Source organism: Strix uralensis, chromosome 14 (assembly GCF_047716275.1).
Source record: "Strix uralensis isolate ZFMK-TIS-50842 chromosome 14, bStrUra1, whole genome shotgun sequence".
Taxonomy (NCBI): Eukaryota; Metazoa; Chordata; class Aves; order Strigiformes; family Strigidae; genus Strix; species Strix uralensis.
In genome coordinates, this window is record NC_133985.1 from 19,092,738 (window position 1) to 19,151,640 (window position 58,903).

At 38.5% G+C, this 58,903-nt stretch overlaps 1 protein-coding gene across 6 annotated transcripts; it reads left to right on the top strand.

Moving 5' to 3' along the window:
* Positions 1–5,184: 5,184 nt before the first annotated feature.
* On the top strand, positions 5,185–56,606 carry FAM13B (family with sequence similarity 13 member B). 6 transcript variants are annotated; one of them, XM_074883262.1, is made up of 25 exons: positions 5,185–5,443; positions 16,315–16,481; positions 17,475–17,665; positions 18,123–18,335; positions 22,300–22,477; positions 23,081–23,225; positions 25,817–25,974; positions 32,764–32,805; positions 33,857–34,012; positions 35,968–36,103; positions 36,342–36,365; positions 39,820–39,887; positions 40,646–40,700; positions 41,102–41,249; positions 43,820–43,885; positions 44,957–45,167; positions 46,931–47,060; positions 47,544–47,625; positions 47,906–48,135; positions 48,481–48,564; positions 49,752–49,847; positions 52,190–52,273; positions 52,376–52,548; positions 52,980–53,081; positions 54,237–56,606. In XM_074883262.1, the coding sequence occupies exons 3-25, from the start codon at positions 17,509–17,511 to the stop codon at positions 54,358–54,360; spliced, it is 2,862 nt and encodes a 953-aa protein (XP_074739363.1). In that variant the 5' UTR covers positions 5,185–5,443; positions 16,315–16,481; positions 17,475–17,508; the 3' UTR covers positions 54,361–56,606. The 6 variants fall into 6 exon arrangements, with proteins under 6 accessions (XP_074739363.1, XP_074739368.1, XP_074739367.1 ...); XM_074883263.1 differs by having other exon boundaries at positions 5,194–5,375; XM_074883264.1 differs by lacking the exon at positions 5,185–5,443 and adding an exon at positions 5,603–5,717.
* The last annotated feature ends 2,297 nt before the right edge of the window (positions 56,607–58,903 follow it).

The following is a 58,903-nucleotide window of genomic DNA, read 5'->3' on the forward strand; positions in this document are numbered from 1 at the left end:
TGTCCAGCGCAAAAAGGACAATAGGTGGCTCTGTCGTTACAATCCACGTTGTGCTGGGGTAGACACAGAGGAGTGGTATCCTTGACTTCGGGGACATCGGGTTGTGGATGTAGATTTGATGGGTGCTTAACCAGCACTTCTCTTTGTGCTGCCAAATCATTCCATTTTCAATAGCCTGGGACCTCCTGGCAGCTTAAGTAGGTTTTATGTTTTGGGGAAAAAAAGATAAACCCTGAAGTTTTTCAGCTGCTTAAGGAAATGAGGCTGCTGAAGCAGAGGAACAAACTAGGCAGCCAAGTATCTTTTCTAGCTGATCTCCGTGAGCAATTTCCAGGATAAAAACTTGTATTTCTACTTGAAGGGATTCATACATCATCTTTTTAAAAAATAATTTTCCAATTTCATAAGCTTGTTATACAGAGTAAGCCAAACACATAGGTATTACATACTGTGTACAAGGTCAACAATTATGTAAGAAAGTGGTGATCGGTTAGTTCCACATCTGTTAACTTCTGCCTGTTCTAATGAAAGCTGCAAGTATGTTATGTTAAATGCTGTTTTTCTTCTCTAAAATGTAAAAAAAAAAATAAATTATGAGACTATTTTCCTCTCGCGACATCGGAAGTGAGCAGCTACCTCTTCAGAACCTGACTGAATCAGAATGTTTTCAGTGACTACTTTTATGGCTTTTTTCTTGCAGATATATATAAAGTGCAGAAATCAGTTGCAGTCTTATTAAGGCTGTGTCTTCATAACAGGGTTAATCTGAGCTCTGTGCACTCCAGCTGACTCCTCTGGAGTTAGGATACTTTGAGTGTGAGTGACCACACCATGGAAAAACATGGGAGCAGCAGAGAGCGATTGTGTTGGCAGCAGATAAACTGTGCTAACTTGAACTGTAGCCTTTCCCCAGCTCAAGGTAAAAGCATCACGGCAGCTCAAGTATAAATCCTTGTGAGCGCAAAGAACAGGAATTCAAAAGGGACGGGGACATTCAAGCTTTAATTCAAGTTAACTTTTAAGTGGAGACTAGCTTTAGGGCATGAGTTCATGTCTGTCCACAGCCCAAGCTAGTGAATGCAGAGAAAAGCAAACAGGAATTAAAAACTGAAAGTGTGCAATATTGTAATTTTCGCTTGTCTGATGCATACATTGAATGATTTTTCCCTTTGGATGAATACTAGCTTGCATAAAATTCAAATAACTCAGCTGTCTACAGATGGGGGGGGAGTGTGGGAAGGGGAACAGAAGGAAGGAAATGGAACTGAGAAGATTGAATTAACCTTTCAATGTCTTGAATTTCAAGAAGGGGAGAATTATCTCCTGTTAAGTCTGCAACCATGTAATTAAAATGTGAACGAGCCTTAAAAGCCACATTTGCCCCATATTCCTAGACCCCTACTTTAAAGACAGATCTTCCAAAACCAAGACTCAGCTCCAAAAAGTATTCAAAGGCAGGGAAAAAATCTTATGCCGTAAATGTTTATTTTAATCACAGAACTCTGGTAGGAAAACGAGTAAAAATGTCTGACATTTACACAGAACATGTGCTTTTGATATTGCATTAAGTTTAAAAAAATCGTTACATATGTGTCTAGTAATGGCAGACAGTCTTTGGAAAGATGAATGGTTTTCTCTGTGCTGGAGGTCCTGTTTTCATAAAATAGATTTTTTTCACCTGCTTGAGAATTGTGAAGCTTCATTTGTTAATACAGGGCAAAGCTTTAAAAATGGGCTTTGATTCTGAGGTGCCCTTTTGGACACTGTGAGTCAGGAGAACCGGATACTTGCTGATTTGAGAGCCTCCATGGAGAGTTAGGGATGTCCAAGATGGCCAAGTGTCTTGTGCTGGGCATACTGTAACAAAGTGTTTGTTAGAAAATTTTATAATGCTGGAAAAGAGGAACAAAGTAAAGACTCAGTCTGGGGATTTGTCTCTGTTTCCGGATGAAATACACAGGAAAAGAGAGCATTTTGCAGAGCAACCAGTTGGAAAGTGTTACTGTTTGCTAATTCTTCTTTGGTGTTGAAAGGACTCATGTTTGTCAATATTTTTGTGAGATACCAATAGGATACATTTAGGACAAAAATTGAGCACTTCCAAGTCCAGGAGAGTATATCAAGTAATTTGTTTGTAGATGGACAATTAAAACCAAAAGCAAATACTTTGCTGACACACAGATAATTTCCCCTGCAAGCCCAAACTCTTGGCATAATACTGGTATTACAGCAGACAGTGTCTTGCTTTGCTACACCTCAGATTTCCATTTCCTTCTAGTAAGATAATGACCCACTATGAAGGTAAAGAATTGCATGGCAGGTGATCAACCTTCAGCGGATTGGATGGCATTGCAAAATTGATTTAAGTTCTGGAGTATTCTAGCTCAGTTTGTACTAAGCCTTGTACAAGAGTGAGCACAGTTGGGATAGGGCTATTTTTCTTTCATTTTCTTCAGTTTCTGATGAGGAGTAATGCAGGGCTGTTGTGGGAACTAGACTTCATTGGAAACTAAAGTGTTCAGAGAATATTTATTCTAAAGTCATACTAGGTCAGGACTGACATTGGGGACCCATGAAGGAAATACAGCTTCTTCTGCAATATATACTGGGAATAATGACTTGTGCTGATGAATAGCTCTTCCCAAAAACAAGGGAATTACATGAATAATTATTGCAGATCTAATGAGTTACTTCGTGAGCACCTAGCAGCAGAATCTCTGCAAAACTTTTAGGTTGAGCAACTTAACTGGCCTTGTAAGATGACACACTGAGCTACAGCAATGGCTCACCCCTCACGGTGTGGCTCTGGCCATGGATTTACGGATGAGACAGGGATGCTATGGCACTCTGGTCCTAGGAGCCAGACACTGAGCAGACGCATCTGCCAAGCTCCTGGAGCTGTGCAGCAGCTGGGGAATGGGTCCTTCTCCTCGTGAGCAGCCTCACACTGGGGCCTTGCCACTGTGCAAGGCAGGGCACTGTCATATGTCCTGACATGTGGGTGACACTCCTATGTCATGTAGTGGGACTGCAGCCATGCACCTGCATAACCCCTGCTCGTGCTGGGACTGCTCTGCGTGTGCCTGCAGGTTTGGAGGGGGTAAACGAACCTCTCCGAGCTCCGTGCTGGACTTGCCTGGACTGCTGAAACCGGGCTGGGTGTCTGAGCTGTGCAGCCATCTGCAGATCATGTAAGCAGGAGAATTACAAAACGCTCCTATAAAACTTGAGCTGTGTCCTGAGATAGTGGAAAACGGATGGGTACAGCTACCACACTGCTCCATTGTCATTTTTACTGTGATTTGAGAGGCACACGCCTTCAACAGGTGTATTTTGTGGGTGTAACCACACAGCCGCTCATGAAGTTCTTGCCTCCCGTCCCTCTATATTTACTATCTTAGAGAAAGTGGCTAAAGCACCAGCACTCCCAGGTTCTCCTCAACCTTTCAGAAATAGGCAGCAAGAACACAAAGTGAGCAGAAAAGACTAAAATGGCAGCCTGGGACTGCATATGTCTGCCCCCTGCAAGGAACGTTGGAAGCGTCTGAAAGGAGGTAGGATAAGCTGGCACGAAATGGCGTACTCGGAGCCAGTTCAGAGGAGGGAAGACACTGTCTTGGACTCAAAACCAGCGAACAGGTGCTGTGCAGCGCCTGCCTACCTGCCTGCCTCTGCTGTCTGTCTCCTCTTGCCGCGTGTGTTTTCTGTGTCAGGTTTCTTGCAGTTTTATTCCTGTCAACTGGCCAACGTATCTGCTGAAGAGCCAGCTGGAGTCCGCTCTCTCCCATGTTTCATCAACAAAATTGCCAGCTTGTTCTGATTCAGTATCTTTATTGTTGTTGATGAGGCTAAATGAATCAGAAAGAACACAGCTATGTATACAAAATAGAAATTCGGAAATCTCATCCTGATGTGAGGAAATTTTATTAGCTGTTCAAGTGGAGAAATCTGCTGTGGAAGCAGACCGACAGCAAATATGGACCTCCTGAGAGGTCATTTCCCCTGACCCTACGCATTTTATTGTCTTTGTATGGCACCTCCTAATGATACCAAATCTTCTAGTAGGAAAATACAGTTTTAGATCTGCCAGGCTAATTTACTGTGGGATTGTGACTCTCCCTTCTTCGGATTCTAAATGTAAAACCTCTTAATGAGTCTTATAAATGTATCTCTAGATAAAATTTAGAATCCACGTTGGAAAACCTGAAACAAAACCCTCGCAGCTATTGACAATATGAAAGCTTCAATTAATCCCATCCTAATTCTATCGGGTTTTTTTCATTTCACATATTCTTTGTCAGCTTTTCATGGGAAGAAAAGATTGTCTTGAGAGGATTTTTACTAACTAAATCCTTATTTCCTTAAATGCTTTATTAAACCCACCACCTATGGCTGCTGGCACTGCATGACAGAAAAAGCTGTTGTAGTTTCAACGTGGCATGTGGGAACCGCAGACTGTCAGGCACGGCTTTTAACACCTCTGGTGTAAGCTTGCATCTCCTCACTAACTTATGCTAACTTAGTTTAAGGGTGCTAAATTTTGTATTTCAAAACGCATTAGCTCTTTGTCAAAGGGCACTTTGTTACTTCTGGCGCGCTTACACTTGGGAAATGTTTGGGAGCGATCACTGTTGACGCTTTAATTCAGAAAATTTACAGGAAATATTTTAATATGGTTACAAGAACTGCAAAACCGTACAGGAGCAGGGGCCTGCACGGTGACACCGACGGCCGTGGTCACTCTCTCGGCACCCCTGAGCCCGCACGGGCCGAGGCCGGCGGATGGCTGAGTCACTAAGGTTAAAAACAAGAGAAAAAAGTTAATCCCTGGGCTGCTGCTCGTTGTTCGTGGGTGCGGTGTTGCAGTCGCTGCGGCTCCGGACAGCCCGGGGCTATAACGGCCGGCGGCCCCACCGGCCCGGGGCAGGCCGCACCAACCTGCCCCCGGCCCCCAGCTCCTCCCCTCCTGCCCTCCCTCAGGCGGCTCTTCCCGCCCGCGGGTCGCCGCTACCGAGCCTCGCCGCCGGCCTGAGGGAGCTGCGGCCCAGGGCGGGAACCGGCTCCCCTCAGCACCGCCCCGCCCCGCCCCGCCGCGGCGCCACCGGCGACCCCTCCCCGCCCCGCAGCACGTGACCCCGAGGGAGGGGGGCGCGCGCCTGCACCTGTCAGTCAGCGCGTCACTTCCGCCAGTTGCCGCCGCTACCGTTGGGGACCCCCCGCTCGCGGAGAGCGCGCTCGGGCGACGGAGCGGCTCTGGGGACGGACGGCGCCCGGGTCGGCAGCGCGGCGGCCGCGGCTGGACGGCGGGGGCGGCCGAGGGAGGCGGCCTGCGAGGAGAGCGGAGCGGCGAGGAGAGGCCCGCGCTGGCCCCCGGGGTAGGAAGAGGCGGAGGAACCTGCTGCTGGTGCTGAGGACGGCGGGGAGGGCGAGTCACCCGGCAACGGTGAGGGGGGCTGCGGGGGCGCATGCGCGGCGCGGCGCGGGCCGGGGTCGCCCCTCGGGGGCGGCGGGCTGAGGCCGGGTCGCGCTCCCGCCTCGGGAGGCGGCGTGTGGGGCGGGGAGGGTGTCACGACAGGCTTCAGGAACCTTCTGGGAGCGGCGCGGATCAGGGGCGCGGGAACTTCCTCGTCTGGGCAGCGGAGGTGGCCGAGGCGGGCGCGTTGCAGGGCTGCGTGGTGCAGAAGTTGCTAGAGCCTCTCGGAGGGAGCTGTCAAGTGGTGCGTTCGTTTCCCAGGTTGCACTTGTGTCGGTAGGACCTTCGAGGCAGCCCTGACAGCCAGCAGGGATTTCTTGGCTCCTCCAGCGGAGTTGTCTGCTGAGCCTGTTCCTCCTCCCACGGTGGATCAGCCTTATCCCCCCCGCGATGGGACTTGGCACGCTGACAGTATTAGCCTAGCAGCTCCCTGCCAGCAAAGTTGGTTCCAGAAGTTAAAGGGTAGTCACTAAATCTTCAGTGAAGACGAAGGCAACGCTGGCATGAAGAATGCTAGTTTATGGACTTAATGCTGCAGCCTGTGACCAAATGTGTATCTTCTGAGGAATCTGCCCGTGTGGGTTTCCATTACTCTTGGAAGCTCCTTAGGGGTTTAAACATTTGAGTGTAAATGCTTCTTGCCTCCAAAAGGTTGCTTTAACGTGAGATGCTCCAGTGTTAGGGTATTTCTTCCAGGTTTGAAAAAAACCCAACAACAAAAAAGTTGTAATCAAACGCTGCAACTTGAACTTTTACTACACAACTCTTGAGTTCATTGGTCTGGCTTTTTAAAATTTTAGACAAAATTTGTTACTGCTGTCAGACTCAAGACATAGACTCAAAAAATACTAAATGAAGAAAGTAAATGCCATCTAATCACTCTTGCCTGTTTAAAAAAAATAAACCGAATATATCAAAACCTACCCAGTTGTTTATTTTTTTCAGGCATGTATTTCTGAGTGTCCTCGGAGATGAAATAGTATGTGACTTTGAAACAAATTCTTGAATTGGATTAGCATTTAGGTTTGAAGTTTTTGTGTCTTCTGTGCAGTTTAATCTGCCAGCATAAAAAAAATTTAAAAAGCTAGTTTGTTTGCCTATATTATAATAAATTCAGCTGTCTTGTTATTCCACTTGTTTTCTAGCTTGTTTTTTTTTACTGCTCATTGCTAGTAAATCGCTTTACATGTTATCTGTTGCATAGATTTGAAGGTATTTAGAATCTTTTTTTTATCTGCTTTGTCAGTATATGTGTTGTCTAGCACCATAGGGATCCTTTCCTTCTCTTGACAACATCATAATAACAAAATAAATACCTCAGTGTTTTGAAAGCATCCAACTGGAAATTTACAGTATTATTTTAGAAAAATCAATCAAGTAGAGTGCCTCATGGTTACGTGTAAAGAAGTTGATTAGGAGGAGCTCATGATAATTTCTAATGCTTGCAAATTTTGACATGGACAGCGTGTCAAAACATCTGAGTTTGGCAAATGATAGGTTTTATCTGCTCAGTCTTAGTCAGTTTGGGCTTTTCCTGTATGCGCTGCTTGTAACATCAGAGGACTTTCTAACAGCTCATTAAAAGACTCAATTTAACATTTTTCATGTGCGTCTCATAATATGAGACCTGTGCAAGCGGTGAAACTTTTCTTTCTAATGTACATAACAGCATGTTTGCAAAAGCATGTGAGGCTGAAGAAATATTCCATGCCTTTGGAACAGACATTACTAAGTTTTGTGAAACCCTCTGCTTTCTGTCTGTGAAGGCTTTTTGTGGTGTTTTTTTCCTTTTCAAATACTCAGCCCTTTGATCTCTGGTCAAATGTTTATAGCTCAGCAATGATGCCCTTTTCTAGGGCTCATTAGAAAGTGAAACCTGCCAAGTCTGAGGTGATTTTTTTAGTTTGGATTTTTTTTTTTGGTTGTTGTTTTGATTTTTCCCTCCCTGCTCCCCCCCCCCCCCCCCAAAAGAAGCTGCAGCTCTAAGGAAGAGGAAGTGATGTCGGTGAGAGAATGCCTTCAAGTTGTCCTTAAATTCTGTGCGTAACACCAGATTATTTTTTGCTGCCGTGTTAGCACACAACCCAAAAATCTACTAGCTATTGGGATGAGTGAATTGACATCTTGCGGGGCAATTCAGTTTTTGGATCTGTGAGGATGAAAGATGGTAAACCTTTTAACTTTTTTTCTTGTATTGCAGACCCAGTTATGTATTAATAATTTCAGATGTGAGGACTGTTACTTAGGAACCAAAAAAATAACACTTCATCCAAATTGTCTGAGGAGGAGATAGAGAATTGAAGGAATATTAAATCTTGTATGAAGGGCTCTGAAAGAGGAGTATTTGTTACTTGTCATGCAGTTTTTAAAGTGACAGATGTATCTGTTGTTCAGCAGAGAGGCTGTATGCCTCGTCAAAATTGTATTCAGGCAGAGAATCAAGAATTTTGCATTGCTATCTGTAAAGTTAGTAAAATTGGGCAGTTAGTTTTTGAGTCTCTTGCTGACTATTGTAAGTTATAAATTTTACCTGCAAAAACTTTGAGAATAATGATTAGCTGTCTCAAGGTTTTAGTAAATTCAGATTTGGCTTTGCAGTTTTGTACTGGCTTCAGAGCCAGCTGTTGGGATTTGTGAAAGTTCAGTCAATTCAGATGAATTCTGTGTATTCTTACAGCCTAAAAGGGAATGTATTTGTTACTGCATCTTCTACCGGGCACTTTTTTTTTTTTTTTCTGTAGAGCTGATTTGTTTTGAAGTCTTAAAAAACAGTTTAGAAGGTGATTATGGTGCTGAAAACCTGTTATGTTTGCAACATATGGGTGGAGTCATTCAGTACAAGAAATGGGTAATATTTTGCAGCTGGATCTAGGACCATATTTTGATTATAGTGAAATGTATAGTTGTATTGTGATAGTAACAAACAATTCTGCTCTTACAGTCTCTCACCTGTGAAGGTGTGAAATTTTATCCTGTATATTTGTCTTTAAAGGAGGAAAAATATGACAAACTTGAGCTTAAAATAAAGATACTGCATTATGTTTGTGTTCAAACAGCTTGTAACAAAGACTGTGGCTGCAGAGGCTTTTTTTTATATCGAGAGGTTTAAATGGTTTATTCCCTTCACTATCTGGACATTTGTGAGGACATTTGGGTGGGGCAGCTGTTGGATGGGGACAGAGTATCTGGTGGGAACCCTGAAGCGATTGTCCAGGTTCCAGTCTCGCTAGCTGCTCCCTTCATGTGTCTCTGCTGTTCAATGTTCCCTGCAGTGTGTTCAGGATTAAAATTTGTGCTCAGCTGTGTAGGATAATAATACTTGGACAAAATTGAAAAGATGAGAGCTGGAATCCTATGAATGTGGTTCTTTCTTCCTTTATACTCTTTTTTAAGCGTGTATATTTGAAAGGTTTTTCCCCCTTTTTGCTGAACTTCACATTTCATTAAATCTTTTGTTGTCTTGTCACTCTTTTAATGTAATCAGGTTACCCAATTATAGTCTGCTATGTAATTTCTAACCTTGTGATTTCTGCTGGTATCTTCAAATTTGGTCATGATCAAGTTGTGACAAGAATTGGTTGTGGAGGAGACCTCATTAGCAGTCCTCTTCCCCACCCCCCCCACCCCCCCCCCCCCCTTCTTTTTTTTTTTTTTTTTTTTTCCTCCCCACCTCCCCTGCAATTCAAAGAGTCATTGCTACAGAATTGAACTCTTCATTGAAATGTCTACTCCTTCAGTGGGGATGCTAAGACTGCCCTTTATTTTGGTGGCACATGGTCGTCGTTCTGACAGAGGCAGTGTTTCTGTAGCTAATGGGCAATGTGTTACATTTTGTAATGTTTTGAGTTCCGATGTATATTTCTGCTTACCTGTTTGGGAGGTGGAGAAACAAGCTGATGATAAATGTATGTAATAGGATAACTTATGTATAATAAATTAAGTGCATTATATATTTATAGTTTGCTTTTTTGGTGTCTCTGAGGTAGCCTAACTTCTGTTCCAAAGTCTGTCTTAACAGCAGTGACAGTTGTAAAGCTGTTTTGGTTTTATAATGTGAACCTCTCAAGTTGCATAGTTTTACTGGTAATTTCTTCCTGTCTGTTACATTACTGTATTTATTATAATGCCTTTGCAATTAAGTTCTGTATTATCTGATGTAGTGGCAATTATACATGTGTGGTTGGTGGAGTAGAGCTTTACTTTGGGGGGAGGCAAGTAGGATGAATATAATTAGCTGTTACACAAGATACAAAAGCCTTTTTATTTATTAACTACTGTTGTTAAGAATGTGATGGGATCTGTGTGAGCAGGAAGTTTCTTTATAATTCTGCACATGTGCACTGGCAGCAGCAGCTGAGAGCAAATCTGGCAGTGTTCAGTGGTGGGTGTGAAGCAGTGAGCAAACATCTACTTTTTTCTGGTATCGCTGATGGTTTTATTTAATTCCTCTTGCTACAATATAGTTGTAGAAGGATTATGAGTTGCTGCAATGCTGTTAAAAAGCCTTTGGATTTTATCTAGTAAGTTAATATAAAATGTTACCTTTGCATATCAAAACACTGGAAAATCAGCTAACATTTTGATGATCTCTCAGCTTGCTCTTGTAAAATGTAAGAATTTTTTGGAATGTTGCTTAAATCAGTCATTGAGGCTTTACTGATGTTACTGCAATACAGTTGCTAAACGCTTAATTTGCTTCTTAAAATTTGAAGTTTTGTAGGTTTATTTTTTCCTAAATTTTGCATTTAGTCTAACTAAAGCCTGCTCACTTTTCTGCCTCTCGTGGAGAGGTAGGTAGGATGTACCTCTTGTAAAGATCTGTATTTGTTGATGGGCTTTTTCAGAGAAAGTGTAATCAGGTTCTGTCCGCTGAAATCATAGACTAAACTTTAATGACTGGAAAATTAATTAAGACTATGGAAAACTAAATACTACCTTTTTTTGGCTTATAAATTTAAAAATTAAAATCCCAAATTCTATCAATTTTAGTAATATGTTTTTCAGAGGAGCTTTCGTGAGTTGTTTTGTTTTCTTCCATGGGATGGACATAAAGGCTTAATTTGAATTGTTCTGATTTGTAAATTAGAAGGCTTGCTACTGCATATCCAGGGAACAAAAATCGCATTACAATTGCACTCTACTAAATCTGATGATGTATTTTTTGTGCTTTTATTTGCTTTGTCAGTATAACCAGTATTTTGTTAGTTGAGTATTTTCTGAGGCTATCTCAGAAGCACTAGTGGCAGATGATGGAGAATTTCAGCTAACTGAGCTGGGGTCTAGTGTGTGTGTGAGAGAGCACAACTGTGAAGGCGTATATATGCAAGTAGTGAGTTTATTAATTAAAGAGCTGGTGTTCATGCTTCTGCTGACTCCTTTTGTGATTGTGTGCAAAACTGCAACAAGCTTGTTTCCTTTTGATTCCTATTTAACCGGAAAGTAAATGTGTCAGTGAGGAGTTAATAATTGTACTGAGAAATGAAGGGAGCAGGAAAGTTGCATCTGCTTGAAAAGACATTTGTTCTAACATGGTTTCCTTCAACACTGCAAGTGAAATTCTGTGGTTATACCTATTTTAAAACATTATGCTTTTATGGGGGTGGGGAATGTATTCTTAAGAAGACCAGCTTGTTAAATTTAAAATAATAACTGAGCACAATTGTCTGATTTGCCAATCCAGACTTTTGACTAAAACGCCTTTCAAGAGCTGATTTCACTGACAGCTAAAAAGAGGAAATCTTGCTTTAAGAATCTGTTTCAAAACCAGCAAGAGTAGCTTAAAACTTCTTTCTTTAAATGATTTTTGTTTTGACTACTCATTTATTAATGAATACTTAAATGTTGCTTTAAAATTGAATATTCTTTTTACATGGAGGATATTCTGTGTGTCTCTCTTCTTTTCGAGCACTTGCACAGCTCTGCATGCTTTTAACTACGCTCTCAAGACAAGTATTGTTTGTCCTTTTCTGTGTCCTGAGTTTGTGGTAGTTTGTTTGCTTAAAGCTTGGGGTGGGTATTTTTTCAGTTTTTCTTTTTGCTAAATTTTTAAAGTTTTCCTCTAAGCTGTATCCGCTGCCCTAACTTGGCCATCTTTTCAATATTGACTGGATTAATTTGAATGAGCAAAATACTCTATTTTTACTTGTTAGCTGAACAAAAGCTGAAAGGCTTTTATTGCCAAAAGCATTGCAACCGTTGGGAATGGTAACAGTAATTTGAGTATACAAATGGCATAAAAATCGTCAGTTAGTGTCAGTTGTTATGGTCATGGCATTACATTAAAAAATTTAAAAATCCGTTTCCTTTTTTCTTGATAAAACTTAAGAGCAAAGAGCCAAGTGCTGGTTGCCAGTTTTTAAAAAACATAAATTAAATAGCGTGTAGTACAGCAGTTGCCAAATGGGGCTGTATGTTCTACAGCGAGCTGGTACAAAGTTTCCCAGGCAAGCCTTCTTGCTCATGCTCACACCTGGCAGCTGGCTCTGGATGATGTCATTATGGAGGAAAGTTTCTGGGATTCCAAGTTGGAATCTGTGTCATACGTTTAGGCCATCATTTGAAATGCTTAAAATCTGTTATAACTTCAAACATTTCAAACTGAGCTAAAGAAATTAATTCTTTATTTGGATTTGAAAGTAAGTTTACTATATGCATCCAGAGGGATATCACAGGTTTTGTTTAGTTATAAGTAATACATTCTTTTTATTTATCAAATATAGAGTAAGAAATCAAAAACTTTGAGACACCTTAATGTTTTTGTGGAATTTTATTTGTAAAGAAACCTCCTTGTATTGCAAAGAATGAGCATCGATCCTCTTTGTACTGAAGGATGTGTGCGTGTTCGGTTACGACCCTGTGTGCAGGCATGTGTGTGGCTCACAGGGTGACAGCACTGCGGGCCAAAAAAGCCAAAGTCTTAACTTGAGGTGTATTTCCTGAGAAGTAGAGACAAGTGGTTTTGTTTCCCTATAACACTTTTTTTTCTATCTGAAAATCTTACATTTAGTTTTTACTTTTCATATGTTACAAAAAATCACTAATGATGTCTGCTAATTCCACAAAGTAATATATTAAAAACAGAGCAGAACGGCTGCCACTGTTAGCTTCATTTTTGGCTTCACAGATGATACGAATTTCTTCCTAGATAAAACAAGCAAATAAAATAATTGCTTAAATAGTTGAGACTCGTGGCAGAAATTCTACACGCAAAATTGATGTTTTCATTCCTATGGCATGGTTTCAGTTTGTAGCCTTTTTTATTTTGGTTTTACTTCTTGTTGTTTCATTCCTTTGTTTTAAGGAAACGTGGTGGAGCCCTGAGGACTTTAATTTAAAATGACACCCATATATTTGTAGCTCAGCCAGTAATGTAAAAGCTGAACTAAATTTAAGTCTAAACTTTCATATGTATTCCTCAAATATTAAGTTAGCCATGTATTCTGTGTTTTCTTTTGTGGCATTTCATATGTGGGTGTGAATACTTCTTTAGTTGCCAAGATAAGTGAATGCTATTATGATGGCAAAATGAAACTCATGGTGCTGTTTTCCCAGCAGACTCTATGAAGTACTTGCCTTATTTAAAGAAAAATTCAACCCAAAACCCAGATTCTTTTTAAAAAATAACAGATGAGAGCACTGAAGTACACAATACAGAATGAAACTCCGTGTTTTACCCTCATTTAAGATGCTTGGACTCAAGATGTTGCAGAGGACATAGTATAGTTTTTTTTCAGCCTCTTGTAAAATTGTGGTGCAATATGTGGCCATAATGAGGTGTATTTTTTTAGTTTTCTGTACTTAAAGTTTTGTAGCTTAGGGGATCTTTGTAAATGTTTGTAATAACAAGGGGTGGAGGTAGGTTGAGAAAGAAGCAACCAGAATGTAATAAAGCACAAGCTAGTTGGTTTTGTTGGTTTTTTTGGGGTTTTTTTTTTGTTGTGTTTCTCCTGATAGGACTTGTGAAGCATATAGGTTGTGAAATTGGGAGGGGGAAGCACATGTTCAAAAGGGTCAGGATAATACAGACAAAAGTAGGAACAGTTGACTGAATGCATCTGCCCTTGTTTTCTGAGGTGTTTGATCATGGCAAAAAAACCCCCCCAACACCCCAACACCCCCCCCCCCCAGTATTGCTTAGTATTTGTAAAAGACTCTAGAAATAATTTTGAAGGTTATATATCTTGTCCTAGGTTTCATACGTGTCTGCATTGAAGTGGTGTATGTCCTGATTCAAGGGATGGCAAGTGGAAAAGGTGTTGATCAATATAAAAAGTGGAGATAGAAACTGTTAATAATTAAATATTATGAGCCTGTCCTTCAGTTTTACAACATTGGAAATAACAGGAAATAAGACTTGCTGGAAGTCAGATAACTTTTCAGAAGTTTCTAGCTGGCTAAAGATCAGATGCATTGTATCACAGCTTGTGAAGATTGCACCAAAGCCTGGATGAAAAGGCAAAAGACTTAAATGCTCTGAAAAGAAATTCGTGTGTATGATATATTGAATTGTGTGTGTATATAAGGATGTGTGTATTGGAGAGGGTGAAAATTAGGCTTTCACTAATTCTTCTAGGTGGTGATAAGCCATATAAAATTTTGAAGTAAAAACTTGGGTTGTAAATCCGGTTTTGCTCTAACAATGAGACAACCAGGCTGTTTCAACTTCATTGTTATGTTGCCAAGCTAGTTAAAATAGAAGTCTTTCTTTTTTCTTTTTTTTTTTTTTTCATGTCTCCTGAATGAAATTAATATTCAGGTAGCCTATTTGTCTGTAGCACCTGGTGAAAATGGTTGTGCTTTTATGTCAGCTGACTAAGTGCAAAGTTATATTTGCTAAGAAAGCTGCACCTCAAGATTGTTCATTTGGTGCTGAATTATAAAGAAGTGGTTGCTTCTAATTTGCTCTTTTTATTAGGTGATGTTTGTTTTGAAGGTTTGTTTGTTTGCTTTAGCAAGGGAGCCTGAAGCATTGTTGCAGATCCAGAAAGGATTTTTTCTCATCTGCTGTTAACCCCACAGTTGACTAACATGAGTCTTTCTGGTTCATTGTGGATAGGTTGACTTTGTTAGAACTTGAGAAAATAGACTGTGTGCATCTTCGTATTTTTAAAATCACATGATATATTAGGATTGATTGAAATCTACTTGCATGCAAAGATTATGTTGACTATCCCTTAATATACCAAAATAAAAATGGCTGGGCAGTGTCTACATAAATTATAGGAGAATCATGAATTGCAGCTGCTTCACTGCTGGCAGGCTCTTTTAGTAACCAAAATACACAATGACAGATTTGAATGTGATTGGTTAAAACAAACACACACACAAAAAAGTAAAGCCTGTTGAGTGGAATATAACCCTTTATTTTCTGTTGTCAACTCACCTGGAGTCCTGATCTCAAACCAGGATCCACTTGCACGAGACACATAACAGATTTGCAACCTGTGTGTAAATACAAGACAATAGATAAGAGACAGATGATAAAAAACTGGAAAGAATATTGGTCAGTATTTCTTACATCGATAGATTGTAAGATTGCAAAAATTTAAACTCTTGTAAACCTGAAATACCTTTTCCTCTAGGCCTCAATGCGAGAAAATTTTGAAGAGGAGGATGAAGCACTCTTGTACAGAGCTTGCGGCCAGCTCCCTTAAAACATGGGTGCAGTTTGAGGAGGATTGGGATCAGGAAAACATTTATTCGACTGTTGAAAGGACTCTGGATTCCTGGTGTCATAGGCTAATAAATGGTCTGGCATTTGGTACTGAAATGAGAGTAGCAGGTTGTAAGGACTTTGAAAATGAAGATGAAGTTTATTTGTTCTGATGTGAAATAGAAGCAAGAGCCAGTGTGGGGGAATAAAGAGAGGGAAGGTACTTTTCTCAAGTCCGTCAACTGAATTCTCATATGATCTCAAATTATGAAACAGAAGGTTTCCTATGTGTACTTTCAAGCCAGGGAAAGCCTTTTTTATTGTCTAGTTTTGGTGATCTGTGTTGTATTTGTGTGTGTATGAGCATGTTGCAGGCTAGTTTTGCCCGGTTATAGTTGCTTGAGTTGTAATTAGAACAGGTAATGGGTGAGATCAGGGGACTGAGATGACCCTTTGACTGTATCTGGATGTTAAATCAGCTCCATTGTGTAATGAAACTGCAGTTTAAATTTTTGGTATCACAGAAAACCGAAGAGGCTATTGCTGTGGTCCATAGCTATTCTGAGAGCTGAGAACATGAAAAATGTCCAGATAATTGGGATTGTAAAAGGTGGCAAAACCTGGGGCAAGTTGCTTCCTGTATCCAGATCTGATTATCACTTGGACTTTGAACTGGCAGTTAGAACACATAATCAACTTTATAGAAAAGGTGATGTGTGCTGCTGCAAACTGGTTGACTCTGTGTTGTTCCTTAGTTAGGACTCTGTTTTTGTTTGTGCCATGTAAAGATAGTGTGTTAAACCAGTGCCTTCTGGTTTAAAGATAGGGTGTTAAACCAGAGATCCTTCTACAAATTTTATAGCCATTAGATGTTTTCATATGGTACATTCTATAAAATACTTTTGTCTGATCTCCTTAGCCCTTCGTGATTCTTTGGAAGAATGAATGAGTCTGAAAATTATTTCATAATTGTTAAGGCTAAGTTTGGTTAGCTCCTAAGTGAAAAAGGGGATTTGCTTTTCTGCATGCTCTCCCATGAGCCATGCTAATGTGGTCGTTATGCTATCTTGTTCAGAACAAGAAACTGATGATTGACAAGGAGAATTCCTCAAACGTGATGTTTAGACTTGTGACTGGGTTTAAAACTGTTGAAAACTTTATGATCTAATAATATTTTCCTTATTTTCAGATTAACTGCTGAAGTACTGATCGAGTTCTGCTATTCTTCAATGAGGAACTACAGGCTGATCTTTTGCCATAATCTTAAACAACCATAAATGACAAAGGAATGCTTGGTCAGTGAGGGCAGCTGGCGCAGAAAACGTTTTTCAAACTCGGCTGTTTAAGTACTCTGAGGTTGGTTTCTTACACTACTTTACTCTGGCTGTTAAAAAAAAAAAAACAACCAAGAAAGGCAGTATGAATTTCAGTATGTCTAATCTGGTAGAATTTATCAATCCATTAGTAAACAGAGAATTAAGTTTGGTTGCAGTGCTTTGACAGTATGTACTTTGTGTATTATGTGCCATCCTCTATGAAAATGTTGGTTGCATTTAAGCAAGAATTTTTAAAATTTATTTTGAAAAGACAGTTTTTTCTTCGTGAGAAGAAATATTTTGGTTTTGACAGGATAACAGTTTAACTGAGTGACTTACGCTGCCTTTGGTAATACCTTTGATATCTATCTAGATCCTGTATCAAGCAAAGACTTGCAAGTGAAGCTTGAGCTTCTGCGTGATAGGAAGAATGGTATCACTGAGCATCTAGAAACTAGTTTTGGGGGTTTTGTGTTCATTAAAATTTTTAATTTGATGCAGGTGTTGAAAGCTTTATTGTGTAGACCGGAAAATGCCAAATATATTAAAAGTTGATTGCAGTGCAGTTGTGTATCACAAAATACTTAATCAATTCATGTAACTAAAACTTGGGGTTTTGATTTGGTATGATCCACTAGTTTAATTTCCTCTGGAGAGACTTTTGTGTTGGATTTTCAAAGCCTGACAGATAAATACTGTCAGAAAATGCACTGAAGAATCTCGCTCTCCCAGAGTACCTTAGAACTTAAGTAATGATGTTGTAACTAGAATTTTCTGAGTTTTCTCTGCTGCTATATGTATTCTTATTAGTCCTCTATTGAGGATTGAACAGAACACCTCAGTAATAGTAATTTTATCTAGTTAGCTGTATTTAGAGTCATTACAGAACTTCTCATTAAATCAGTGAGCTGACTGAGAGAGACTGGAGAGTATTTGCATTAAGTAATTAAAGCACATTGTGTTACAGATCAATACGTTCAACAGTGTACACTGAAGTATGATTTTTTGGTTTTAATTCCTCTTTATTTGACAGAAAAGACAGCTTTGATTTTTGGCTGCAAAAAGATATGAGGAAGAGCTCCTCCCCTTCCTTGAGTAACTGCAACTCTGTTCTTGCTAACAAAATATTTGGAATTCCACTTGATGAGCTGCAGCAAGAAGGGCAACCAGACAATGAGGTTCCATTCATAGTCCGCCATGTTGTGGACTATATTGAGGAACATGGTATGTATTATCTTGCTGTACTTTAAATAATATATTTAGCTGTTATTTTTACAGAACAGATTGTGGTTTTTGAAAAGTATTTATTTTCTTAAGTTATTTATATTTAATTGGATATGGTTTGGGTTGCTTTTTTTGGTGATACATACTTCCTTTATTCCCTCTGTTATGTTTGATTATCCCTCTTTTCTAGCTAGGACTGATGCAGTCAGCTCAGTAGGGTACTTCATAGGAAATGGTGTGGTTCAGGTACTGCTAACATTTGCCTTATTACTGTATTGTTAGCTGGGCATAAGACTGTGTTTGCTGGGAAGAGGACTGCTGCAAGTCTTGCAAAACTGTTGTCCAGAAAGTCTTTCACTCAGTATGTGAATTGTGCATATCTGATTATCAGTATTTTCTGATATATTTGTCCATACTAGATCTAAAAGTTTATTTCTGCAACTTCTTTCTAACTCAGGGGGTCTGGAACAAGAAGGACTTTTTCAAGTCAATGGGAATGCTGAGACAGTGGAGTGGCTTCGGCAACGATATGATAATGGAGAAGATGTGGACCTGGTTAAAGAAGCAGATGTACCCTCAGCTATTAGCCTTCTTAGATTTTTTCTTCAGGAACTTCCAGAGCCAGTTATCCCAGGCAGTTTGCACATACATTTGATGCAACTTTCTCAAGGTAATAATTATTTTTGATTCAGTGTTTTTATTTTATTAATTTAAGAGTAAAAAGCAGTATTAAACTGAGATTTGTAGTGGCACTAGGGTGTCTGTGGTGGTCTTTGTAATAAAGTGTGTATCAGGAGGCATTCAAATATATGTTTTCTTAGCACAAAACTCAAATCGGTCTTTTTTAGGAAACTCAATCTGAATTCAAAGACATGGTTTAACCATCATGCAGGAAAATAGTGAAGCTGCCACATGTCCTGCTGATTAGTTCTGAATATTCTATATTCTTGTGCGTGAATACTGCGACCCTGGTGAAAGCCACTGGAATCAAAGTTTGAGAGTTTCCCAGCACTGCTTTAAAAGTGCTGGGGAATGCTGTTGTCTGTTTTTCTTATCTCCTCTGAGTTTCACTTATTCTGCTTATGCTTCCATGGCACTTAAAGGTTTTGTCTACTAGAGAAGAGATCTCAAGCCCTATACTCATGTCATATTTGCTCTGCCGCTGTGGATTTTTGTCAGCTTAAAATTCATTTGTGGGAGGAAAAAACCCAACCCTGTCATCCCCATATTGTTGCTAAGTATGTTTTTTCATATACTGCAAAATCTTGCCCTTTCAAATCAACACCAATATGCTGGCATAGTATTTTCTTTACCAGTTCCCAACTTGTCTATCTGTAGCTACTCTCCTGGGTCTTTTGGCCTCTGCTGTGTTGAGTGGTGTTGGAGTTGATTCATAACTTGACTAGTAAAAACACTCGTCTTTAGTAAAAACACTCGTCTTGCAGCACTACATTAGTGATGTTCTCAAAGGGTACGTCGATGTTGGAGCTCTGCACCCTGTGACTAATGAGGGTTCTGCTGGTTGTCACTCTGCAGGAGTGTTGCTCATTTTCCAGTGTCAGTTCGTATTTCTCTTCAAGTGCTGGGCTTGTTTTGATTTGCAAGATGCATGTTTTTGTTTGATTTAATTTTCTGTTGTTGAGTTTATTCCTGATAAGACTTTGATAGTGCTTACAATAGTCCTGTTTGTTCAGAGTGGGAATTGGTTTGTAGGATGAGTGAGAATAGCATAGTTTTCAGATGTTGTTACACTGTATTTACCAAGTGCTGAAGTGGAGGGTCATCTGCAGCAGTGTGAAGCTGCTTCATTTTCCTCCCTTGGTAGCCCATATATCCTGAAACTTTGAATGTGGAGTAGCCGGTGAGCAGAGGCTGAACGCTGATGTGTGAGGCACGCAATAGCCTTGTGCTGGAAACAATTTTTGGAAGCTACTGACCAGAGAAGCTTCTTAAGGGTGAAGTGCTGTTTGCTTGTTTGTCCTGGGCAGTAGTGAGATGCTGAAGTGGGTAGGGAATTTCATTAGTGATATGTCTGCTGTTTGGTTTGCGTTGCTAATGTCAGGGTTCATTGGACCTAAGTAGGTAGTAAACTTGTTGTTTGTTTGGTTTTTTTTGTTCTCTCCTGAAAAAGATGATAAATAATAAAAGGCTTGTTAGGGCAGTAATGCAGAATGCAGCTGGTTGCTCAGCTAATGCTGCTATGCGCCTTAATTTGCAATGTTATCTATCAGGACTGGAAATGGGATTGAGGTATAATCGGTTGGTGTGACAGAGTAACTCCCTTCTATGACTTGTAAAATATAATGTGAAAATTGTGTTTTTTCCATCTTTGATTAGATAACTGTGGGTGGATTTGGGTTTTTTTGGGAAGAGTGCTGTTCTTCAGCATGCAAGTCCCCGTTTAGTTCCCTTTTGTTAAATATACAGAGAAAATTCACTTAAACTTGCAGCTTATTGTCTTTACTGTCTTTTTTAAAAGTGTAAAATAAAGTGATTTCAGACAGATTTAGTTAACCGTACCAAGGAAATCAAAACACATAAACCTTTAAACGTTGTTTCCTGATACTAAAATTAAGAGTTTCAGTTTCCTCTGCTCAGGTTTTGGCTTTTGATATTTTGACTGTCTGATAGAGATGTCTCAGTTTCCAGAGTTAAAATAGCAGCTGCATTTTAGGCAGAGGAGTTGCTTACAGAAATGCAGAAGGTGGTAGTAATTTTGGATCCATATGTTACTTCTGGTATTTTCCCTCTTTAGTAGGCCTTCCATATCGTTAGGTTAAGCTTAGTTCTCAAAACAACTTAGTTATACCACAAGATGTGGCCTATATACATCTTCTGAGACTCGTTCCATGCAGGCCTAATGGTGGTTCCTTAAAGGCAAGTGATTTTACTAACTGCAGTGTGACTTTGACCCTAGTGCCCTAGGCCGTGTGTCCCAGAAGCGTGTATCCATGGTTTACTGTCAGAGACTTCAGTTAGACATAAGAACGTTCTTACTTTGGGTCTCTGGCTGCTGCTTCTTAGAACCTAAATTTTGGGACAGACTGGTTAGACAAAACACCTATATGTGTATGTGCAAGGTGGTGGGTCTATCACCTCTCTCCCTTGCTCTCTTTCTTTTTGAAGGTCTGCTTTGTGAAAGTATTTTTTTTAAGTTCTCTTTTGCTGCTCTGTGTCCTAAATGCATTTCTAGAGTGAAAACTAACAATAATGTATTTGTTTTATTGTGTTGTTGTGTTGAGAGAACTATTTTTCTGTGCATTAAATACTGTAGATGTTGACTCTGAGCAAATGAAGCTCTGCACAGTTACTCTTTGGTATTACTGTATGTACACAACAGGGAAGACTTTGGTTTGATATTAAGGACTAGGATGTCTCAGCTCTCATCTAGAGAGACAGAGTGACTGCTCATCGTCTTCAAACCTCTTTTTCCCTTTCTAACTGATCTGGGAAGAGTTTTCAAATGCACGAGAAAGAAGGGGAGGCCTGTTAGTATCAATTCTTTTCCTGTTTTGCTTTCCTGACACTTCCTTTATATGGAATTTCTCTGTTAGGTACAAACAATTGCAAACTCTTTGAACCTTGATGCCTGTAAGACATACTGATATGGGGAGATATTTTGATGAAGGATATAGTTAAATGTGGGGTGAGAATGAGGAAGTTTTATAGTGATCCCTTTTCAGGTCTGAAATTGAATCAGCAAGCTACAAGCTAAGTATGTGTTAAAATGATTGGATTGACATCACTTGTATTCATCAGTGAAGTATCATAAAAGGAAGTAGAGTGTTGAGAATGGGATGCTTGTAGAGGAAAAAGTGTCAAAGTAACTTGTCTGAAACAGGGAGAACTTAACTAGCTTTTAAGTGAGCTCGCTGTCTCTGGAGCTGTTGCTGTCGTGAGCTCTTCTGCAAAACAATTGTTATAGAACAGTGATAAAATGAAAGGATACGGGGTTACTAGCCCTATGTAATCAGAAACCTACATGAGCATTAATTGGGGAAAACATGCTGAAAACTACTGATCAGACTTGCAGAGGAGAATATGGTGGAAATCATTGGTTTAGGTTGTCAATTTCTGCTTCTTTAGAAGAAATAGTTTAATTTATCATTAGGGAAAGCAATCTGATGGTACTGTGCTATGGAAACAAGACTGGGGAGGGTTTTTTTATTTTTTATGTTCCCCTGTCTCTTCACCACCCCTCCAAACCTCTGACATCATTGAAGAAGAATAGGAAATGAGTTGTCAGCCTTTCTTGGAAACATCAGAGAGGAAGAGACGAACCCAGAGACTGAAATGAGAGGATGAGATGCTGGGACAGATTGTTATGAAGTACTACCACTAGCAAAGCCCTTCAGATATGTGGGCTGAATGCTTCAGTTTTTGGGTTTGGGGTGGGTTGTTGTTTTGGTTCTTGTTTTGTCTTTTTTTTAACTTTTTCCATGGAGAAATTTAGTATGAGAATCTCAGACTGAACAAATGCGAGTGAAATTCTGACATCAGGCTGTGGTCTGACCAAATTAGTTGTACTTCAGAAGTAAGTAATTGTTGTCAGAGTCAAAAAGTTGATCAGTATCAAATGTGAAAAAGTAGATGTTTTATTTCTGTGATTAAAATATTTTTATTACATTTTTCAGATTATAATAATGAAGATGAATTTGGAAGAAAGTTGAGGTTCCTCTTGCAGCAGCTTCCACCTGTTAATTACAGTTTGTTAAAGTTTCTGTGTAAATTTTTAGCTAATGTAGCATCACATCATGAAGAAATTTGGTCGGCAAGTTCTTTAGCTGCAGTCTTTGGCCCAGATGTTTTTCAGTAAGTTAGTTATAAAAGTTCATGTAGTGTTTTTATGTGAATTCGACGGTGTAGATCTGTAGTCTAAAGTCTTTCCTAGTCCGTGGGTAACAGTAGCAAGTACACGATATGTTTGGGGTAATACCCCTTTCTGTTCCCCCTCACTCACCTGTTTTGTCTCACAGTTTTTGCTCAGATCTAAACAATAGCTTGTCTATGAGCTATGTCATTAGAAACCACCAATTTGATTGCTGCATTACTGTAATTATACTGAGGTTCAAAATACTTAGAGATAGTGCGTAAGATTACTATTTGTAGCAAGAAAGCAGTTCTGGGAGAAAGCTGTTAAAAGTACAGACGTATACTGGGGTTTCATCTCTACAGGAATACTTGAATTTTAAATGTTCCTCGTGAAAAGTTAATTGACTAAATAGTTGTTACTTGATCACTTTTAAATATAAACTAGTATAAACCTTTATAACACAGCTGTGTGAAAGTATGCTTAAAATTCTGTGTGTTCAGAATGGATTAGGGATAATGGTGTGAAGTGTAGCCCCTCAGTCATAGAAGTCATTCACAGGAGTTCTTTGGGGAACTAAACTAAACCAGTGTTGAAATCTTTAGCATTTACACAGATGTGGAGGATCTGAAAGAACAAGAAATAGTTAGCAGAATAATGGCGGGACTTCTGGAGAACTACTATGAATTCTTTGAAAATGAAGAGGAAGATTTTTCATCTACTAATGATTTAAGCTCAATAACTGAGCAGGTAAGAATATTTTAAATGGCAATATGGTATCACTGAAGTAACTTATACATCCTTTATGTTTATGAAAGATATGTTGCAATATAATTCTTTAACATGCCGTTTGGTAGTTTCTTGCAAACTGACAAAACTTGGTATCTCTTAAATGCATTTTCTTGACATAGGTATTGTTGCTTTGTAGTAAGTACAGCTGTGCTCTATAGAAAAGACATAAGAACTAAACCAACAACGATATCCTGCCCAACATAGATGTTGATATGCTGTATAAACAGTATAGCTTTTTAATTACCTTTTTTGGAAAGGAGAACTGGTTTTTAAGCAAATGCAGAACCATGCTGCTGTTGGTCTTGGTCAATAATATTTCTAGGTGTGTCTTAGACACATGCAGGGTCTCGCACTCCACTTGATGATGTTATCAGCTGTAGCTCCCTATGGCAAAATTTTAAAGTGGTGTTTCTGATTCTAAGGCTTCAAAATATCATCTTGACATTAGTGGGGAAAAGTGTTGAACTTAGAGAAACAGAGTTGAGTAGAATAGAAATACTCTGGGTTCTGCATTGCCGGATTCACCTGTCCATGTGACTGATGGTATCCATTATCACTCTTATGCCTTTCCTCACAATTTTAACTTTGTGAAGTAAAATACCATGTCATTCTGGCATAAATAGAGATGGAGAGTTGTTAGGGAAGTTAAAATACGGTAATATGATACAATCTTTTTCTGTTGGCATGTATTTCTAATTCTAACAAGTCGTGGTATATAAGTGATAATGCGCAGAAGTACTTTTTGTATCATCAGAGCCAGGTTCATAGATTATTAATAAAATCTTGGCTTAAACACTTCCTCAGAAGTATGGAAAGCTATAAACTGAATTTTCTCATGATCAGGTGGCTTAACAAATGATTTATTTTCTTTAAAGAGGAAAAAAGGTAAATAACACCAGCAGTTGCTAAGGAAGGTAAGAAGAAATACTGAATTTTTAAAGCCCAACTATCCCATGAACCCTTCCTCTAGCGAGACAGGTAAGGCAAGTACTAGGGCAGCTGGTTGCTTGCTCTTCACTGCAGTAGACACCTCACCCATTGGTCTGGTCTGCCAAGCGTGGGCAGCAAGTTCTGGATCGAGCAGCTTCTGTTCTGCTAGAGCTCCGAGCAAAGTGCTGCAGCTTTGCAGTGTTTGCTGTCTCTAGCCCTTTGCAGGAATGTGTCTAGCACGGAGAACTGTCACGACCCTGCTGCATGCAGGAAGCTGTTCAGTGAAGCTGGGCTGTAACTTTCGCAACCCGAGGCTGTGGACTGTCATCTTAGCTTGGGATGACTGCTCTTTAAAGTCTAATTAGTTAATCTATACTCTCATGCTTTAAAGTTACTGACTTGTCTGTGGGTCATATGTTTTAGCAAAAGGTTTTCCCAAGCATAGCAGCCTGTGTGGTGTGTTTTGTTTTTTTTTTTTTTCTCCCCTACTTTCGAGGCCTGTTGGGGTGTCCCTTTAATTTCGTGGTGTCTCCACCAGATGTCAACAGTGTGCTTCTCTCGGGTCCTGCTCCCCCCGGGCTACTGCGGGGTGGGGGGTACAGAAGGGCTGCTGTCCCCACGTGGGTCAGTGGCACATCCTCTTGCAATTACAGGGGAAAGTCAGGGATAAATAAATTTCTTGCCCTGAATGTAGTGTCATATAATGCATTACACCCCTTTTAAAAAGAAACACACATCTCCTCTCTGCCTTCAATGTAATCTCAAACTTCTAAAGTTTCAATTTTTCTTATTTCAGTGGTTTTGTTTTATACTTGTGTGTCAGATACTATAAAGTGTGTTTTCTTGAGGCAGCTGTTGCTACTTTAATTTTTGGGTTCGCAAGTTTGGGAAACCAGTAATCAATCAGAGGAGCTTTGCAAATCAAACAGGATCACTTTGTTGTGTTTACCTTTTTATGTTTTAGACATAGTTGCTTTTTAAAAAATTAAGGTGGCTGTATTGAGTTGTCAGTTGGCTGTATTGTTTCACTTTTTAAATTGGCTATATTACTGTTTCAGTAGAAACATCATCTGTATTTGGAAACAAAAAAACCCCCAAAATACACAAGAGGCTTCATAGAAACTTCTCAATACTCTTGCTCTTATATTTGCCTTTATAAGTATTCATTCAGTACTTTCAAAGTTTGCGGTCTTAGACTTCAAATCCTTTGATGGAAGGCAATATAGAAAATGCTTCTCATATATGAATAAGACTACCTATGGAGTGCAGGTGAATTATCTGTCTTTGTTTTATACATAGAAGAAGAAAGGTTCTGTGCCTCGTGACTTCAGTGTGGTTGGGATTTTGTTGTTTATTGATTCTGCTTCTGTTCATTTTCTGCATCAGAGGTGCTTCTCTTTTCAGTTCTTGTCCAATGTCTCAAAAGGGTTATGTAGCTTTTTTATGATGTGGAATGTATGGTTTTATATAAGAGCAAGTCTAGTGTGCCTGTTTTTCTAAAATTGAAAAATGTTCTCCTCTTACACGTATGTTGTTTTTATACCTCTCATGCTCTTTTAATTCCCTGGACCTCTTAAAAGAACTTTTCAAGCCATTAACTGTGATTAAATCTTTTTTAGATCAATGATCTCTTGGAAGAGGAGGAAGATGTAAAGCTTGAGCAGTCTGAAGAACTTCCAGAAGATGGCACAGAGAAACCTGTTGAAAGGCCAGCTGTGGTGCATCTGGATATGACAGGGAGTCTCTCGGATTCCAGGAGTGTTACAGCATCAACAAGGTAACTTGTTTCTGCCTTGGAGTTTGGATTGGATTTGAAGTTTGGAGTATAGTCTGTTCTGTCTGGGAGAGAGAAGCTGTCAGGCTTTTGAGATAAGTGGTGTGTCTACAAACTGAAGCTTTAGAAGTAGGTGCAGTTCTTGTAGTAGTAAAATATGGGATAAAATAACTGTTCCCAAATTCACCAGAGGCATGCCTGTAGAACTCAGATTAACTGTGGTGATTTATGCAGAGAAAGGGAAAAAGGGCATATTTTAGTGAAACTGTAAAGTAGTATTTAAACAGTAAATTTTGTAGCAGAAATATAAAAAGAATGTGAACATTGGTAGATGTAAACCCATGCTGTACCATCTTTCCACCACTCCCTTTCAGTGGGAAATCCTAGGACTATTTCTTGTCACATGCTAGTGAGCAGAGCTATGTCCTTACATGACCCTAATTCTTCTCTAAACCTGTGAGAATGTCTAGGTTTTTTTATGCCCAGTTTGGTCAGGTGTTAAATGAGGAAAGTACCTTCTTATTTCACTAGAGTGCAGTGGAATGTATTTCATAACCAATTGTAATGAAGACTTTGTAGATGTGATTACTTCCTGAAAATATGCTGGAGAGAGAAAACACCAGGGACGAAGAGAACTATATATGAGCAAAAGGATAGTGGAGAACAAGTGGGATAATATTGACCATTATGATTTTTAGGTTGGAACTTAGAGGTTCTAGAAAGGCCTTTAGTAGGAGCAACGTGGAGAAAAGTTTGAGCATGTTAAAGATGGTATTTTTGTAAAGTTACGGGTTGCTTGCAAAAAAAACTTGATTTGAGGATCCAGAAAGTTGTCTTAATTTGAGTTGAAATGAAGACTCTGGATACCCTGTTTTGTGAAAGTTGACTTGCTAATATATTCGTAAAACACCTGAAGATCCCCCTTCAGTTAATTTAAATTCTGCTAACCAAATTTATGTCAGACGCTGATATTTCTTTGTTATATCAGTGTAGGAGTGTCATGACTGGCACCTGTGTGCAAGTTGAGGTTTAATTTGTAAATGCTTTTTAGAAAAAAGTTATTAGAAAACCGCATAGAAAGCCAAGGTCTCGCATTGTCCAAACAGGTACAACGGCTGCTGAAGCTGGCGGGCCCTGCGTTACCTGCCTCAGAGCCAGGCTCTGTAGAGGGATCTGTTTGCCAAGGGCTCTGCTGGTAGGGAGCTGTGAGCAGGTTGGGAAGTTGCAAAGCATAATACAGGCAGGAGTACTGGAGTGGGAGTCAGCTCTTAATTAAGACCAGTCCTCATAAAGGAGATGTGTAAACTTCAAATCATACTTCCATTTGAGAGCTTATTTGCGCTTGCTTGTAATACACAGGTTTATATTTTACTTTCTTGTAGTATGCAAGTTTTTGTTTTTAAGTCTGCTTTACTTCTACTCAGAGTTTACATTTTATGGATAGTGAATTTTACCTTTTCCCCTCTGCAGCATGTGCTTGCTATGGGCATTGCATGTAAGAACTTGTAGGGAGGGGTGAAGAAGAATCTATAATAAAAGTGTGACTAAAAACAGAAGAAATGCAGGGAAAATCACAAGTAAGTTTACTGCCTAAGACTGAGTAGTGTCAAGACTGAGGATTTCAGGTTGAAATCTGTTCAGCTGCTTGGCTACAGACTTCCTTCTACTTCATTGCAAGGATTTGTAGAATATAAAATAATGAGAGAAACATAATTCTGTTTTGTAATTTAAATTTATTCTAGTAGTTAAGTGTCCTTATCAGCAATAGAACTGTTTAATTTTAGTTTGAGTTAAATTAAGAAAAAAAAAGTTGCTGCAATTGGAATTTCTACAAAAGTGCTCCTTCTTCCAATAAAAGTTTTAAAGCAATTTAATTATTCACAGGTATTTAGTTGCTTGTGGAATGTGTAAGCGCAGCAGCAGTGACAATCTCAACATGTTTGAGAGTTTAAATTTGATAGCCTGAAGAGAAAAACACTTTTACTCGATGTTTAGTGTTAATTAAAAACTAATAGGCATTAATTATGGTTGGCATTTTACGTAATTTGTGGGGAAGGATAAGGAGGAATCATGTAGAAGAAGAAAGAGAATTTTGACTGTACAACCAGAACTGCAGGAAACATTTAAAAAAAAAATAATTACAGAGCATGAGAAATTATGCTTTATTAAACTTTAAACCACTATAAATACTGTAAATATTTTTCCAAATTTAAAGGCTTTCATGATATGCATTAATGGCCTTCTTTTGTTTTAGTTTCTCGATGTAAAAAAAATAAAATTAGTAAATGTTAATGCAGGTTTACTGGGATGTTTATCTTGACACAGGGTGTGCAGCAGCTTATAAAGGAAAGTGGAGGAGAAGTAGACCTTAAATATGATTCTTGCAGTTGCTTAACCTGGAGTCTTGTTGGCTCTTTGCTGTTGTCAGATTTGGGGAACTGAAGGTCTGCGTCTTTTGGTCTTTTTGTGGAGAGAAGGAAAAGAACGCTGAGGTTGCATGTTCTGCATGTTAAAGACTTGTTATCTTGATTCATACGATGGGTTATATGACCTTCCTTCTAGTTATTTGGACTATAACTTGCTTTTAATTTTGCTCACTACCTTTTTTCATTACTCATTTTGTTTGTTCTTCCTGAAACATATGACCTTCAAGCACTGCGTGGTGTTAGTTTGACTTTGAGTTAGAGAGGAATCTGGTGAGAATGTGGATAATCATTAATGCAGTTTGATTTAGTGGCTGCTTGAAAATGGTATTTAATATAAACCTGTTGAGCATTCTTTAAGCCTGTTACCCAGTCAGGGAGCATTTGTTGCACACAAGTTAACATTGTGTATGTAAAGGAAACATCGTATTCTCTGTTACCAGAAGCCTTTTCCCCACGGCTCTTTCGGTTTTGCTGTCCTGACTTTTGGAGGAAAGAATTACTGACTCAGCGTTGCAGCTGACTTTTAAGACATGCTGTTGAAATAATCACTTTAGAATCCTTCGCTGTCATTATTCCAAATCTTTCATCACTGTGCTTTGCCAAGCAGTATTGGCTTTACTTTTTGCAGTTCATCTCAAATATTGTCAGAAGCCTAATATAAAAAACTCTTGATATGTTCTTTGGTCTTTTCAAAATTATATGTGTAAAAATATGAGATATGACAAGTAGTAAGTTCTATAAACAGCTAGCTTTGTCTATATTAAGTGGAATTACAGGGTGACATCCTCACTGCTTGTATATTTTTGTTAACCCTTTTCTGTTTTAATTAGCACTGATCAGTGAGAGGCAGGCAATAATATTAACAGCAACAAAGTGAGACAAAATGCGTGTATAGTAAGGCTGACTGACTATAACAACTGCCTGAATTGCTAGAAAATACATTATTATTTTAGTTTAACACTCTCTTTAACATCCAAATACTTGTCCCTACTTCCATCCTAGAAGATCTCTGAACAACATGTTGGGAAAGCTTTCAAGTGTTGATTGGGCAGCTTATTGTCAGGAGTGACCTCATGTTGCAGTCTATTTCTATTTAGACTGCAGGGTTTAGTGCAGCACTCCAGAAGTACTGTCTGACAAGCAGCCATTGAATCCCAGCAAGCAGTATGCATAACCAGCAGCCAACATCACGCTTTGCTGTTTTCCAAATGAAGCATTTTTACATGAAGTGCTCATTTGGGATAGCAAAAATAATCAGAATGGCCTGTAAAGTTCTGCTGCACAGGTAAATATATGAACGGAAAAATGTTGCTTTGATAGGATTGCAAATAAGACTTTTTGTTAACTTTAAAATTATGTGAGATTAAATGTATTTTGGAGAGATATTGTGAAATGAAATAATGTCACAATTGATTTTTTTAAATGAGATATAAGAATCTTTGTACAGCCAGTAAATTACCAAGAAAAACTTTGAAATGTTTTATCTCTAGTTAACGTTAGATGTATTTTTCTATCTTAAGGCATGTTTTTACCAGGACTTTTTATGGGTAGGGAGACAGTACAAAAGGGATTCTCGGGAGAGGGTTAGCACTATGAAACAAAGATGTTTACCTTTCTGTGTCTTGCTGTGTCATGCTGCGTTAAGGCTCTATGTAGCAGTATAAATTACAGCTGTTAAAAAGTATCCTTGAGCTGTGGTACACTGGTTCGGAAGTTGTAATGTATTTTCAGGTAAGAGCGATTGACACATTTCTTTCAAAAAGTGCTTAATTGCTAAAGTGATTAGTTGAAGACGTAGGATCGTCTTTACGTAGTAAGAGGATTCTTCAGGCTTTGCAATATTGCTGATTTATGCACATCTTTTACTGAGTACCTCTAATGCACCTAAAGGTGTTTAATAAAAGCACTGGTGAACAATCCTATGCTGGGGTCTGAAGGTTATGCAGTAAGATGGAAAATTTTGTTGTGAACCATGTCTGAAATATTTTGGATTCTTTGGAGATGAGTTTGATTCTCCCCACTCTTGACACAGTTCTTCATTGTCTCAAGTGGTAGAATAAAAGGATTCCAGGTCGTCACAGTTTCCTATAAATAGTATTTGTACTTGTGCCCTTGACTGAATTTTTTTTGCTCTCTTTTACAACTAGAGTGTTGCAGTGTTAGGTGCTCTGATTGCCTCCCCCCTCCCCAATTTATCCTAGGAGTGACTGTGTTTTAATAGTAAATTGATTTAAATGTGTACAACTATGTATTACTACTTCTAGAAAGCAAGCATACCTTTTATAATGCAGCTTTTGTAGAATTTACTGAAAATACTGACATTGGATACTTAAACCCACTATTTTTGTGTGTTGAAATCTTACTGGTTTTGTTCTTTGAGATTCTTGCTCATGCTCCTCCTCTATCTTGTTCCTGAAGCTGAACTTATTCACAGCTTCATGTCTTCATTTTTTTATTTCAAGTATTGTCAAAACAAAAATTGTTTATCAGTAAACTTAAACACTTTGTATAAGTAGTAGGAGTACGCTGAACTGTGCACAGAAATATCAATGGAATGTAAATATCTGAAGTTGTAAACATCTTCTTACCATTTCTTTGTTAGAAAAAACCCCCTGAAATGCGAGTGTGTTCATCCTCAGTTGTTTGATCTGGCAGCTTTGAAATGAGTGGCTACAGATCGATCTGGCTTCTACATCAGGTGTTTTAATTTTCCAAAGCTATATGGCAGTGTCTATTTTGAAATAGTAGTTTAGAGCTGCCTGTTCTGTCAAAGCGTTTGGAATAGATCTGCACTGTTTTTTCACCTAGGCAGACACCCAAATCATAAAGTGAACTTGATTAAAAATTGAATTTCCACTTAAAAAAATAAAAATTAAAAACTTTTGTGGGCACCTGCTTGTTCAGTTGTTACATGGTGATGTTTAAACACAGTGCACTTTGATACTGACCCAGTACAAGTTGTTTAAGGCAAAAGGGCATAATTATTTTTAAATAAATACTTTAACCACTTTCCTTATCAGCTAGTGTTTAATTGAAAGTCCTTTATTGCTCGTGTTTCATCTACTTAGAGGAAGAGAAAATAGAAAGCTTGCTTGAGGTGGTCTAATTATTTTACCTCTCTGGTGGTGGAACTACTAATAAACTTGATAAGGTCTAACCAAGATATTCCTTGCTGTATTAAAACTATTCTTGGGTAAGCAGAGAGACTATCTACATTTTTTAGCACAAGCAAGACTAATATCAGTCAAAACTATCTTGTGGTGGTAGTACCTGTTCAGGTCTCCAGTGGAGCGGCAAGCTCCCTTGAATTTCAAGAGTTACTTTATACATTGATGAAAATAATATTTAAAGTCAACTTTGGCTGCCAACAATGTTGTTGCATGGTAAAGAGTAGACAAATTTTATTTTTCAGCTTTTTGAGCTTAGCTATATATAATAGGAAGAAAAAGCATTTGTTTACTTCCTTCCCCACCTCCTAGTTGAAATAAAGTTAGTATTTATTTTTTTTCTAAATAAGACATGTAAGTTGCAACTCATTGCTGTTTACAGTAGAGTTTTTTCCTTTTATTTCTTTCTTAGCATGTTTACTGTTCCTTTGTCTAAAATGTAAATATTCTGTTTATAATGGCAGAATTTTGGTCATATTAATGGAAAATTGAAGAGGGAGTGCATACATGAGTTAACTTCCTTGAACTCGCTTGTGTTAGTTACACTGATTTCCACCCTTCCACTCCCCTAGGAGTTTAACATTCTAGGCTGAAGTGGCATGTGCTAGATTTCCAGATGCTTTACAGATGGTGAGCTGGTGTCTCAAAACCTTGTGAAAGTACCTGCCCCACACTTGAAATGTAGCTGTCCTTGGAGAGTGCTGCAGATCTGTTGAACGTTGCAGAATAAAATTACTCAACAGTCTGACAGGCAGGGAAGGACTTCTGTGAAATTGCAACTGTGGAGGAAAGCAGAGTAATTTGGAATTTGCTTTAGGCAGCAAGGTTAGAATCTGCATTCTTAAGCAAGGTGTCAGGAAGTCTTTGGAGACTAAGTGATTAGTATTTCCCATGGGAAAGACTGTATATCTGAGAGCTTATAGCTTCATAATATACTGAGTATTGACACTTGAGAGACAGAAATCTGCATTGCTACTTCTGTAACTTTCTGCCTTATGATGGCATTCTTTAAGATTTCTTCATCTAAATAATAGAGGGGCTGCAAATCAGTGTTTTCTTTACATATTTATTCTACGTTTATTAGCCGCATTACATGGAGTCTTTAGGTATTTTCTAAGTTGCTTTCTGGTGACTTTAAGACTTTTATTTAGTGTGATGAAGTTTTTGCATTACATTAACTTATTTCTTCTTTATTGCAGTGCTCATATCTCTCCCATAAGTATCTTGCCAGCCTCTGCAGAGTAAGTATAATGAAAATATAAAATGTGTTTGAATAGTGCGGTCACTAGAACAGGCATAGAAGATATGTCTTCTTTCAAGAAAAAGAAAAGCAGTAGGTTTGGTTACAGTTATGAATGAACATATTCCAGTGTGAAGTGTTTCACTTATGACATTTAACACTAACGTAGGAGAAACCTAATGTCTGTCAGTGGTGTTGACTGCAGAAGCATGAGAGCACAGTATAGTAGAATCTAGATTCCAAACCACTTTGGGTTTTATGCTTAGATACATCATAGGTGTTTGACTTTCAAATTATGATGGCATTCACACTGTATTTTCAGCAACATTATATTTTAACAACTTCTAGTTGTTAATATTGAGTACAGCTCAGTGGAATTGCATGTACAAATGTGGAGGAGAATTAACACACAAGTCCAGAGTTCAAAATGGGGTAAAATAGTTTAAGATTCTTACAGGAGGGTTTTTTATAGGCCTAATTGCATATTTTGGATGAGCTGGCAAAGAAGCACTCAACAGAGCAGTCTGTTTTTAAAGAATGCAGCTCTTTTCTTGATGTATCTCTGGGTATATCCTGTGTCCTTCATCAGGTACTTGCTCATTGTCTCTGCTGTTCATTAGCTCTTGCCTTTTAAGATTACAGCCCCATTCAGGAGGGGTTACAGCCAGCTGTGCTGAAGTGGTACCTGCTCCGGGGTTGCCTCTGACCCATTATAGATACAGGATTTTTCTGTCATGTTAACATGTTAGGCTTTTATAAGTGTTTGTGTATAGTTATTAAAAAATAAAGTTAGTCATTGTAGTCTGTTGGTTACTCTTAAAATACTGTTAATAGACTTTGTAATATTTTATGTCAATCTTATGAAATAAAAGATAGTAGGTGCAATAATTTCCACTGCCTTTTTGGAAAAGTTAGTCTCCTTTTGCGTTGAAGTAACTGCCATCAAGAATTCCTGTCATGTGTAAAGTTTTTGTCATCTCTGCCTTTCTGCATAGTTGATCAATGCAAAAGGAGAGTTCTTAATGTAAATTTTCTGTCTTTCTTGTGTTTAGTATTTTAGAAAGAACAATTAGAGCAGCTGTGGAACAGCATCTTTTCGACCTGCAGAGCAGCTTAGATAACGATCTTAAACATATACAGCAACACAGACTGGGCTGTAACAGTGAAGCAAAAAATCCCAGCGGGGATGAGGAAGGATCTAACAACCAGTAAGATTTTGTTGTATCTGTAATGAATTCTCTAGGATTGTACATATTAACTCCTCCAAAACAATCCCCCACCTCAATCCAAAGCAAAAGTTACGACTTTTGCAATTAACTTCAATTTATCTCGTATTTTAAACCAAACCAACTTCTGTCACTTGCCAGTAATCAACAGGTCTTGAAGCAAATATTTTAAATTGATTGGATATCTAAAAATGTTGTGAAGTATAACTGCTTCACTGCTGAATTCTGTGCAAGCAGCCCAAGAACTTGAATTTACGCAAGTGCTTTCATTCTTACCTCACCGATGTTACTTATGAGACAATTTTACCGTAGGAAAGCTTTTGTAGATACTGTTGCAGTTTCTTTACCGCTATCTTTCCATGTCAACATAGCTGTTTTACTGCTGTGGCTGCCAATGTCAATGAAATGGCTAAAAATGGATAGAACAAGCACTGTGGGTCTGTTTGCATGGAGTTCCAGCCTCATTTGGTCAGCTTTTATTTTTATTGTAAATCTTGCCATGTTATGAGTGTAGCGATTGCCATGGCAGCATTGAGAAGCTGGTACATTTTGGTGCTTTATTAAAAATAAATAGTCACAATTAATACCCAAACTCCAAAAATGTGTAGTTAACATTACCTAAATTTCTTTGTTGCTCAGAGCTTGAAATACATGAAATATTCAGAGACTTGAATGCTGTTTTCTAAATTGTTCGGTCTTTACTGTTTTTAGAAATCTTACCTTTGACAAGAGGTCAGGCTGAAGTTAGCAGTTGATCATAAAAGTAATAATCATTGCTGGTAATAATCAATTAAAACTGAATTTTAGTGTTAGAGATTTAATGTCTTTGGGTAATTGCCTGAAAGACCTGTTGTAGCTGAATTCCTTCAGCTACAGCATAAGTGTTTTAAAGGTTGGCTGACTTCATAGAAGCGGAGGCTAAAAGCACCATCACTGCAGGTTTGGAAGCAATATACTCTTCTGGCACAGTGACTATTTCAGATGCTTCTGATCATCATTCCAATGTGGATTAACCGTAATAGAGGATACATGATCGTGTTCTTGAAAGAGGTCGTCTGGGTGCTTTAAAGCAGTGCTGCCGGCAGACTATGCACAGGGCAAATACACAGTTAAATGAAGAACTAAAAAAATGCAGAGATCCAGTGCAAATTTCTTCAAAGTAATTTAAAATAAGGGCTGGAATTAAGAAAAAAGAGTTAAAATGTTAGTTTCTGAACCAGCCTGTTTAGTATCTATACTATGTATCTGATGGAGGAGGAGCATTTTTAAATATAGTTTGGAGTTCTTTGTGAATGAGGAGAAGGAAGGCAAGGAAGTCAAAGGCTTGTGATGAATTAAGAATCATGTGATAACAGGAATGGTGGCACGTAAAGAATATATGGACATAAATATGGTGTAAGTTAGCTTTACTCTAGCTGTACTGTTACAAGCCTTAAGTTGAATTCTAGGAAGATTAAATGTTAGAAATAATGGTCTGTCTCACTGGAGGGGAACATAGTGATACTACCTATAAACTAGCTGGCTTCACTATTGAGAGGAGTGTAGCCACAGCAACTTCGAGGCATTGCTTCTGGCTGTTGACACTTTTATTCCTTAGGTCAGCATAGTAAGTGGGGGATTTATGCCTGACCCTTAATACAAGAATCAAATAAATACATTTTAATGTGTCTATCATATACTGTTGTAGAAAACCTCAGAAGTATACATAAGCTACATAAACAATTAAACTTGCCTACAGGTTGCTGAAATTGTAGATATTACCAGTATCTTTGGTCAGAATAATTTTGTTGGAAAAAAAAAAAAACCCCACACCCTGATTTTTGCTACTGTTTAAGGAGAGGAAAAAAAAAGGACAGTGTTGTGTTGTTTTTTTAATTTTTTTTTTCTTTTAAAGGTGGAACAACAGGTTGCTAAAGGCTTTCTGTTCTTATCTTTAGGAATGAGGTTATTGAAGATAATGACACTGGTAGCAGTGAGAACACAGCAGACTGCTCTGAAGTATTGGTTTGCACAGATTTAGACAGCGAAGCTATGAAACATGATACTCTAACTGAGGAAGAAGAAAGCGTTCAGGTGAGAGGAAGAGCCTCCTGTATAGGAAAATCATAAATTGCTGTGACTTCAGCAAAGTGCTTTAGAGATCCAAGTTTTCCTAACAGCTCTGATGTAGCCTTACATGTCACTGTTGCTCTGTGCAGTTAACTGCCTTCTCTGCTGTGCATGTTTCGTAGACAGGCACAGAGAAATTTTTGTGTACTTTGGTGCAACTTGTTTGGACCCTGACTAATGTTTTTCTGTTGGTCTTTTGCAGGCACCAGCCCTTCCTCCTGCTCAGGTAAGTCAGTGTATCAGCAAGCATAGCACTGGTTAGAACAGCATCTGTGTTAGTAAAGGCTTCCTGAGGAGCAGAAGATCTAGAGCTGTGGTTGTAACATAGCCCACAGTCAGTCACGCCTTTTACTGTATCAAGAAGGGGTAGAAGTAACAGTCACATTGAGATTCTGCAGCTAATTACAGCCTTTCCTCACTGTTTCCAGATTCTTATGTGGTAGGCATAGGTGTCTGTTCTTTCCAACACATCTTCATCTCTTTCTACTTCAAAGAGATTCTGTTGCTTCTCTTTGGACCTGTTTGCTTAGATGTTTGACTTCTGCTGTGCTGATAGCTTGTGTCCCTCCATACTGATGGGTACACTTAGAATTCTTACACTTGAGGTGTTCAGCAAAAGAAAAATGAAAGAGAATTAGCCTTGTGATCTCCTGAAGAGGTTCAACACTTAATATTGTCATCTTGAAAAGTATCAGGATTGACCATTTATATTCCAAAGCAGAAAAATCTGTCTAGAGTGCTGCATGAGCGCATATTAGGATGTGATGCTAACATGCTTGTAAAAATAAAACTTAGTTGTATTGTTTAAAAACTGCTTTCCTCAGAGAATACAATATTAATGATACTTGAAGTTGCTGAAAGTTGCAGAAAATTAGAAAGAAACTGAAATCAGAAAGCAACTGAACATGTAAATGACAAACCACAGGATAATCAAGTGTCACAGATTTAATTTTGGCTTTGCTTTTACATATTATACTTGAATTGAACAGCTACGTGTCACTGAAAGAAGCAAGTATTTCATACAGTTTGAATGGAAGCCCAGTATTGTAGCAGCTGTAAATGTTGAAATAATTGTTTGCCCTGTACAACAAAGATGCCTCAGCTTTGCTTTGAGCTGCAAATTATTAGATCTTCACCTACAGTCAAATGTGAAGGTTTGTAGTATGTAGGGCCTGAATTTGTAATGATGGCCTGAACTGTACCAGCATTTTTTATTAGCGAGCAGGCATCAGTCTCTTATTCAGGGTATCTTTATGTGATCAAGTGATGCTGTAAAATATGTGCTGACAAAAATGAAATCAAGTAATATGCAAGAGAACATAGCTTCTACCACTCTGTATGAAATAGCACATAAGCAGCTGTCAAATAAGCACTTCTAATGAAAAATTCAAATTAGTTCCTTGATAAAACTTTTGTTGTCATAAATCTAAATGATGATTCTGTGGGTAGAGAGCTTTGTTATACATGTGTAGAGAACTTTCTACAATGGTTTTTAACTTCTTGCCTGTGAGTCCATAAATCTTTCTGAGGGTTTCCTGAAAGATAACTAGATAAGCAAACCTATTGTTAGTAGACTTAAATTAACTAGAAGAATTTAATGGGTCTGTGAACTTGAAAAGATAGAAACGGATGCCTTAGCATAGTGAAACTGTGAGTCTTGTCTGGAATCTGTGTTTTTATTAAAACAAAATGTTGCCGTAGCGCTTTTCGCTATTGTAATGTATTCTTCTCTTAGCTTTCTGTTTGCTTTCGTGGATCCCAAATGACTCTTTTGAATCACCTAACAGGCCAAATTTTTCAATTGTTCCTGCTAAACTAGCATACTGTTTTAGAATCCCATTCTGTAAATTAAAATTTCACAGGATGTATTGATTGTCCAGGTTCTTTCCTGATGCATGAGTGTCAAATCTTGTGATAAAAAAATTTTTGGATTGTTATCCTATAGCACAAAGTGCCCATGGTGTTTTAATTAGTATTTCATCCAGTTCAGGTGAATACTATGTTTGTAAGAACTCTGTTGAAAGTACAGGGTAGAGGTCCGTATTTCTGCCATAAGTCTTTTTCTGACTGTCTGTTGTAAGTCTTCTTTTACTGGTAGTATTTGTTTTAGGTTTTCAGTCTTTTGACGTCGAAAGCCTTCAAAAGCAGTAGAGAATGAGTTTCTCATATTAATTCCTAACGCTTTACTTCCTTCTGACTTCCTAGTTAAAATATATGCTGAGCTTTAGAAATCAGAACTCGGAAGATACAAATGTAGATGGAGAAACAAAAATTGCAAATTGGTGCCTTTTCAGTGCGTTTTTATGCAGTTTCAATGGTTTCAAAGAACAGCTGAGAAATGTGAATTTCACTTGTGAAGTCTGTGCACTTCAGAGTTCCAAGTACGTTACTGTGCTGAGCATATAAAGGGGAACAGGATGCTTGGGAGTGCACGGTCCTGTGTAGATGCACTTTTGTTGTCATACCTGATGTCATTCTTGGCCTTTTTTGCTTTTTGATATATTTCTGTCAATTAATATTGGTGGTAAGGTGGCATTCTGGGGTGAAGTTTTGGGGTTTTTTAAATGTTAGTTTCTACCTTCTTGTTAATACACCATTTCAAATGTTATTGGAGAGTTGTATCTTTTGGGGAGACGTTAAAGGGAAATGAGAGGAGTTTGAGGGACATGTAGGGTTGTAGGACATGAAAGATGAGCACGTTGGCTCTCCTTTGGATCTGAAATGGAAACGGAAGCAGCTGTTTCCACGACTACAATAAGTGTGACTTGCACAGCTCATCTCCAGGGTGGAAGTTACCTGCTGGAGTAAGACAAAGGCACTGTAATTAAAAATTGTTTCCCTGAATTGGACTTTGACTTGAGGACTGAAATAATGTAAACAGAATAATGGAGTTTTGTCTGATAAGGGTGAATATTACTGTCAGCAGTGTAAAACTGGCAACTGTTACGTATATTTGAACTCTCCAGGTAACTTTATTTTATATTCAGACATTTTAAAGATAATTTGTAAGAACTTCTTGAAGTCTGAAACCAAATGTAACCTGTTATTTTAAAATGACATATTTTGTATTTCACATTCCTTATATTCCCCCAAATAAGATACTTTTTGAAGAAATCAAGTACTGGGCTTTGGTGTAAATACTTCAAGTAGTCAGTCCTTTGCCAACTTTTAGCGAACAAAATGGTGACAGACATTCATCTGAACTTGTTTTGTGAGATGGTGTCATAGAAATGCCAACGTTTCTTCATCCCCTTCCAGTTCTGTTGCTACTTTATTTAGTAACAGGGATTAGTAGCTCCTTTTAGAAAGTCTGTCAGACTTGTTTCATTTCATATATGCTGAGCACAAGTCTACATCCAACTCAGTTATTTTTGAGACTAGGATATACTTACTGCCATGATTTTAGTCACCCCAAACTTCATGCTATGATTTCAGTAGAACTGTTGGTGTTAATATTTAAAAGAAATAATAAAAAATGGTTTGTCTGTCTTCTAGTGATTAAAACACCTGGTTACTGGCTTCACTTTAGATGTAAAAAAATTGCATGGTTAGATTAAATAAGATTTCCAAAGCTGTGCTTTTAGTTCTTGAGGGTTTTTTGTGGTCAGTGATGATTACAAAAATGTTTTCAGCTGAGAATGCCATTCCCAAATCTTTCTAAACATACTTTTTGCCAACAGACTGCAGACGTATTATTGAAACCATGTGATAAAGATGCAGATGTTGATGGAGAAAATAATAGTGAAAGGTATGTATTTTTCTTTTGTTTTCTTTCATTCTATGTGGCAGAATGTGTAATTTCAGTTTTGAAAAGTGAGTGTACCAAACTGATTTGTGACAACACAGTATAACATAAGGGAGGTGAAATTAAACATACAACTTTTCACATGTGAAAACAGGAGAAGATGGAGTTACCCTTTCATAGTGGTGATATAGAAGCCATGGAACTTCATGCACTTAAAAGGGAAAATAAGCACGAGCCTATATGATATATATCGTGATTTTTTTTTTTTTTGTGAACAACCCCTATGTTCTAGGCAAGAGAATTAGAAGAAGAAAAAGTTACTTACTTTCAAATATTTTGGCACATTTTATTGCTCTTAGTGATTGAAGAATTAATGCTGGTGATAGTGACTAGCCAGAAAACTCTAAGTTCATTTGTAGTTTGAGTTCAGCACTGATCAAAATTTGAGTTCAAAATATTTACTCCCAGTTTGAGAACAAGGGTCTGAGCTGGTTTTACTTCCAACTTGGTTCAAGTCCAGTTGTTGTTTACATGCTTCAGCTTGAAATTCTGTGTGAAGAACTAAGGTGAGGGGGCCAGGTTGGAAACAGTGTAAGTTTTGCTCCCCAGAATTTTAGTTATTCCTTTAAGGAAATACATTGCATATCTGCTAAAACTGGACTAGTATATGTAAGAATAAAAAGTAAACGGAATGTATAGTATTTACTGTCCATTAAGAACTTGTATTTAAAATGATAACTAGGTCTGTGTCTTCTTTTTAGGCAAAATAGTATATTGCTTGGTGACAATGATAGCATATCTTCAGAGATGTTTCTGGTAAGATTATTTTTTAATTTATATACAGATACACAGCATCTTATGAACTCACACGAAATACAGACATGAAGAAAAACAGTAAACGGAGCTTTCGGCATCTTATGTTGATGGTCTGCTGCGAGGTTTGCAAAACCTCTGTTGGAGATCTCATCTCACTCCACAGAAACTTTTGGCAGCAGAGCAAGCTTATACTTAAGCACCTCATGAGGAATGTTTTGTAATACAAAAAATTGACTGCTACTGGGGGTGTCGGGGAAGCTTGTTTATAATTCCTTGGGTTAAGAAAGAAGAAAATTTTTTTGAGAAAATTTCCAGAAGTTCTGGAATTAGCACTGATTAGGTATCTGATTTCCAGTTGCTAAATAGTAATAAAATTGTTCTGTTTTTTTATTTAAATACAGGATTCAAGTAGCAGGAGTTGTGATCTTAATGCAAATACTGATTCAGAGGTGTCGGGGGATGGCAATGTTAATGTTTCTGAGGAAGCTCTGGGTGTCCAAGTACCACGTCTGGATCTGAAGAATGTATCTGATGGTGACAAATGGGAAGGTAATTTTCACCCTTTAGCTCACAGTATAGTTAGCTAGTAATGACGAATAGAACATCTGACAAAGTAGAAGCAGCAGACAACTTACGCTTTTTTTCTTTACTTCAACCTGAAGAATACGTTCCTATACACATGGTAAGATTGACCAAGTCATGACATAGGTCCCATCTTGTTTCTGAACTATCTGCAACTTAATTAAGAACCATTAAAAACAGTCAAGAAAAAATAGTCAAAGGAGCAACTAAAGAAAGCAAAAAAGCCTGTTTCATACTAGAGGGATATTTTTTTTTTTAAGTGACTTATGGTTCCCAGGACCCTGAGTCTCTCATCCAAGTCCTTAAAAATGCTTTCTCTGATTATGCCATGTAGTTAATCTTCACACTGTCTTGTTTGTTGCTTTTTTTAAAAATTACTGAAGTTCTAATACTAGCTGAATTTGACTTAAAATCACTAAACTACTAAACACAGCAATTTGTATTTCATTTATTCTGAAAAATCTGTTGTTTGTTTTATTTTAAACATCAGGAATGTCAGATGTTGGTTTCCATATCATTGGACAACTTGAAACAGCTCTGAATTTTCAAATAAAAGTTAAAGTTGCAGATGGATATTATTTCTGTGCCCCTTCTCCCTCCATTTGTTTGGATTTTAGGAAAAGCACAATATTTGAACCGTAGTTTTCTCTTGGGCAGGATTTCTTATGTTTGTGACCTTATTCTTTATGGCCTTCCAGGTTTAGCAAGCCCCTAAGCTTGTGACTTTACTGAACTTTGCTGCTCAGATGTCTAGTAATAACTGTTTAGACTGTTGTTTTACTTGTGTAAAAACATAACCCCTTTGTAACCAGAGCAAAACACTCTTGTCAGTATCTTCTTTTCAAAGTACTTATCTTTCTATGTGTTCCTTATCCTGTCTCCTTTGCCTGGTGTTGATATTCTGAATCATCACACCTTAAAAAAAAATGCAAGCGATACAGTTTGCCAAAATACTGTGAACTGTCCCTGACAGTACAATGGCCACAGTCCACTTATTTCCAATTTTAAAAACTTGCAAATACAGCTTGGTAGATAAATACAGATCTACTATGCAGGGACGAGGTTTTGACTTCCAACAGGCTGTTCCAGTGACAGCTATTCTTTGAGATGCCTGTAAGTGTTATGATCAAATGTCAGTAAGACACTGGTGACAAAGAATGACTGCACTTAACTTCTGCTTGCTGTGTTATAAATATTAAAATTAGTGAAGTATACTTGGAATGTGTGTAGCTTAACAGTGCAGCATACAGTTGTAGTGTGTCAGCACATAAAGCTTTGTCCTGAAGCTCAAATAGTGATAACGTACTGGTAATTTGTCACCAGTGTTGCCTGTTTTCCAAATTAATTGCCTGCATACTTCCCTTTTAACCCTTTTACAAGTGATGGGGTTTGCAGCTTGTGATTGGCTTAGACTTGTAAAATATTTGCTGGTTGGCCTTCTTGAGCCCTAGCAAACTGTACATTCAGAGTATGTCATGTCATAAAGAAGTCAATTTGCAGGCATCCAAAGACACTGAGTCCAGATTTTCATTCTGGTTGCCCAAGTTAATAAATTTGTCTAAAGTTTAAAAAATTTTTTTAAAATTTAAATTTAAAAAAAATCCTGCTGACATGCTCAGTGTTTTATTTACATTAATTGCTTACTTGCACATTACATTTTTTTGCATCCTCTATTTGTGTTAATCTGATTTAATATGTATTCTCAGAAGGTTTGTGGCTTCCATTTTCATTATTTCCTTAAATCTGCTCATAAAACTTGCTTTGTTTTTACTTACCCAAATAGCTTTATGACCCTTACTTTGAAAAGAAAGTAGCATATGTGTATATAAATTTAGCTTATAAGCTTCTTGGTAGTAAGATCATGATTTTTTGCAAGAGGTGTTATTTCATTGCAAAGTATTTTAACTTTGACTGTTCTTCAGTCCTGTTTAGATGGTTATTGGGATCTCAGCCTTCCAAGGCACTGCAAGCCCTTGTGGCATTCCATGGAAGTAGATTGGCTTTGTAAAGAAATCTATACTAGTCCAAAGATTTGGGTTGTTAAGGCCAGTGTGATAGAAAACTTAAAGGTCTGTTACCAACAGAGTTCTTGAAAATGAACATCAAATCTTACTGGCTTAAGACAAAAATGCAGATCAGTTAATCTATATTTCTGAGTATTTTTTCTGCATTTGTCCTGCTTTCTGGAAATCACCACCATCTCTTATTTATGAGCTGTGAGCAAAAACATATTTAGAACTTGTCTTTTGTTAAAGTGAGGATGCATGAGACTCTTATTAAACTACAATAAGTCTTTACTATTCTTGTGTCAGTTCTTTGTAAACCTTTTCAGTAAAAAGCTCAAATTCGCTAAGGACTGAGCATCCTTACCTGCCATTGAAATTGCTTGGAAGCTGAGAGTGCTCAGGGCCTGGCCCAAAAACTGGGATGTTTTTCCCTGGTACTGTATCTTCCTGCTTTACATGTTATGTATAGTTTGTTCTGACTGTGCTGTGTGTTCACTTTAGTATTTTTGCCATTCTTTTTCATTTTATTAGCGCCATGCCCTATCACTTTTCCCCTCATTGATTTCAAAACAATGCATCTGCAGAGAGAAGGGGAGGGTAAGTATGGTTCGCCATACGTTCAGTTATCTGCCTTTTGATAGTTTATGGTTTGCTTTCTAACTAACCCTTCACCTGCTGTCCTTTATATCTTGGGAATGTTCTGATCTGCAAAGTTTTTGTTTACTTTTTTTCTAAAAGGTCCCCTTCTTGTACTGTGTAAACAGGCAAGATTATAGCTTAAAAACAAAACAAAAAATCCCAACAACACTTAGTAAATGTACAATGGAAAGCAGGTACAAGGGTTATTTTTTTAAAGATTACGTTGTGGGTTTTATTGTTGTTCTGCACACTTTGAACCCAGTTTTCAAATTTCTGATTTGAACTGGAAAATAAAGGCAACTCTCTGAAAGGAGAAGGGGGGTGGGGTTTTAAAGGGCCTGGAAGGCCATGTCAGCTTTTTGTTAGACAGCAAGAAAACCATATCTGAGAACTGTAAGGGATGTTAGCAACTAACTTTTTATAGGGATTTAAAAGAAAAATTGATTGTTTTGGAATCCCCTGCCCGAAAGAGGTCACCTTCCCCAAATTAAGAAATCTCTTTTTCTCAGTGGTGTCAAGATGGATTTAAACTTAAAAACCCAACAACAGTCCTTTAAAAAGACTTAAGCAAATGGGTACTGTGCCTGAAGATTATTGTCAGGCTCACCTTCTTCAAAACCAAGAGGACAGTCTTTCAGAGTACATGTGTAAGGTATGAAAATTAATTTCCACCGCAAAATATTGCGGTGAACAATAAATATGTTCGTCTGACTTTGGATTTCTGATAAGTAAATAAGGCTCTCTTACACTGTTGAACTGTTCAGAAATGCATACTCCCAAGATACACTTTGAAAAAGGGATCCTAGTGTGCATACTTCATTTCAGTACCTTTTTCTTTCAATTGTTATATGACAGAATTTGTAGCTTTCTGATGTATTTCAATGTCTTTATTCACTTTGTATATGACACCACATCCTTTATAGCATACAAGACTAAGCATTGGGTACGCATTTTTTGTTTCCTTTTGACTCTTGTTGATAGTTCTGTTAACAGAAAAGTACCATTTTGTGTCCCTTTTTTATCTTCTAGATCCATTTCCTGCTTTCAAATCTTGGCAGGAGGACAGTGAATCTGGAGAAGCTCAGCTTTCCCCGCAGGCTGGAAGGATGACTAATCATCCGTTGGAAGAGGACTGTCATCCGATATTGTCACATCGGAGTTTGGATTTTGGGCAAAGCCAACGTTTCTTACATGATCCAGAAACATTAGATTCTTCATCCAAAGCACTTTCTTTTGTTAGGTAGGTATTTTAATGCAAATTTGATGGGTGTTGGGGCAGGAGATGTTACTGCCAATATGCAAATACAGCTGTTTAAGAACCTAATGGGTTTTCACGATATGAATTAACTGAAGACCAAGGTCAAATGTAGCATTATATGGTCATGGGCTGTTCTGCCTGCCCAGGAACTGCCATAGTGAGCCAGACCAGAGGTTCATCTGGGATGGTATTGTATCTCTCAAAGTGGCCACTGGCAGATGCTGAGGGAGAGTATAAAAATAGGGCAGGCTTGCATAGATTTCCCTGGCATTTGGTCAGGGCTTCTGACAACCCGCTGTAATGGCACTTCCTGGGCTGAAGATAGTATTTCTATCCTTTGTTTACCAGTCTTTACTGGACTGGGGGTCTATGATTTTATGTAAGTTTTGCCCCCACCCCTTAGTGTGAATTATCTATTTTCGTGTTGCATAATTTTGGATTTGTTTTACATAGTATGTTGTCTACTCCCGGTAAAGAGAGCCAGGTTATACAAACGATTGCAACTAAAGTGTGTAGTATGGTCTGGGCAGATTCTTCATTTGGGCTGTGGAAGGTCTTCAGAGGCATGGGATAGCAGTACAGTGAAGAGCTGGGTCCTTAATGCAGGTCCTTTCCTGCAGATTTGGAGGATCAAGCCTGTTTAACCCAGTGTGTGAAAGCGGAGTTGTAACTAAACAAGCTGCAAGTTATTTGTGTCATACTGGGGAGTGTGACCTTCCATAATTATAAACAACCTGCGACCTGTACTGTCTACTACTGTGAATATGAAAGGGAATTTAAGAAGAATTTCCATGCTTGTTAGGGAAGAAATAATCTCATAAAAATGAGAAAATCTGGAACAGGAAAGGCCAAGTTTAGAGTCTCCAATTCTCTGTCTGACATAAATTTATTGATGCAGAAAGCTGCTTGCCCAGTATCTCCAGTTAGTGCGGAAGACAGCTGACAAGTACTGTTAAAATGATGCAGAAGACTGACCTGCAGAAAAGTGCTGATTGTAATAGCTGTTCTCCTCATTCTGAAGCTAATAAGGATCTACACTAGGAGATTATCAGATTAGTGTTTCTAATATCTTGAACTACGTAGATGTCCCTAGCTGTGTTGAGGGGTCTTTCAGGCACCTTGTGTAATAAGTGTATTGGAAAATTCTCATGGTCAGTCTGGAGATAAAAAGGCTTTTCACAAGCAGCAAATGTCAAGGAGCTGAACAAGTGCAAAAGATGATTTAAAACAAGAATCACGTACTCTAGAAATATATTGGTAAGGCCAACAGATGATGTAGATGGTTTTTAGATAAGTATCTAATAACTTGCCTAAGACAGTTAAGTGGAGCTGTCTTAATTACCAAGGATTGTTCAGTGGCAGCTTCTAGCCTAGGCTTTATTCTGTGCCCGATACTTCCAGAAGTACTGAGTATCTAGTAACTTGGATAAGTAGCCTAGCCACCAGAAAGATCTGAACTGCTCTAATGACAGTGTAATTAATGGTACATTAGCTTATGACACTTGAATTTCCAATGCTGTTTTTCTGTTAGGGGTATTACTGAAATTAGAGAGGAAAAAATAACAGGTCACATTTTGAAGGCAGCAGATCAAAGCATTTTGATTCAGTAAGTAAATAGCTCTGAAAAAAATGGGTTATGAACTGAAGAAAAAAAACTTTAAATTAGTCATCTGTTACTCAAAAATACAAGTTGCTTGCACTTGTTTAATTATATAAATGACATTTTAAAAACGTTTTTAATACAGAACACGAAGAGCATCCTTTAGCTCAAAAGATGACAAAAGGGAAGACAAGACACCTTATCAGCTTGTCAAGAAATTACAGAAAAAAATAAAGCAATTTGAGGAACAATTTGAAAAAGAGAAAAACAGTAAGGTAAGTTACCACTTCTGCTTTTCCTCAGAATAAAGGACTGCATGGTAGAGCTAAGTTACTTCTTGTAGTTCATCACTAAATAACTGTGGGCTCACAAATGAGAATAATTTTGTTATACACTGCTGTCTGCAAAAGTGAACTGAGCAGCAGCCATACTAGAAAATGTGCCATAATGCCTGAGCCCGAAGAAGGGCAGGCAGTGATGTTTCTGCAATGAGGCTGAGAGGGTATCAGATGAGATGTGTGGAGAGAGAAGCATCTTACCACTCTCTGGTTTGACTTCTGATGTCTTGATTCAAGTTTATTTTCACAAGTGTTGTCTGTTATGTTGGCACTGAGATCTGATCTTGTACTAAGAGTGGCATCCTTGTTACTAGTCATGTTTGCTGTCATAAATATTACCAAATCTTGAAAGAAGTATTTATAAACAAGATTTAGTATGTGTGTTTTCATAAAATGTGGTTTGTTTGTATTCCTTTTCAGCCCTCCTATAGTGATATTGCAGCCAATCCAAAAGTTTTAAAATGGATGACTGAACTTACCAAATTGAGAAAGCAAATAAAAGGTAAGGGATGCTACAGTTTCTGGTGTTCTACAAACACAAATTTTCTACATGACTAAAATGGTGAAGTCATTCAGTAAAATGCCACAGCATAGTAAAAAGGCTTCATTTCTAGATTCTGAACTATTAAAAAATCAAAATCCAATTATTCTTGTGTCATTGAATTCATCAGAAGAGAAACTTTGCCTATGAAAACTGTTATATTCCTTTCTTTCCTATTCTAAAAGAACTGAGAAAGTTATTTCTTTTAAACCTTTGGATTGAGCAATTTTTCTCATTTCAGATGCAAAGCAGAGGAGCTCAGATGGAGAATTCATACCTCAAACACGTCCACGAAGTAACACTCTTCCAAAAAGCTTTGGTTCCTCTCTTGACCAAGAGGATGAAGAAAATGGAGATGAGATGCGGGTTGTGCAGAAAGAGAAGAAGCCCACTAAGGAAGCTACACTTGAACTCATTCTGAAAAGATTAAAGGAAAAACGAGTTGAAAGATGTTTGCCAGAAGATATAAAAGTAAGCATAAGATTATGGATAGGCTGTTTCTAAGAGAATAACAGAGGGAAATAGAGCACTGTCAAACCTTGACAAAATGATGCCTCTGTCTAGCAGCCCTTTGCCAAGCCCTTGTATTTCAGACTCCATGGGGAAATGATCGAGATGAACCATGAACTACATTTTCCTTGCTCACTCTTTATTAAAATATTTACAATTATGTGCTGACAATATTGGACAGCTTTAAATGGATGAAGGTGGGATGTATGTTAATAACTAAGTTTGGCTAAGGCATCTGTATAGCTGATAGTGTAGAGAAACTGTTAAAGTGACTTGTGTTTGATTAAATGTGAATTATTCTGACAGAAAATGACAAAGGACCATTTGGTAGAAGAGAAAACATCTCTCCAGAAAAGCCTCCTGTATTATGAAAGTCAACATGGACGGCCGGTAATACTTGGTTTACTTCATCAAACTATATTAACGTATGCATAGACAACAGTAACTTTTGTGCAGTAGTAATACCAGAATTTAATGCTGGTGTGTGGGGGTAGGGTTTCTTCTCCAAAACACAAAATTACCTGTTGGTTTCCGTGTTGACATTGGAGGAATTTATTGCACTGACTTCTTGAAAAAAAAAAAAAAATAGTATGTGTTAATGGGCCCTTTTTTCACAAATCAGTAGGTTATTGGGGTTTTCAGAGTGATTGGTGTGGTTTGGTGCCTTATATGTCTGTGAGGCAAAGAGAAGTCTTAAAAATAAACAACACTATTGAATTTCCTGGGAAAAAGTCTGAAATGTTATTCTGGATTTCACAAAACCAGAAATGAAAAGACACTTTTTCTCCCTCCAAGTCCGTGGCATGTATCTTACATAATTGGAGGTATGGAAATTAGAGTGACTAGCAATTAGTGCCTGAATTTCTGGGTTTTTATCTTGGACAGTGTTCAGCATCACTAGTCCAATCACAAGATCTTTCCGGTTACTGTTCTATCAGCCTTCTGGACTTGGCACACTAGCTGTAGAATCAGCGCTGCCGTATAAATCTGACCAAGCCTTTCAGTCTAAATGCCAACGAAGAATAATGGTCTTGGAGATCTCGGCACTGGTTCTACAATTCCCTTGGGGAGAAAATGCCAGTAACTGTTCAGGATAGCCGTTAAGATTCATTATGTTAGGGTACACAGTGCCCAAGAATTGTGAGTAAATCAGATATCAGATAAAATCTCTCTACAGTTTCATCTTTTTCTTTTTTTCCCCTGTCATTTCTGTAGAATCATCATCATTGCGAGGCGCACATTCTTCTCCCACAGTTCTTGGTCCCTTTTTTTCCTCTTTTCCACGGGCCTTTAAAGATAAAGGGTTTGCTTCTGCTAAAGCTCCCCTAACTTTTAGGAAGTCTTTAAAACTTCATCCTGAAAAATATAGGGAGTTAAAGTGAGGAAAGAGAGGAGGAAAAAGCACCCACTTATTCCCCTTTATCTGCATAAACCCCATTTCATACACACAACTTAAACTAGTTTTGTGTTCCTAGTTGGAATGTACGTGGCCTGGCATGAGAAGCATACCGCTCTGTGTTTGCTTGTATAGTATTGAGTGACTGGTATAATTAATTCTGTGGTTTCTCTGCCTTTAGGTTACTAGAGAAGAAAGACATATTGTGAAGCCACTTTATGACAGATACAGACTTGTAAAACAAATGTTAACTAGAGCAAGCATTACTCCTATTCTTGTGAGTAAAACGAATGCTATTTCTATTTTTTTTTTCCACTTTTGAACTGCTAGGCTGCCTTGAGAAGAGCTAGTAATACTGTTCCATAAAAGTTCCTTCCTTTCTTGTGGAAGATACAGGATGTTGTTGTCACTGTACTTGAGGCATTTGATTTACTGCTGAGAGCAGAGCAGTTCAAAGCTGTCTGTGACCTTGATGGCTCTTAGGAAGTAAATGGTTCTTGGTGGAAGTAAAGAAGCTGTTCTAACTTGCCGTGGCCGAGGCGTTCCCAAGTCCTGCTAGGTATGGATCCACAGGACATATTGTACTTTTAGTCCTCCCAAGAATAGTAACAGCAGTTGCAGTGAAGCCTGCCTCTCTTCTGTGCTGCGGGTCGCTGTCACTGGAGGCACGAGTCATAGGGTGGCCATAAGAACCATTTCATTCCTTCATGCTTCCCCAGTGTGAGACGTGTTATCAACGTCTGCAGCATCTGTGCAACATCTGCGCTTTTTCACTGTGTTTTCACTTCATTTCCTTCTCACTCGTGGTGCTTTCTATTCTTTTCTTTCCTCTCTCTGTGGCCTTGTAAGAGATGAGGAAGAAAAGTTTTCATACTGTGCAAAGGAGGTTGATGTAACCTTGTTTGCAGTGCCTGTACAACAGTTGGGGGATGACAGCCAGATGGCTGGCTTTGTTCTTCATGAGCTATAATCAAAATCTTGCATGTTGACCCAGACTTGCAACAGAATGGTTTTGATATTAGCTATTTGACCCTTTTAGAAGGAAGGGATTGCATAGCTGACACGAGATAATCTCTTTACATACAGGCAGTTCTCTACCAGATTTACATAGCTGGGCAGTGGCTTACTCAGCAGGAACTTAATCAGCTGTTTACGTTGACTCTGACGGTTCTTAGCTGTCTCCTTTAAGCCAAAGTACGTTGAGATAAAGGGACCAGTTCAAGATCATTCCTTTCTTGCACCTACACTTTTGGGTAGCCGCTTTTATAGAAAAATGTGGTGTACATTGCAGTCGTATTTCAGAGTAAGGGCTGTTAGTTATATCAGTATCCCTTTTGAACTCTATAAACACAGGTTACTCTTAAACACCTAAGCATTTCTCCGTGACTGGTGAGTGCCATGAAGGTTACTGGTAGTGCCCTTGGCTGGTTGAGTTTTATCCCACCTCTCACCTCAGAAATCTGACTCCCTAGCCGAGATGCATTTTATATGATCAGTAGCCTTATGACTATATTGTAGTTGTTCAGTTTTGGTTTTGTTTTTTTCTTTGGCTGTGAAATAAGGGGAGGGTTGATAGCCAACCAAGAGGGTTTTAAATTCAGAAGAGATCTTGGTAACATAATTCCTAATCTATGCTGTAGGCAACATCTGTAAAATATTTTTCACAGGCCTCTCTGCCTTTGAAACCACTAAGAGATATGTGGAGCACTCTAATTACCAAGGATTGTTCAGTGGTAGCTTCTAGGTAGGCTGTATTCAGTGCCAGATGTTCAAGAATTGCTTTTTGGTTTATGTGACAATTGCTTCCATGGTATGTCTCATATGGTATCACGGTATACTAATCACATACACTGAAGCCTGTATGGAAATGTCCAAAGAAGCAGAAAGTTATTTACCTTTCATGAACTAGTTTTTTGACAGGTCATTGTCTGTGTGGCTTTTGTGTTCCACCTTCCTCCTGTTCAAAGAGTCCATCTGTTGAAATTGCTTATGCTGTGGGGGGATAACGGATGAGCGGGGCGTAACTGCAAGCGTGCAACAGGCAGCTAACACTGATACCTGTGCAGCACAGTGGCTCCTCTTCTAGCCTGAAGCTCAAAGGATTTTGACTCTGAGGTGGCAATAGATAACTCTTACATAGCACTTCCAATTGTGGGGCTTCAGAGTGGTCTAGAAAAAGAAACTGGCAGTATTGTTCCCAGCGTCTGTCTGGCAGAAGATAAAAAATGGCTTTGGCATTGTGTAACTTCATTTTTACAATCTCCCTGCGGTTTGGTTTGGGAGGAACAAGAGTAAATATGAAATTCAGAGGTATCTTTGCACTTTATGAATTTTCTAGAAAACATGGAGAGGGAGTTAGAGTGAGTGCTTTTTATTTTGAGTCAGAAAAATATTATTAGGGTTTCAGATATTTTTACTTCTCTGTCAAGGATACTTGGGGCATCTGAGCTTTTTGAGTTATGTGGTTGTTTTGTCTGTGCTCTGTAAGTATGTTCACAGTCTTTTATTTTTCTGAAAGAAGAAAAACCTTTAGGTATTAGGTGGCTTGAACAAAATTCTGACTGCACGCAGCATTTAATGTTGAACTGCACATAATGAAACAAACTTAAATTTTTGCAGGGGTCACCATCAACCAAGAGGCGGGGGCAGATGTTACAGCCCATTATTGAAGGTGAAACTGCTCATTTTTTTGAAGAAATTAAGGTGCGTACAGTTCATTTAAAAAAAAAAAAAAAACTTCCCAGCACTTGTAATGGGGAACTGAAATATTTCATATTTGTTTTGAATTTCTGCTTTGACTTTCAGGAAGAAGAGGAGGAAAGTGATGGTTTGTCTGCAGACCTGAACGATATCTTAAAATCTGCTGTCCAAACGCAGTCTGTTTTAAGCCCGGTTGAAAACTCTGAGTCTGATGTTGAAGATGGTCAAGAGAAGCTGACCCGGGATCTCAGGCTGTCAAGCACCCGCGCTGCTTCTATGTATGTAAAAAGAAGTGACTAATTCTATTACAGAAGTTGCAATTATTGCACTTAACAGTCACGATACCATATGTGTGATGTTGGGTGGAAGGGAGTGACATGTTCAGCACTTGTCAGGAAGTGTTTGGCTTGAATGAGTGTTCTTTCCTCTGACATGTCTGATGAAGATCTTTTTGTATTCACTGAATTGTTTAGTATCTTCTAAACCTTCTTCAGCCTTGCTCGAGCTGTGTAGACAGCAAAAAATTTATACCCTTTTATTAACTATGAGATTGTTCTCAATATTTCACCATCAGACAGAAAGCATATTCCTTATGAGCAAGGCAAATTTATTATTAGTGCAGCTAGCTCACTTGTTTTTGACTATGCTTTGAAGAATTTAAATTTTATTGTATGGCCAACAGTGTTTTTCTTTCACTTGAAATTTTTAGGCCTGAATTATTGGAGCAACTGTGGAAAGCCAGAGCTGAAAAAAAGAAGCTACGTAAGACATTACGAGAATTTGAAGAGGAGTTTTATCAGCAGAATGGAAGGTTTGTTTAGCACAAAACCAGATGCTGAACAGCAGCCTCATTTTATAGCCAAGTATTTTTTTTTTTTTTTAACTTTCTATATGAATGTTGCCAGATGGAATCTGATAGTGAAGGAAGTCTGCTCTGGAGTTTTGTTTCCTCTATTACAGTCTGTAAAGCATAATGTTGAAAATAGAAGAAGTGGGTTTTTTCCATTTAAAAAAATTTACATATAAAAATACTTTTTAATAAATATTTTTAAATGAACACACACCCCTGAGATTATCCCTCTGTCTTTAACATAGGGCAAGGAAGTTTGCCTATTTGTCCTTTGTCCCAGTAGGTCAGTCCTGACAGTGGATAATTGCTTTAGCAATAAAGGGGGATATAATTTTTATTCTTCTCTGTGTTGTTTAGTTCTTTTAGGCTTCTTATTCAAATATATGTTGTTACGAATTTGATTGAACTGTGTAATAGGAGGTTTTCTGAGGTGTATCACCTCATGAACAAAACTAACAACCCTCAAAGAAGGTCAGTCACTTTTCTGACTGGCAGACGTTCTCACTCAAGGAGATACACAGCAGAAAGTATAGTTAACTGTAAACTCCTGGACCATTGGTCACACAAATTCCACTAACATGGCTTCATCATGCACTTACTGAATTTAGGACATAACTCCTTTTGACTGTAATGGCAAATAACAAGGTTAATAATGAAGGGTTGATTTAAAAATAAGTCAGATTAATAGATTAATTTATTATAGCCCAGTCTTAAATAAATAATTCTCTGTTATCAGTTTGTGGGTCAGTCTACATACAGTGAAAATGTAGATAGACTTAAATTTATTTGTTTTTTTCTGTAATGTATACACAGGATCTGAAATGAAAGTCTTCATATCCTGTTAATAAAATCTCCAGAAGAACCTAAGAGAACGATTTATAAACAATGCTGCAGCAGTTGGGCTGAATAAATGCTGCTGTGTTTTCTGTTCAGTTTTTTAGGTGATGGCAATTTTAACTGCAATGAACTAAAATACAACAATGTGTCTATTATTGGAGAACAAGCTGCCAAAAACGCTTTTATTTGCTCTGAGATAACTGCACTTAGCTGCTTTTGTGTTTGGCTTGCTGCAGTATGGAAGATTTTCTTGAAACTTAGGTGTGCTTCTTTTTACAGGAACGTACAGAAAGAAGATCGAGTTCCAATGCTGGATGAGTACAGGGAGTACAAGAAAATTAAAGCCAAACTTAGGCTGTTAGAAGTCCTTATCAGCAAACAAGATTCTTCAAAATCAATTTAAATTATATTCCTCCAACCCATTGAATAACATGATGTTTCCGTGTACTACCACTGTACTTAGTGGGTGCTTGTGTTCATTTGTCATGCACTGTTGAAAGAATCCCGTTTGTGCACTTTATTGTGGTGCCACTATAACATGTCTGAAGGGTAAGTAGGTCCTGTCTAGAGAGCAAGTAAGATTTCTAAGTTTGGGACTGCTCTATCCAACTTTAGCAAACACAGTTTCCATCAAAAGTTTTGTTTTACAGATGCATCCAACTCGTTCCAAAACAACCATAGCTTTTTTTGCCTTTAGCATTCAAGAACTTTGAGACTTTTGTTATTACCAACTTTTTGCGTTATTGAAGAAATTATTAATACCATAATGCTACACTGAACTACTCCTCTTGCCTATTTTTTATTATGGGGGGAAAAAAAGTCAGCAAATTAAACATACAGCTCTTTTTCCTGGAACATTTAAAAAACAGACTGAAATTCCTTTCAAAGGACTGCTATGGAACAACTTTAATTTTTGGTATTCTAAATTGCACCTATAACACAGTAATAATTAACATCTGTGGATTTTGCTCATTAGTGGTCACATTTCCTCCTTGATAAGGATGACAGTGGACAAACCAGAAAGTGACCTTGCTTAGTGTCTTTTAAAACATGGAAAACTGAGAAGTTATATCACATGCTGCCTACAGGACTTACGTTACTGTTGTTCATTTTATCATTTTATCGGTTATTGTTTATCAACTAGTGGTGACGTAGTGTTTTGTCTGAATTGGATACTGCATCTCCACTTTCGGAAGATTTGAGGAACATAATGAACATTTCAGTGTATGGAAAATCTGGTGGTGCTCAGACTTGCGTAGCTTCAGCAGAAAAGAGCTGGCTTAGGACAGTTAAAATCCCGCTGTATCTGAAATAAGTATGATGTCAAGGGCTAAAATCAGTGTAGTTAATGCGCACCACAGGGTGAGCTGTTGGGTTTGAGTGAAAAAATTACTGCTGTTTATCATGATTTTGTTTTACAGTTGGAGAATAAAAATAAGTTACCTAACTTTTATGATGTAAGCAAAACAGTTTATGGGCCTTGCATGATTTAGCTTCAGAGTTGAAACTAAGTAATGTTTTGAGTATCACATCTGCTGTGCTGAATGATGATTTAGCTACTAGCTTTATGCTCTGCGACAGCCATCAGCAGCTGGTTTTGATCTGGCAAAATCTAAGTGTTAATTTTAACTGGTGCTTTCTCAGTCGTTTTTTTTCTTCAATGTATCAGTTTGATTGTGGCCATGTTTTGCATGCACCTACTCTCACTGCATGTTTTTATGACTGGCTAATGTCAACACAGCTATTCTTCACACTGCTTTATGAAAGACCAAAAATGAACTTTCTCACAACGCAAGAAATGGCTAGCCTGTAACCTCATAGACTTGCTGTTCTGTCATGAAGCATATGAAATAGGTTGCAAGTAGGATTTTTAGTGCTCAGATTTCATCTGTGTACTGTAGGATACTTCTTGTTTTGTTTTACTCTGCTTGTAGGCATGTAATTTTGGAATTCAGAAAAAGAAAGCACTAAAACTATTGAGCACTGGTGGTATGCCTTTTTTGGGGGTTGTTTTTTTGGTTTTTTTAACTGCAAAATGATCTGGGACCTTAGAGAATGATGAGGTTAAACTAGTCTTGAGACCATTTATAAATTTTACAGTTCCATTGTGCAATGTACACTTCAGTTACTTTTCTATCAGTCTGCAGACACGGGTGTATCCAAACATTGAAACTAATGTGTACTGTATAGTGTTGTACATGAATGTTTGTGTTTTATATACCACATGCAAAATGTCAATATGCACTATTTAAATGTTTTAAATAATATATTCCTCCTTTATAATGCTTAAATCTATATGATTCCAATATTTTTATAAGTGAGTGAGTGATCAGACTGGTTCCAATTCAGAATTAACAGCTGCTTTGTGTTTGTTATGCAGTGTTTGGCTGTTTATTCAGTATAGTAGATAAGCATGGCAACAGTTATGCTGAGTGTGTTTTGTGCCATCCTTGTTGAGCAATAAATAAATGGTAGAACTAGGCATTTTGTGATATAACAGTTTTACTTTGGTAAAAGCAAAACCTATATATCTATATGGATATATAGATATGGAATATATATAACTAAACCAGATATAATTGCATTGCTATGTCTGGTGCTCATTGTATAGACTTTTATAATAAAAGTACCTTAACCTTTATTGTCATATATCTGTTTCTCATCATGCTTTCTCCTCCACTGCCATCTCTTAAAAACAAGGGCTGAGTCCTTCGCTGCTCCTGTACGTGTTTGTCGTGTCGGGGTGTTGCTGCAGCAGGTCCCGACCCCACGCGTGCTGGCGGTGGCTCAGCCGCTGCGACAGCCCTTGGGGAAGCTCCAGCAGTTGAAGCCTTATTTTCCCTGTTCAGACTGTGCCTCCCGGCAGGGAAGGGACCAGATCGGCTCCTGAGCTGCCAGCTGGGCTTATGGTGCCATGTGGGGCTTCCGCTCCTGCTAGCGTGCCGGCCTGCTGCGCGATGCCACCGAGCAAACCGTGAGTCTGGCTCGTTCCTGCTCTGGCGGGAGCAGTTGTGGGAGTCGATGGGGCAGAGAGCACGTTCAGCTGTTACTGGGCTAATTAATTCACTGCCAGTGAGTACACCTTCAGCTGACGAGCAGTATTTGGTTCTGTCTCTGTATCCATAATGATCTCTTAGCCTTCAAATCAGTACCACTGCAGTCACTGCTGTGTTTGTGGCCAGAAAACACTGTTACTGCACACAATTCTGTAAACACAAGAGGATGCTTTTCCTCAGGACCAAATAGATTTTTTTTTTTCATAGTATATTGATGTAAGTTCATACAAAAAGTGATTGATGTCTTTCAAACTGACTTCCATTGTGTTTTGTGTAAATCCACCTTTCTTCAGCCTAAGGCCTGGCAGTGGACAGAAGAACTCCTGAAGGTGAAGACTCTGCTAGTGGATGTGTGACAGTGCAGGGAAATGGGAACAAGAAAAACGAGTAGGAAGTTGAGGGAGCGAGTGGGGGAGCAGAGACAGAAGGCAGCCTTTGGTACATTCCTCAGGGTGGGACAGGATCACCTGCCCTCTGAGCCCATGGCTTTCCTCTAAAGATGGGAGGAAAAGGAAGCAGAAATTCTTAGGATGCTGGCCTGAAGAACGAACAAGGTTGCTACAGATCTGTTCTACAGTCCCCTGTTTTTCCTTAACATTATTTATTCAGTGAAGCTTGCTGTGATCAAGATGCTAACGAGAAGACAAAAATCCCTCAGTTTATTGCATGTGGATTTGAAGCAGTTCCCACTAAACCACTAAGAAGACTTTAATGAAGGAAGATAACCTGGTGTTGAACACCATTATCCAAAACGGAGGAGAAACATATTTTTGAGGGTGCAAAAAGCTCAGTGAGACTGAGACAGATCTTCCTTGCTGATGCAGCAGTTCTGAGAGCACAGATCTATAGTATTCCAAGCTTTACCTCTTTAAACAGGTTTGCTTGAGCCATTATGTTAGTGAAGGGCAAGGAGCTTGCTGGGAGAAGTGAGGCAAGGTTTAAAGAGGGCTTCCTGTGCCCCTGAGGGGTAGAGCAAGGCTGAGGAGTGCTGGAAAGCTCCTCCATGAAGTTCTGGGTAAGTAACTGTCTACAGGTTTCAGGACTTCTTTGTAGGAGAGGGCGAGGAAGGCTGGAGCTGCCAGAGGTGCAGTCCAGCTGCTTTCCAGCATGTTGGGCTGTGGAGTTATCGGGATAAACAGATCAACAGCCACCTGTGTTTGCTGGGACAAGCGTCCTGGGATCCTGCATAGCAACAACAACCCTTTGGAAACGAAGGGAAGAGACGTTTTATTTTAAACTGGTGCCTTTTAGAAGAGAGAGGGCAGCTTGGCTTGGGCAGGAGGCTGAAGTACAGAATCGGTGAAAACCCCAGCAGGCAAACCGACGCATGGCTGTGTTGTGCCCAAGGGATCCCTTTTGGGTCCCTTCAAAGCCCTGTCTGCTCCCTTGTCTGGGACACAGCTGCTCTGCCCTGCCATTAGACACAGAGAGACTGCAGCACCAGGCGGCTTTAGAATATTATAAATCCTTGCAGAATTTCTGTCAGATTGAGGATACTTTGGAGGCTGGATCAGGCAGGGGCTGCGTGGTGCAGGTGGGGTGTCGCAGCCTGGCGCTGGCCCTGTGTCTTCTCACAGTGTGTTCAGAGGGCACATGGACATGTGTTTTATTTCTTCCTGCGGCTGAGTCCCAGCGATGAACAAATATTAATGACTACAGAGCAGCAGACAGCTTCTGGCCCTCACAGAATGCCTTGTCTCTACGGCAACAGTTATAAATGGATTTAAGAATAAAGAGGGTGTTCTGGAAAGTCAGGCTGGTGCAAGGGTGATGCAAAGCACCCTCTAGTGGTACCAGCTGCTCAGGCCCGACCAAATTGATTTTTTTTTTTTTTTTCCCCCCCTGACAGAATAATTTTTTTTCTAAAGGCAACAGTAACCTGTTTTGGAA

What these genes read in the sequence shown, in the direction of transcription:
- FAM13B (XM_074883262.1), top strand. Translation starts at nt 17,509, where the DNA reads ATGAGGAAGAGCTCCTCCCCTTCCTTGAGTAACTGCAACTCTGTTCTT. An exon ending in GAGGAAGGATCTAACAACCA is followed by an intron (nt 34,013 to 35,967) that starts GTAAGATTTTGT and finishes TCTTATCTTTAG; the next exon opens with GAATGAGGTTATTGAAGATA. An exon ending in TGATGGTGACAAATGGGAAG is followed by an intron (nt 41,250 to 43,819) that starts GTAATTTTCACC and finishes TCATTTTATTAG; the next exon opens with CGCCATGCCCTATCACTTTT.